The 72,089-nt window shown below is 43.1% G+C and overlaps 1 long non-coding RNA gene across 1 annotated transcript; it reads left to right on the top strand.

The window, feature by feature from the left end:
• The first annotated feature begins 18,876 nt into the window (after nucleotides 1–18,876).
• LOC141139335 (uncharacterized) lies at nucleotides 18,877–53,472 on the top strand. Its single transcript, XR_012243748.1, has 7 exons — nucleotides 18,877–19,026; nucleotides 31,693–31,842; nucleotides 33,169–33,536; nucleotides 50,331–50,441; nucleotides 50,822–50,893; nucleotides 50,979–51,155; nucleotides 52,873–53,472. It is a non-coding gene; the product is annotated as an uncharacterized lncRNA (long non-coding RNA).
• Nucleotides 53,473–72,089: the final 18,617 nt, after the last annotated feature.

The raw sequence follows: 72,089 nt of genomic DNA, 5'->3' as shown, positions 1-72,089 counted from the left end.
ACCTTTTAAATTAGAAGTCATGTATAGACTAATGGAATTTATGATGGGTAAAATGGGGATACCGGTTATAGTAGTGAAGGACTTCAACGAGGTTATGAGCAAAAAATTGGATAGGTTCCCACCAGGAATACAGGTACATAGTATGTCTGAGAGTCGGTTGCACCAATTTTTACAAGAAGCAGGGCTATGTTATATGTGGAGAGTGCGGAATCCAGATGCTCTGCAATATTCTTGCTTTTCGAGCTCCTATTCCTCACTCTCCAGGATAGATCTGACTCTGGGTAACAGGGAAGCATTACAGATAATAAGGGATATAGTATATCAACCGTCATTGATGATGGTCTCTGTGAATTTGGAGGGGAAAAGATTTCTTAGGGTATGGAAGATGAGCCCAATTTGGTTTGAACTAATGGGGAATCCAGACGAGGTACTATTTAAGATAAAAGAGTTTGTGGAGTTTAACGACGGTACAGTGACAAGGGTAAAGGCATTCCTCAGGGTATACCGTATTTATCGGCGTATAACACGCTCCGGTGTATAACACGCACCCCAAGTTTAGGAGGGAATTTTAAGGAAAAAAACTTTTAGGAGTAAAGTTTAAGGAAGAAAAACTTACATTAAAATGCCCATCAATGCAGCGTTATCGGTGTCCATCTGCAGCCTTGTCAGTGTCAGTGCAGCCTTGCTCCAGTGTCTATTGCAGCCTTGTCAGTGCAGCTTTGCCCCAGTGCAGAATTGTCAGTGCAGCCTTGTCAGTGCAGCTTTGCCCCAGTGCAGAATTGTCAGTGCAGCCTTGCCCCAGTGTCCATTGCAGCCTTGTCAGTGCAGCTTTGCCCCAGTGCAGAATTGTCATTGCAGCCTTGTCAGTGCAGCTTTGCCCCAGTGCAGAATTGTCAGTGCAGCCTTGCCCCAGTGTCCATTGCAGCCTTGTCAGTGCAGCTTTGCCCCAGTGCAGCCATGTCCGTGCAGCCTTGTCAGTGCAGCCATGTCAGTGCAGCCTTGTCAGTGCAGCCATGTCAGTGCAGCCATGTCAGTGCAGCTTGGCCCCAGTGCAGCTTTGCCCCAGTGCAGCCTTGCCCCAGTGCAGCCTTGTGGGATCGCCGCGATCCCTGCCGACTTACACAGCCGTGTGTAAATTCAAATATGGCGTCGAGACTGCAGGGACTCGGCGGAGCCGAGATACACATACCCAAGAGTCCTCGGCTTTTCTTGGTGCCGTTTACAGTCCCGCCCAGTCTATGGACATCACACAGGTCCAATGGCAGGACTGGGCGGGACTGTAAGCGGCGCTGAGAAAAGCCGAGGACTCTCGGGTATGTGTATCTCGGCTCCGCCGAGTCCCTGCAGTCTCGGCGCCATATTTGAATTTACACACGGCTGTGTATGTCAGCTCCGATCACGGCAATCGCCGCGATCGCTCTGATCACACAAAATTGGCGGGGATCGGCCTATAACACGCACCCACGATTTCCCCCTGATTTTCAGGGGAAAAAAGTGCGTGTTATATGCCAATAAATACAGTACTGATCCAACAGATGTTAAAATTAAAAGGGCATCAAGGGAGTGGGAGAACAGGATTAGGAAGGAGCTGCTGAATGCAGAAAGGGAATATGTGGAAGACCCATCCCCAGAGAAACAAAGAGTATGGTTGAATAAACAACAGGAATATAAAGTAGCAGTGACCAGGAAATCAGAGAACAAGCGACTTTTCCAGAAGCTAGTCGAATTTGGGGAAGGGGAAAGTGTAGGAGGGATGCTAGCACACCTGGTGAGAACAACTCCTCCCCATCTGCAGTCCCGTGATTAGGACAGTAAGGGGAGAAATCTCATCCTAGGTGTCGGAGATTACAGACACATTTAGAGAATATTATGAAAATCTGTATATGTCGGGGGGGGCAGGAGGTGAGGAATTGTATATATTTTTTGGGAATATTGAGATACCGGTCCTTACTGAAGTGGATAGGGAGAGAATGGAGGCCCCGATAACTGGAGGAAATACAGCAAGCTGTGGCGGAGATGGCTAATTAGCAATTCCCTGGGCCAGATGGTCCCCCAGCGGAAACGTATAATTATTATGGAAAGGTACTGCTCCCGGAGCTTCTTTAAGTGTTGAATTGGGCATAAGTGGAAGGAAAATTACCCACCTCGATGACAGAGGCAACAATAATAGTGCTGCATAAAGAGGGGAAAGACCCACTAGATACCACATCTTATAGACCAATTTCTCTACTCTGCTCAGATGCCAAAATATTGGCTAAGGTAATGGCAGCTAGGCGAAATAAATTTTTTTTCAAACTTATACATCCAGATCAAACAGGGTTTATCCCCAGCAGATCAACTAGCATGAATATCAGGAGGGTATTCCTCAACCTGCAGACACCAATAGAGAATATGGGAACAAGAGCGGTCATGTCCTTAGCTGTGGTTAAGGCTTTTGATAGCCTGGAGTGGGGGTATATCTGGCGAGTATTGGGGGAATTTGGCTTTGGGCCCTCGTTCATTAGGTGGATAAAAATAATGTATAATGGACCAAGCACTAAAATCAGAGTTAATAACGACTACTCGGGTAAGATACAACTGGAGAGGGGAACAAGACAGGGGTGCCCAATGTCACCTCTGCTTTTTGCGCTTGCAATAGAGCCATTGGCTATAGCAATAAGATCGAGCATAAACATGAAAGGGTTTTTGAGAGTCTCAGGTGAAGAGAGAATCGCATTATATGCGGACGATGTTCACCTCTTCCTGCGGGATACAGAGCAATCCCTCAGGCAGGTGATGGACATCTTTGGAAAATTTGGAAGGCTCTTGGGACTGGTTATAAACTGGGAGAAATCAGCACTTATGCCGGTAGACCCCATTAGGAACCAAATATTTTCAGAGATGCCCAAATTGGATGTAGTTGAGACAATGAAATACCTAGGCATATACTTAAAGTGGGGTTCCACCCAAAAAAACAAAAATACCAGAAAAATTCTAAAAAAGAAAACAAAAAAAAATTTGGATATTTTTTTTTTTTACTTACCTCTAAATGCCTGTTGCTAGGTGGTCCCTCGTAGTCTGCCACTTCCTTTGCCTGGGCTGGTGACATCACTTCCCCCTCAGCACAGGAAGGGCTCCGCTCTGCTCCCTCCCTCCTGTCAATCATCTGGGACCCATTACAGGTCCCAGGTGATTGAGCGGCCAATCACGGCGGGCGGCGCCGCTCGCGCATGCGCAGTGGGTGCCAGGCTGTGAAGCCACAGCCCGGCGCCCACAGTTGAAATGCCGGTGCCGACGAGTGGAGGGGGGGACAAGCGGGGCTTTGATCCCCAGCATCGCTGGACCCAGGGACAGGTAAGTGTCCAATTAAAAGTCAGCAGCTGCAGTATTTGTAGCTGCTGACTTTTAATTTTTTTTTTTTTTTAATGGACCCCCTGGGTGGAACTCCTCTTTAACAAGAGACCCCAACAAGTTTATAAGTAATAATAAAACACCCCTTCTGGCCAAATTTAAAAGTGGAATCGAAATTTGGCGTTGATTCCCCCTATCAATAGCAGGGAGATGCAATCTGATCAAAATGTTGTGGATGCCACAATTGCTATACCTACTGCATAATTCTCCGATTTGGATACATACGAAATGGTTCAAAAAAATTGACACATTATTTAGAGAACTAATTTGGAAAGGAGGCCAGGCCAGGATAAGATTGCAAACTTTACAGTTACCAACAAGGGAGGGGGGTATGGCGGTGCTGCACCCCCGGAGCTATTTTTTGGCAGCACAACTGCAACACCTAGGGGTTAGTAAAGACCCAAGAGGGGGCACGGACGGGGGATTAATGATTTTAGGGGTGCCCCATAAGACAGCAGCAGGGGTATTGGAAGCGAATTCTTTTGTCAATAGAAATACCACAGTAAAGTTGGCTATAGAGGTATGGAAAGCTGTAAAGTCATTGAGTGGTCATGGAGGTGTGACAGAATATACCCCCCTCTGGAATAATAGGAACTTTCAGGAGCTGGCGACTATAGGAAAGATCAAAGAATGGGAAATAAAGGGGATCGATAGGTTGGTCCAATTATATGAGGGAAGTACCTTAAAAACATTTACAGCTCTGAGAGAAGAATATAGTATACCCAAACAATCATTCTACAAATATTTACAGATCAGACATGCTTTGGATGCCCAGTATGAGAAACAAGGTCCAGATTGGAATAAAACCCCTATTTTTCAAAAAATAAGTAGTTTGAGTAAGAGAAGTGGACTTATATCAGAAATATACCCACATATATGCAGAGGAAGTATTGAAGGTCCGAAACTGCTTAAAAGCAGGGGAAAATGGGAAGAAGTGCGTAGGGGTAATTACAGACAGGCAATGGAGGAGGATAAATATAATAAAATTACTTGAATCCACTTGTGAGCAATTAAATAATAAAAGATTGGCCGATTCGTCAATGCGACGGTCTATCTCCCTAGTAGCAAACTAAACACATATATGAAAAAGAAAAATGGTTGGGACAAGGATAGTCCCAGGATTACAATTAAGGGGAGAATCAACAACGGGATTCAATCAATTATTTTATTATTAACTTTTTTGACGAATGAAAAAAGTATGAAAAAAATCCCACTAGTGCAGCGCAGAGGCCGCCAAAGTAGGACCCACAATATCTACTAGCACTTATAAAACACTATAAACGGTAGAAAAAACAATGTTGTGTTATTAAAAATAGACGCTGGACAAAAGACCACCCCCACAAGAGACTGGGTATATTCCTGGACCTTGTTCAGGGGGACCTTGCGAAAATTGAGTGGCAAATCAATGCCACTGGCAATCTACCGCTGAATGAGCGCAAGGCCTTAAAAGAACTTCGGAAATCTGATGAAATTATTATCAAACCCAGTAATAAGGGGGGTAATGTGGTGCTCTTTTCCGTTGAAATGTACGAAACTGAAGTGCGCCGCTTACTATCGGATCAATCGACATATAAGAGACTTGACCATAACCCATTGAGACCCCTTGTAGCGCTCATCAATGGGAGATTGTTTCGGGCATATGAGGCAGCACTCACAACCAAAAAAGAACTAGACTATTTGAAGGTTGAGGATTTCAACCTCCCAGTATTCTATATAATCCCCAAAATTCACAAACACAGGGAGAACCCCCTAGGAAGGCTGATTGTATCTGCTATCAGAGGTCCCGTAGAAAGGGTGGGCAAATACATAGATTGTTTGATTAAAGAACTGGTTCAATTTTTGCCATCCTATATTCACAGGGGACGTACTTAACAAAATTCTCAATCTGACCTTCCCGGGTGAGGTTCTCCTTGTGGGGATAGACATGGAGTCCTCATACACGTCAATCCCACACGAATTGGGAATACTGGCAGTACATCATTTCCTTGACCAAAAGGTTCCCTAACATGGGTGCACAGAATGAATTCATTCTAGAACTGCTAGAGATGGCTTTGAAGAATATTTTTTTCCAATTTGCAGGCCATCATTACCAGCAGTTACGTGGCACCTCTATGGGAGCCCCATGGGCACCCGCCTATGCCTGCCTCCATCTCGGATGGTGGAAGGAGAATACAGTATACGCCTCATCAATGCACCGTAGACACGCCCAAACGTGGCTGCGGTACATCGACGACGTGTTGATGGTGTGGACCAGGAACTGACAGACTTCATGAAGGAACGAGGCAACAACACCTGTAATATACGGTTAACATACGTTGCTGATCCTCGTGAGATCTCATTCCTGGATCTCTCAATAAGAATAGAGGGTGGACAATTGGTCACCAAAACGTTCTGGAAGGAGACAGCTGCAAACACTGTCTTGCGAGCGGATAGCCATCATCTCCATTCCCTTATACGAGGTATCCCGGTGGGGCAGTTCCTCCGCATCCGGAGGAACTGCTCCACCAAGGAGAATTACCGCCGCGAATCAGAGTTATTATACCACAGATTTCGTGAACGGGGCTATTCACACCGCACATTAAAAAGGGCCAAGATGATTGTTGGACGGAGGACTAGGGCTGACTTACTTACACCCCAGGAAAGAAATACCAATAATAATCTGGGAGAACCAGTAAGTTTATTACGCCCTTTGGGATTCAATGGCATCAGGTCAGCTCCATTCTTTCCGACCATTGGCACATTCTTACCCGTTCAGACACCCTAACAGGGATTGTAGGTGATAGACCCAACATGGTGGCCAAGAGAGCCAGGAATTTGAAGGACGATTTGGTGGAATCTGAATACAGACGACCTGTGAATAAAAACTGGCTCATGAACAAGTAACGGGCATGTTTTCGTGTGGCCACTGTGGCACCTGCAAATACGTTGACCACTCTAAAACATTTTATGACTCGGATTCCAAAAATGAGTTTGAAATTAAATTGTTTATCAATTGTGCTACATCAAAAATCCTTTAAATTCTTAAATGTCCTTGACACAAGTTATATGTTGGCAAAATGAAACGCCAGCTCAGATTTGCTGAACATCTAAAAAACATCAGATTAAAAGAAGATACCCCAATAGCTCAGCATTTCCACAGAATTCCATTAGAGTAATACTGGTGGGCTTAAAATAAAGGGCTTTTTTGCCCTTAACCTTTCTGACCGAAGGGGCGATTTTGACACTGTGCTCCTGAGGAAAGAAATATTATGGATTTTCAGGCTCCAGACCCTTCAGCCGAGGGGCCTCAATACTGAGTTAAGCCTGAAAATCTTTTTGGAACCCTAAATCGGAACCCCTTTTATGGAATTGGAACAGTGTGTGCATTCCCTGCATTGTTATGTATCATAAGTAATTATTGATCCATTATTTACTGGTATCTATTTTGTTCACCCTAACCAACTGCTCCTCTGCCCACATGATTTGCCCCACTCCCCTAGGAGGCCATGACTATTGATAACAGCCCATTTGTCTGTTGTTTTAGTTAGTGATTTTCATGAAGGAACATAAATGTTTCTCATCATATTCAAATGTATTATTATCATCTGATGATGGGGTGATTGTTATCAACATGTCAGATCCAATCTTTTGAATTATGTTTTGATTATCTTATCCCCTTGACCAATTTGAAACTACTCACCTGTTTTTTGTCTTAAACTAACTGTAGTTTTAAGTTGTCACCACAAGATGGCGGTATACAATACATGTGCATTTTAGAATTTGATTGGCTAAGATGTCCTATTTAAAGACTGTGACTACATACGCACAATGTCCAGATGAAGTGCTTGTTTAAAGCACAAAATGCGTCGACGTAGCGATGATGTAGACGCTGGCTGATCCCCTCGCTCCTGAGTAGTTCCGTACCCATGTCAGCAAGGTGACTCCTTGCGTCAGAATACCTAAGGACAAGTGTTGCTGTAAAACCTGCCAGAGAATATCCCATATCGGCTATCGTAGCGGTGCTTTTTGAAGTCTGAACCGGAAGTAATCAGACCAACTGCTTCTCATACAATGAGTGGTCATTATTTCAGATACATGGAACCCGCCATGCTCAAACTACTTCAGCTTCTGCTTTCATGATCCGCTGGCGTCTTACACGAGGAAGAAGTACATATATCGGCCATGCAGCAATAGCAAAGGAAGGGTAAGATCCCCTCACAGACTTGTGCCATTTCTTTACATGTGTCTCCTCATGTGTCTATATGCCAAGACTGTTTGCCGATCAATGAACTAATTGATACGAGCTATAGAGGTTCCGGGTTCTATACCACTAGCAACGGTTCCTGCAGTTTGTCACACTATTTGAATGGACATTTTCTGCCCTAGTGTGCTACGTTTCATTACTGAATTATTGGAGACCTATATGCTATATGTGTGTATAGACAAACCAGCATCTGACTTATTTCCACCTTTGAATGACTATTATTGCCGTCTATACATTCCATTTATGTGCATAAGAACAGCAGCAACAGGAAGCAGTTTCTTGTTTGTTCACACTGACTCCTTACTATCATCTTAGAGAAGCCCTTGTTAGGGCATAATTTATACAAGTGATTTGGGACACTCAAGATTTGTTGCTACGAACAAAAGGAATTCATTTTTTCATTAACACTTTTCGGTCCTATTTTCTATTTGGGAAAAAGGATTTTTCTTTTCAGGACTAGTGGGGGTGGTCTTTTGTCCAGCATCTATTTTTAATAATACAACGTTGTTCTTTCTACAGTTTATAGTGTTTTATAAGTGCTAGTAGATATTGTGGAGGAACGTGTCCTACTTTGGCAGCCTCTGCGCTGCACTAGTGGGATTTTTTTCATACTTTTTTCATTCATCATTAAAGTTAATAATAAAATAATTAATTGAATCCCGTTGTTGATTCTCCCCTTGATTGCAATCCTGGGACTATCCTTGTCCCAACCATTTTTCTTTTTCATAATGGAGGAGGATACTAGAGAAGGGGCACTTGGTATCGGTCTCACCCGCACAGAAAGTCTCAAAACTGATGCTGATACATAGGGCATACTATACACCTAAGAGACTGTTCTGTTCGGACGGAGAACAGATGCTAGGTGCCCCAGATGCCAGGATACGGGGGATCTGTTACATATGGTATGGAGATGCCTGAAATTATTTTGGTACTGAACCGGGGTTCTCGATACCATAAACATGATATATGAAACTAAGCTGGAAATGAATCCCAGACTTTTTATCCTGGACCTGGGAGAGGATATAAGTGGAACAGTAAGTACAACCAAAGTAGTGATGAGATGCCTCTTCCAGGCAAGAAAATTAATAGCACAGAGATGGCAAGCAGAGAAGTCCACATCAGTAAAAGATTGAGTTAGTATAGTAACAGAAACGGTATGGAGGGAAAAGGTAGCCTATACAAAGAGAAGGAACTTTAAGGAATTTGAAAAAATGTGGAAACCATGGCTTGAGAGGATGGGATACCCTATATAAGGTACAGTATAGGATTAATAAAGGAAGGCCTTACAGAAATAAATAATAAGAGGAACAGGGTATTTTTAAAAATATATACTGGGATAAAGAATGGGGGGAAAGGGGGGTGGGAGAGATAAGAGATAACATAAAGATATAAGAAAATGTCTTTCTTCCGTTTTTTGATATATATTTATGTGTATGTATTTTTGTAAAGTATGCAGAAAATAAATAAAGAACATATAATTTAAAAAAAAAAAATGTGAAGTTACGTGAACAGTAGTGAAAGTTTCTAGTAGTAAAGCCCCAATAATGACCTGTTGATCTCACCCGTTACCGCTGTCTTTATGGGCATCATGTTAAATTATGACAATGATAAGCCCAGACTCCTAATGCTGTAGCAGTGAGTCACTCTCCCATATGCACTCCTGCTTTAGAATTACAGGACGCATGCCAGTGCACAGCATGTCTGCTAGGTTCCAATGTCAGCCCATGAAATCACAGGCAGCCATACCTGCAGGCCTATTCCAAAGTACTTGATTGACAGCGTCTCTGCCTCCAGCAGTGGATAATACTGCAAGGAAATGTAAGTCTTGGAGCCTGCAGTGATAGAGTAAAGAAGGAGCCAATAGAGAAAAAAAGCAACCCCAAGAGATACCAAGTCAATACAATGGCTATATAGCCATGAAATTAAATTAGCCAGTAGGCGTTGTCTAGTAAATCAATGTAAATACAATTTTTAAAGTTTGATCAGAGCGTGCTTTTAAAACAAGAATTTCAGGCAGTGTAACTGTCCACTTGTTACTTTAAACCCTTGTTCAGCACTGACTGACAGGTGGAACCTTTATACCTTCCTCTTATTTCCCTGGGGAATGTTTTGATAATCAAACCCTTCCCCCTTCCTCTAGTTTGGAGAAAGAGGGGCTCTCATGATGCAGCATTCAGAGGCAAACCAAGTCAGCAGTACCTCATGGGAAGGCGATTGTTTGTTGAAGTTTTCTAAAGTTTAAAGTTGCACCCCTTGGCAAGCTGAGCAAGGTATGCAGTAAAGTTTTCACAGTGTTTAAGGAGTTAAAAAGATTAACCTCTGTGGTGTTCAACCTTACTGCACACCTTTGAAGCAAAAGAATACAAGTACTGCACCCGTTGGAAGCTCTCCTCTCGTAATTTACACAAATCCAATGGGGCTGCTACAGTGAAAACTTGTCACTGTGGTGGAGGCTCGACGTCGCATCTCTGTCATCACTGGCTGCATTGCTGTCTTCATCAAACTGTGAGTACAGGCTTCCCAACACCTTGCAAGGACACGTGCGGATGCCATCTTAGCAACATAGAATAGGCCGAAAAGTAAACGCATCACGTGGACATTTAAATATAAGTGGGCTGTTCTATACGCGGTCCAGAAATCGCTCTTAATTAGTATACAAACTAAATAATTCATATTTTACTAAAGCAATGATTAAGTTATTATATTCGTGATATGAGTGCCTAGTGTTTAGAGGCCTAGTATCAAATTGTAAGCAACGTTATCTCCTAAGTTCCTAATCCACTAAACTGTTAATTACGTAAAGGGTATATTGTCTGGATAAAAAATATCAGCAGTATATTACTTTAAAAACATTTTGTCATATGGTATGCAGTGTTTGTTTATAAGTTACAAGTGTAAATGCCTATTTTCTTTTGTAGCCCCTTAGTAGCAAGTTTGGGCCAACTCTCATTCAAATTAGGCTTCAGGCACACAAACTTGAAAGGCAAAGGCACACTAAAACAAAATGTTTTCACCCACTAAAGAAACAGACAAACTCACAGAGTCACAACAAGTGCGGTCCAGCTCCAGAGAGCGAAGCTTAACAGAAAAGTGCCAAGAAATGCACAAAGAAACAGTTAAAAAAATGAAACAGCATTCAACAAGGTGTACAACACTTGGAAGGAGCTAGCAAAAGAAATTAGGACGACGTTAAAGAACTTCTGCTTAGCCGAAGACCTTGATACAAGAATGAAGGAGATTAAAGCCAAAGAGCAGTATGAGTCAATTTACCATAATCATTCCACTACCCCATACGTTGTTAAAAGGATGGATGCATGCATAACGTTAACAGCTGAAATCTGCAACTTCACCAGCAAACGGCTAGAGAATGTAGAGGACACCTTTAATGATCAACTTGAGAAGGAAAGAGTGAGGATGGTATCTAACAAAGAAGAGCACAAGTCAGTCTTTGGAAATACAGAAACAGAAACTGCCCTCTCAGAGTCATTACCAGACACTAGCTCAAGCTCGAGAGCCACTTCCAGATCTTCTAGCAAACACACAGACTCAGAAGCTGACCTTGCAGCCAAGATAGAACAGGCAAAGGCAACTCAACAGATGGTTGAGTAACAAGCTAAGCTGAGCAAAACGGAGGCAGAAATTAAACTTAAGTTAGATGAGGAAAAGACAAGACTGCAACAGGCAGAAACGGGCAGAAAATTAAGTCAAGGTAGTTGCAGCAAGAGTAAAAGCTTACAACTCCTATAAAAGTTTTGAATATTATGAATAGGTGACAGACCACAAGGTGCAAAACCTTTACAAAAAAAAATGAACCACAAACCTCATTGAATCCAAAAGTTGTGCCATTTCAACCTTCAAATACACAACTTGAGGTGTCAAGACCACAAGAAGAAGTTAGTCTAATTCCAGTACTTGCAAGTCTACTCATCTCCAACTGTCTCCCTATAACTGAACCAACTCTATTTACAGGTGATCCTTTAAAGTTCATAGATTGGAAGATATCCTTTATGGCGCTGATTGATCAAAAACCACTCCACACTGTGTTTGAAAAAATGCTGTACTTGAAGAAGTATCTCAGTAGTGAAGCTCATAAGGCAGTGGAAGATTTCTTCTATCGAAATTCAAAAGACGCTTATCTAGGTGCCTGGGGTATCCTACAGGATAGGTATGGAGGTCCAGTCATAGTGCAAAGAGCTTTCAGAGAAAGGCTGACTAAATGGTCAAAGATATCCGCAAACGACCCTGTAACATTAAGAGAGTTTGCGGATTTCCTTCAAGGTTGTGTGAAGGCCATTCCCCATGTTAAAGGCTTAGCTATTCTAAATGATTGTGAAGAAAACCACAAGCTTCTCAAGAAACTACCTGAATGGGTCGTGAGCAGACGGAGTCGCATCGTTGTGGACGAATTAGTCAAGTCTCAAGAATACCCAACTTTTGCTCCTTTCACAGAGTTCCTGCAGAAGGAAGCCAAGATAGCATGCAACCCCATTGCCTCACCCTTCCTCTTCAGTACCAAGAACACAGATGAGAGAATTCCCAAAAGAGCCAAGGCGCTCCACACAAGCACTCAAATGAAGCTCTCCACCTCCAGCGTTCCAAAGATCTCAGCTTCAAGACCAAAATCACCTTACCTAATCTGCAAAGACAAAACACGCAGCATCGCTAAATGTTTGACTTTTACAGCAAAGACCAATCGATGAAAGGAAGGCCTTCATTTATGAAAACCACCTCTGCTTTGGTTGCTTAAGAAAGGGCCACACTACAAAAGACTGCAAAGGAAGACACACATATAGCATATGTAGTCAACGTCATCCAACCTGTTTGCACATACAGAGAAACACTGAGCCTGTCAAAACACCAATTGATGACTCAGTAGCTATGGGAGATAAGGTAAACGACAATGTTCTCAAAGTTATGTCCCATACATTGACAAGGCATACTCTTGCCACATCCTGTATCGTTCTGTATCTGTTATCAGCTGTGGCGGTGCCTCAGAAAGAAATCCTAACTTATGCCTTACTTGACACGCAGAGTGATTCAACCTTTATTTTGGCAGACCTGGTATCTAAGCTAAGTGCGAGCACCAAGCCATTACAGCTAAAGCTCAGCACCATGACAGCTATTGATACAGTTATATCAAGCCAAATTGCTCAGGATCTGCGAGTGAGTGGTTTCAACTCTAAAGCTCTAGTCCAACTCCGAGAGATTTCATTCCAGTAGATAAATCTCACATCCCCACCAAGGAGACTGCATTTCAGTGGCCACACCTCAAGCATTTGGCAAACAAGTTACAGCCACTTAAAGACTGCAAAGTTGGACAGCTGATCGGTTATGATTGCCCATCAGCACTGGCTCCCTTGGAGGTCATTACTGGCTCCGAAGATGACCCCTTTGCTCAAAAAACTATGCTCGGCTGGAGCATCATAGGATCAGCAAATCCACATCTTGATAGACAGGGTAGCCAGAGCTTTGTACACATAGTCACAGTAAAAGAAATGCCAATGCACCGTTCACTGATGTGTTAAAGGTTCTAAAAATGGACTTCTCTGAAATAAATTATGAAGATAAGTACATGCCTCAAGATGACGTTTGTTTTGAGCAGTTTCTCCCGGAAACCATAATGAAAAGGAAAGATGGACACTATGAGATGTCGTTAACCTTCAAAGACAACAGTCAGCCGGCACTACCAAACAATAAGAGGCTGGCCATTATTCAACTTCAACATCTAAAGAAAAAGTTAAAGGCCAATAAACAGTACTATGAACATTACACTGAATTCATGGAAGAAACAATCAGAAAAGGCGATGCAGAACCAGCCCTTTCATTATCAGAGGAAGAAACAGTATGGTACATCCCACATCATAGGGTTTATCACCCCAAGATGCCAGACAAGTTAAGAGTTGTCTTTGATTGTTCAGCAAAGTTTCAAGGCATCTCCCTAAACGACACCTTATTGACAGGTCCCGACCTGATAAATTCTCTAGTGGGAGTCCTCTGTTGCTTTAGGAAGGAAGCAGTTGCTGTGATATGCGGCATTGAAAAGATGTTCCACCAGTTCTACATCCCCCAGAAATGCGCAATTACTTAAGATTCCTTTGGTGGGAGAGCAGCCAGTTGGAAACAGATAAAAAGAATGGATGGCTGCACACCAAGGTAGTGATGAATCTCTTTATTGTAAAATCCATAACATGAATAACACCACAGGACAGTCAAACAGGTACAGGTAGACACGTTTCACACAGCGATGCTGCGCTTATTCATTCAGAACCAAAATAATACAGAATGGCAGTTCACCTCTTTGGTGCCAGTTCCTCTCCAGGATGTGCCAACTTCGGCCTCAAGTATCTTGCACAACAATGCAAGGCAGAATATCCTTCAGCATCAGCTTTCATTGAGAAGAACTTTTATGTCGACGATGGCCTAACCAATGTTTCAACAATCAGTGAAGCTACAAATCTAATCCTTGAAGCGCGAGGATTATGTAAAAATGCTGGCTTAATAGTGCAAAAGTTCAACTCTAATGAAAGGGACATCCTGTCTTCTGTAGCTCTGTCAGAAAGAGCAACAACTAGTGAACCTCTCAAACTTAACCCAGACTCAACATCAGAAGGACAAGTACTTGGCATTCAGTGGTCAATTGAAAACGACACCTTCAGCTTCAGGATTGACATAAAGGATCAACCCTCAACTCATCATGGTATCCTGTTAGTCATCTTTATGATCCTCTAGGCTTCATAGCTCCCTTCATACTGAGTGGCAAGTGCAATCTTCAGGAGCTTTGTCACAGGGGCATCATTTGGGATGAAGCACTTTCTGAGAACTTAAGCCCACGGTGGGAGGCCTGGAAGAGTAGTCTGCAAGCTTTAAGGGAAATCAAGATACCCAGATGTTACAATCCTCCTGACTTCGGTAACAGAGTGAAGGTGGAACTACACCACTTTCTGATGCCAGCAACATAGGATATGGTGCCTGTTCATACCTTAGGTACAAAAATGACAGAAGTCAAGTTCATTGCAGCTTCGTGATGGCTAAAGCAAGAGTTGCACTGATGAAGATCGTGAGTAGGGATGAGCCGAACACCCCCCGGTTCGGTTCGCACCAGAACTTGCGAACAGACCAAAACTTTGCACGAACGTTAGAACCCCATTGAAGTCTATGGGACTCGAATGTTCAAAATCAAAAGTGCTCATTTTAAAGGCTAATTTGCATGGTATTGTTCTAAAAAGGGTTTGGGGACCCGGGTCCTGCCACAGGGCACATGTATCAATGCATAAAAAAGTTTTAAAAAGGGCTGTTTTTTCGGGAGCAGTGATTTTAATAATGCTTAACGTCAAACAATAAAAGTGTAATATTCCTTTAAATTTCATACCTGGGGGGTGTCTATAGTATGCCTGTAAAGGGGCGCATGTTTCCCGTGTTTAGGAGGGTAGCCCACCAAAGCACCTTGTCCCCATGTTGATGATGACAAGGGCCTCATCCTCACAACCCTTGGCTAGTGGTTATGGGGGTCTGCGGGCGGGGGGGTTATCGGAATCTGGAAGCCCCCTTTAACAAGGGGACCCCCAGATCCCGCCCCCCCTGTGTGAAATGGTAAGGGGGTACAAAAGTACCCCTACCATTTCACCAAAAAACTGTCGAAAATGTTAAAAATGACAAGAGACAGTTTTTGACAATTCCTTTATTTAAAGTCTTCTTTTTTCCATCTTCTATCTTCTCTCTTCTTTCTTTTATCTTCCTTCGGTTTCTTCCTCCATCTTCTTCTTCCTCCGATCCTCTGCTTCTTTCTCCGGTGTTCTTGTCCGGCATCTTCTTCTCTTCATCTTTTTCTCTTCATCTTCTTCTCTTCATCTTCTTCTCTTCAGCTTCTTCTCTTCATCTTCTTATCTTCATCTTCTTCTCTTCATCTTCTTTTCGGGCAGCTCCGCATCCATGATTGGATGGGATGCTCCCGCTGTGTGACGCTTTTCTCTTCATCTTTTGCTCTTCATCTTTTTCTCTTCATCTTTTTCTCTTCATCTTCTTGTCTTCATCTTCTTGTCTTTATCTTCTTTTCAGGCCGCTCCGCATCCATGATTGGATGGGAGGCTCCAGCTGTGTGACGCTTCTCGTCTTCTGACGGTTCTTAAATAATGGAGGGAGGGGCCACTCGGTGACCCCGCCCCCCTCTGACGCATGGGGACTTGATGGGGACTTCCCTGTGGCATTCCCCGTGATGTCAGAGGGGAATGAAGGGTTGAAGAGAAGAAGATGAAGAGAAAAAAATGAAGAGAGAAGTGTCACACAGCGGGAGCCACCCATGCAATCATGGATGCGGAGCGGCCGAAAAGAAGATGAAGAGAACAAGATGAAGATAAGAAGATGAAGAGAAGAAGATGAACAGAAGAAGATGCCGCGGAGGGAGATGCTGGATGAGAACACCGGAGAAAGAAGCAGAGGATCGGAGGAAGAAGAAGATGGAGGAAGAAACCGAAGGAAGATAGAAGAAAGAAGAAAGGAGATAGATGATGGAAAAAAGAAGACTTTAAAGGAATTGTCAAAAACTGTTTCTTGTCATTTTTAACATATTTGACAGTTTTTTTGTGAAATGGAAGGGGTACTTTTGTACCCCCTTACCATTTCACATGGGGGGGCGGGATCTGAGGGTCCCCTTGTTAAAGGGGGCTTCCAGATTCCGATAAGCCCCCCGCCCGCAGACCCCCACAACCACCGGCCAAGAGTTGTGGGGATGAGGCCCTTGTCCTCATCAACATGGGGACAAGGTGCTTTGGTGGGCTACCCCAAAGCACCCTCCCAATGTTGAGGGCATATGGCCTGGTACGGTTCAGGAGGGGGGGGGCCCTTCTCATCCCCCCCTCTTTTCCTGCGGCCTGCCAGGTTGCGTGCTCGGATAAGGGTCTGGTATGGATTTTTGGGGGGACCCCACGCCAATTTTTTAAAAATTTTGGCGCGGGGTTCCCCTTAAAATCCATACCAGACCTGAAGGGTCTGGTATGAATTTTGAGGGGGACCCTTACGTCATTTAAAAAAAAAAATTGGCGCGGGGTTCCCCTTAATATTCATACCAGACCTGAAGGACCTGGTATGGAATTTAGGGGGGACCCCACGCCAGTTTTTTTTTTTAATTCTGGTTCGGGGTTCCCCTGTGGGGAAATCCCATGCAGTTTTTATCAATGAACTTTTATGTGTATTGTCGGACCGGCAATTCATTAATAGCCGCAAGTAGTTTTAAATGACTTTTTTTTCCTTTGACATGTCATTTTGCTGTCAGATTGTTCTAAACACGGGAAACATGCGCCCTTTACAGGCATACTATAGACACCCCCCAGGTACGAAATTTAAAGGAATATTACACTTTTATTGTTTTACTTTAAGCATTATTAAAATCACTGCTCCCGAAAAACGTCCGTTTTTAAAACTTTTTTTTGCATTGATACATGTCCTCTGGGGCAGGACCCGGGTCCCCAAACACTTTTTATGACAATAACTTGCATATAAGCCTTTAAAATTAGCACTTTTGATTTCTCCCATAGACTTTTAAAGGGTGTTCCGTGGCTTTTGAATTTGCCGTGAACACCCCAAATTGTTCGCTATTCGACGAACTGGCGAACAGCCGATGTTCGAGTCGAACATGAGTTCGACTCAAACTCGAAACTCATCCCTAATCATGAGCATCCCATGGCTTGAACTCTCAGCTGCAGTCACCGCAGCAAGAATGAATGTCGTGTTAAAGGCAGAACTTGAAATAGAAATTGACGAAGAATTCTTCTGGACAGATTCCCAGGTAGTTTTGGCCTATATCATTAAAGAAGCTCTGAAGAAACGTGATACCAAGGCACTAGAAACTCTCCTAGCTGATAAACAGTGTGAATTTACCTTCAATGCTCCTTCCGCAATTCATACAGGTGGAGTCTGGGAGCGTCAAATTAGAACCATTCGTAATGTGCTAAACGCTACAGTGGTCCAATGTTCAAGTAGACTAGATGATGCTTCCCTGTTCTAAGATTGTCCCTGTTCTGTTCTAGGAAAATTTTATTAAGCCATGGCCATTGTCAACAGTCGTCCTTTAACTGTCAATGGAATAAATGACCCCAAGGCACCAGAACCTCTAATTCCAACCCACCTCATCCTGATGAAATCCAAAGTTGCAATAGCTCCCCCTGGAAAATTCATAAGGGAAGATATATATGCAGCTAAACAGTGGCGTAGAGTACAATATTTAGCAGAACAGTTCTGGAGTCCGTGGAAAAGGGAATACCTCATGAGTGTTTCCACAAGACAGAAATGGCACACACCTGGACGTAACCTAAAAGAAAATAACATAGTTATAATCAAGGAAGATATGTCCACGAGATGCCAGTAGCAGCTAGGACATGTGATTGAAACTACAATAGAAAAGGGCAGTCTAGTTCGTCGAGTCAAGGTGTTAGTGGCTGACAGAAGATTGCAAAATAAGAAAGACTATGTATCAAAACCCTCAATTATTGAACTTCCTATTCAAAAGCTAGTAGTTCTCATAGAAAGTAAATGAGTTATCAGTTTTAGTGATACACTAGCATACCACCACGCAATACAGTAGCCAGTTACAGAGGTACCTATAAGCTAAATTGTGTAAGACTCACATTTTTTATAGCGGCCATGGTTATGTTCTCTAAATAATGTATGACTGTAATGCCCTGTACAAACAGTTGGATTTTCCGACTGAGAAAGTGCGATCGGATTGTGTTGTCGGAAATTGCGATCGTGTGTGGGCTCCATCGGACTTTTTCCATCAGAATTTCCGACACACAAAGTTTGAGAGCAGGATATAAAGTTTTCCGACAACAAAATTTGATCCTTTAAATTCCGATCATGTGTAGACAAATCCGACGCACAAAGTGCCACGCATGCTCAGAATAAATTAAGAGATGAAAGCTATTGGCTATTGCCCCATTTATAGTCTTGACATTCGTGTTTTACGTCACCGCATTCAGTACGATCGGATTTTCCGACAACTTTGTGCGACCGTGTGTATGCAAGACAAGTTTGAGCCAACATCCATAGGAAAAAATCTGATTGATTTTGTTGTCGGAATGTCCGATCAATGTCTGATCGTGTGTACAGGGCATAAGTCATTTTTGTCATAACATAATTTGGTGGGAGTGTAACTGTCCACTTGTTACTTTAAACCGTTCTTCAGCACTGACTGACAGGTGGAACCTTTATGTCTTGCTTTTGTTTCCCTGGGGAATGTTTTGATTATCAGTCCCTTCCTCCTTCCTCTAATTTTGGAGAAAGGGGGGCTCTCGTGATTCAGCATTCAGAGGCAAAGCAAGTCAGCAGTACTTCGTGGGAAAGTGATTGTTTATTGAAGTTTACTAAAGTTTAAAGTTGCACCCTATGGCAAGCGGAGCAAGGTATGCAATAAAGTTTTCACAGTGTTTAAGGAGTTAAAAAGATTAACCTCTGTGGTGTTCAACCTTACTGCACACTTTTGAGGCAAAAGAATAAAAGTACTGCACCCGTCAGAAGCTCTCCTCGTTATTTACTCAAATCCAATGGGGCCGCTACAGGCAGGATTTGACATGCAGAAACAAATGCAACTCTGTGTTCATCAGTGCATCAATAAATGTATTTTTTTCACAAGCAATATAAGTACCTGAACACCTGGTACCTCTTGCAGTCCATGTACAGCATAGCTCAGACTAGAGAAGCAGTCCAATCAGATGTGCTGCATGGCTCATGTGCTAAAAAGGAACGTGTTGATAGGAGAAGAGAACATATAGGGGAGATTAGCTCATTGGTGTGCAACATCGCTGGATTGAGATGGGGCTCAGGTAAGTATTTGGGGGGCTGAGGAGGGCTGCTGCACACAGAAGGTTTTTTATCTTAATGCATTCTAAATAAAAAAAAAACTTCTGCCTTTAGAACCACTTTAAAGTAATTGTAAATGATCACCCTGTAAAACAACCCAGTCAGTTTAAAATAGAAATAAAAAGGCAAAACATTTATGTATATATATATTAGAGCTGCACGATTCTGGCCAAAATGAGAATCATAATTTTTTGGTTAGAATAAAAAGATCACGATTCTCTCACGATTCTTGCAACGTAAAATAAAAAATGGGCTAACTTTACTGGTTAGTTTTTTTTTTTTTTTTAATTCATTAAAGTAATTTTTTCCAAAAAAAAATGCATTTTAAAGACCGCTGCGCAAATACAGTGTGACATAAAATATTGCAACAACCACCATTTTATTCTCTAGGGTGTCTACTAAAAAAATATATATAATGTTTGGGGGTTCTAAGTAATTTTCTAGCAAAAAAGAATTATTTTAACTTGAAACCAACAAATGTCATAAAAAGGTTTAGTGTTTAAGTGGTAAAACTTTTTTCACTTACACAGGAAGTCTATTCCATTGACAAATTGTTGCAATGTTTAGATTTTAGTTCAACTGATAAAGAATGTTTTGATTCTTGGCAGACTGCCCGGTTTTTTCCTACCTTTCTTATGATGGCTGTGGCTTCAGAAGAGCAGAGAGAATTCTTTATTTAACTCAGGTGCTGTCCATTTCTTCTGATCATCCTTGAGATGGTTTTACACCTTCATTTGAGTCCAGCTGTGTTTGATTATACTGATTGGACTTGATTAGGAAAGCCACACACCTGTCTACAGTATATAAGACCTTACAGCTCACAGTGCATGTCAGAGCAAATGAGAATCATGAGGTCAAAGGAACTGCCTGAAGAGCTCAGAGACAGATTGTGGCAAGGCACAGATCTGGCCAAAGTTACAAAAAAAATTCTGCTGCACTTAAGGTTCCTAAGAGCACAGTGGCCTCCATAATCCTTAAATGAAAGACATTTGGGACGACCAGAACCCTTCCTAGAGCTGGCCGTCCGGCCAAACTGAGCTATGGGAGGAGAAGAGCCTTGGTGAGAGAGGTAAAGAAGAACCCAAAGATCACTGTGGCTGAGCTCCAGAGATGCAGTCGGGAGATGGGAGAAAGTTGTAGAAAGTCAACCATCACTGCAGCCCTCCACTAGTCGGGGCTTTATGGCAGAGTGGCCCGATGGAAGTCTCTCCTCAGTACAAGACACATGAAAGCCTGCATGGAGTTTGCTAAAAAACACCTGAAGGACTCCAAGATGATGAGAAATAAGATTCTCTGGTCTGATGAGACCAAGATAGAACTTTTTGGCCTTAATTCTAAGTGATATGTGTGGAGAAAACCAGTTACTGCTCATCACCTGTCCAATACAGTCCCAACAGTGAAGCATGGTGGTGGCAGCATCATGCTGTGGGGGTGTTTTTCAGCTGCAGGGACAGGACGACTGATTGCAATCGAGGGAAAGATGAATGCGGCCAAGTGCAGGGATATCCTGGACGAAAACCTTCTCCAGAGTGCTCAGGACCTCAGACTGGGCCGAAAGTTTACCTTCCAACAAGACAATGACCCTAAGCACACAGCTATAATAATGAAGGAGTGGCTTCACAACAACTCTGTGACTGTTCTTGAATGGCCCAGCTAGAGCCCTAACTTATACCCAATTGAGCATCTCTAGAGAGACCTAAAAATGGCTGTCCATCAACATTGACAGAACTGGAGAGGATCTGCAAGGAGGAATGGCAGAGGATCCCCAAATCCAGGTGTGAAGAACTTGTTGCATCTTTCCCAAAAAGACTCATGGCTGTATTAGAGCCCTTTCACACTGGGGCGGGGGGCGGCGTCGGCTGTAAACGCCACTATTATTAGCGGCGTTTTACCGTCGGTATGCGGCCGCTAGCGGGGGGGTTTTACCCCCCCGCTAGCGGCCGAGAAAGGGTTAAATACCACCGCAAAGCGCCTCTGCAGAGGCGCTTTGCCGGCGGTATAGCCGCGCCGTCCCATTGATTTCAATGGGCAGGAGCGGTAAAGGAGCGGTATACACACCGCTCCTTCACCGCTCCGAAGATGCTGCTGGCAGGACTTTTTTTACCGTCCTGCCAGCGCATCGCTCCAGTGTGAAAGCCCTCGGGGCTTTCACACTGAAATGCAAGCAGCGGCACTTTCGGGTCGGTTTGCAGGTGCTATTATTAGCGCAATAGCGCCTGCAAACCGCCCCAGTGTGAAAGGGCTCTTAGATCAAAAAAATCAATAAAAAAATCAAAGAGAAAGCGCCTCTTAAGTATCAGTGTTTTATTCAAGTATTAAAAGCATACATGAGCACTTACATTTGGGCTGGTGAATGACAGCTTCCATAGAGAACAAAACCCATTTTAGATATTAGATCAAAAGGGTGCTTCTACTAAATACTGAGCAAAGGGTCCGAATACTTAGGACCATTTGATATTTCAGTTTTTCTTTTTTAATAAATCTGCAAAAATGTCAACAATTCTGTGTTTTCCTGTCAATATGGGGTGCTGTGTGTACATTAATGAGGAAAAAAAATGAACCTAAATGATTTTAGCAGATGGCTGCAATATAACAAAGAGTGAACAATTTAAGGGGGTCTGAATACTTTCCGTCCCCACTGTGTGTGTATAAATATATATATATATATATATATATATATATATATATATATATATATATATACATATTTTTTTATAAGTGATCACATTCCCTCTGTTCTCAGCTGCATAAGAGCTGGGGGGGAGAAGAAGCAGCAGCACTCTGAGCTTCCCAGTGGCTGTACAGTCAGTTTTTAATAGGAAGCCAGAGGGACTGGCAGGAACACCAGAGATTTCACATAAAGGAAGCCTACAGAGAGAATAGGATACTTTCTCATACAAGTACAGGGAACAACAGGCACATAACAGAAATATGAAGTTTTGGGGTAACAAACACTTTAACTGCAATAAGGAAAAATCAGGTCCCCTGGCCTGCCAGTGGGGACTGTTCTGTGTGCGCAGCTGTGCAAATATAAGGACTGGATGAACATAAATACAAATCCTTTGATAGGTAAAACCTCTTGCTTCTATGTATTTAATCTGTGTTTTTAGCTGAAGTTCAGCTTTAAATATAAAGGGAAGATTTTTGTAATAACGAAGATACATAATTTTCTCATCACTGGATAACAAACCACACTACATTGTTCTAGTACAATAACATTTTATTTGCAGTCATGAGAAAATATAAGTGAAAGGGATTTATTGAGATATTAATAACACATTGCTAGTCAGTAAACATTCCAAATGTTGCGCTGAGAAGCTTTGCAGTGTTCCGGAAGGCCCCTTTTCATCAGTTGCTTCTGCTACAGAAAATCGACTTCAAAAGCTTTGACATAAATAATGACATTTCATGGTCACTGGCTATTGTAAAGTAAGGAAAACTTAGCAATGGAAATTTAAATTGCTTTGGATTTTTAATCAACAGAAAATTCAGATATAAGCCGCCTCCAAGTGAAGAAGGAAGGGTTCCAGAGAGATCATTTTATCATAATAATTGTACTGGCAGCAATGAGATATTCTTGAAAGAGGCATCTTCAGAAACACATGCTGCATTGTGTTAACATATTTAAAATTGTGGTAAGTAGACAAAGTTGCTGTAGAGAAAAAAAAAAAAAAAGAAAAAACACATGACCGCATGGTGAAAGGAGCTGCGGTATATTAACTGAACTGCAGCCAACTGAGGTAACTTAATTTGTGGGAACTTAAATGTGATCGCTCATTGTAAGATCACTGCAGGGAATAGGGTGAAGAATGGCAATGCTATTTTAAAACAGAGGATGTTTACATGTCATTACAGATGAGTTTGCTGTTTAAAATTTGCTCCTTTAACCATTTCTGGAAATTAGACCCCATACCTGCAAAATTTGTTAGTTAGGTGTCTTTAAAGTCCAACTCCAGCCTAAAAACATTGCTTTGTAGACAATGCTTGCTCTGGCTAGCCATAGATGTCTCATTCAGCTCTTAACCACTTGCCGACCATGCCTTTTCAGGAACTTTTTGTTTACAAGTTTCAGGCTGGGTTCACACAATGTGGGGCACAGCAGGGGGTCCCCCGTTCACCATTTCAGGTCCGAATTAGGTCCGAATCTTTGCCTGAATTTGGACCTGAAATGGAGCCAAAGGACCCTTCTGCTGTGCGCTCCGCGGCCACCCTGGAGATATGTGAACCGGCTCCATTGAGAGCCAGTTACACTCTTCTGTCACATAGCTCCCAACTGTCCCTGATTTCGAGGGACTGTCCCTGTTTTGGAGCAATGTCCCTCATTTGGTCTGATCTATATAGATGTATATAAAATGATCTTTTTATCTATCAAAAAATGTTTCCCAGTGCTAAAGCTTTCATCCAAATTCTAAATTGCTGTATTTGTAAATTCCAAAAGCCAATATAAAGGAATAGTAGTGGTAAAAAAGCACTTGTGGGTTTAATCAATCTTGTTTTTTTTGTACAATTCTCCTTCAAGGGGGGTGTGTCCTATGCCTGTATACTTTTGCTGATAGGTGTCCCTCATTCCTATATCAAAAAGTTGGGAGGTATGGTGTCATGCAAATTGGATGCGGGGAAATCCACATCCAATTTGCATAAGTGTAAACCCAGCTTTAATCAATATTTTTTGCTAGAGAATTACTTAGAATGTTCAAACATTATACATTTTTTTTAGCACAGACCCTAGGGAATAAAATGGCGACGTTGCAATTTTTTATGTCACACAGAATTTGCGCAGCGGTTTTGCAAACCCAATTTTTTTTTTCAAAAAATACATGATGATGTTACGCCAAGTAGACAGATGTCGAACATGTCATGCTTTCAAATTGCACACACTCGTGGAATGGCGACAAACTACAGTACTTAAAAATCTCCATAGGCGACATTTTAAACATCTTTACAGATTACCTGTTTGGAGTAACAGAGGAGGTCTAACACTAGAAGTTATTGCTCTCACTCTAACGTCCGTGGTCATACCTCCCATGTGTGGTTCAAATACCGTTTACATTAGCATGTGAAACTTATGTATGTGCTCACTTCTGTACTCGAGCACAAAGGGATGGGGGCATTTAACTTTTTTTTTTTCTTTTTTTTTTTTTTTTTTTACATTATCTCTTTATTTTTTTTATATTTTTTTATCACTTTTATTCTTATTTCAAGGAATGTAAACATCCCTTGTAATAGAAATAAGGATGACAGGTCCTTCTTACGGAGAGATCTGGGATCAAAAAGACCCCAAATCTCCTCTTTACATTTAAAAGCAAAAGATCAAAAAAAAAAAAAAAAATATTTTGATCTTTCGCTTTAAAAAAATTATATATATTTTTTCCAGCCTGGACTGGAAGTGATGTTGAGACATTGCTCCAGTCCTCCAAGACCATAGAGTCGATCAAAGATTGTCAACTCTTTGATTGGCTATGGGAGCAACTGGCCGCACAGTTGGATCGTTTCTCAGGCGAACTGGCAGAAACGGTAAGCTCAAGACACACCAGTGAGTGGCGGGGAGGGGGGGTGTTATCACCTCCTGCCGCTCCAGAAACCGACCCAGCCGTTTGGACCGATTTCATGAGAAAGCCGGACGCCTGCAGAGAGAAAATGGTACCAGGGTTATGGATGATAAACCTCTTGAAGGCCACAATGTATATATACAGTGGGGACGGAAAGTATTCACAGTAAGGGAATCCTTACTGTGCATACGTGAATGGACTGGCTGCAGGGGAAGGAGGAGCAGGGCGAACTCAGCCGGAAGTGGAAGCGTACCTGTCAAAACCAGGTACCCGCTTCCCTCTCCCCCCTAAAAGGTGCCAAATGTGGCAGCAAAGGGGGGAGGAGTCAGATAAGTGTAGCTTCCCCTTTTGGGTGGAGCTCTGCTTTAACATCTGGTCACACCCCTTTAGCACCTGATAGATTAAATACATGTACAAACTATTGGGATTTGCACATATTTGAGCACAGGTATATCTTGTTTTTGTTGAGTTGCATAAAGTTGCATGACAAGAGAAAACGCCATGGGGTGGATTTACTAAAGGCAAATAGACTTTGCAAGTGCAGCTGTTCCAGAGCTTAGTAAATGACGTAAAGCTTCATTTACTAAATGTAGGTAAAAGCAAAAAAAACTTTAATAAAAAAACACCAGAACTGAAAAAGAGGGGGAAACATCTAATAGGGACACCTGTCCAAGTGGGCATTTTCCTCACTTTAGAAAAAGCTGGACATTTCCTTTTGACTCTGCAATACAGAAAGTAAAATTAACTCTCCAAAGTGGAACATACTGTAGATGGCATAAAACAGATAGGGGGATTTAACCATTCCTAACTCTATCCACAATGGAAAAATGTTTTGGCTTCAGATAAAGGGTAGCTAAACTGAAAGAAATACTCACCTCCTCCTTCCAGCGATGGGATCTGGTTTCATCGCTGGCCACTGTCATCTTCTCCCAGGCTATTTCTGTGTGCAAGGTTTTTCGACCTGTTGATTTGCAGGTCAGGGAATGATGTCCTCCCGTGCATACACATGGGAGTGCATCATTTTGGCACAGCCATAGTGCACCAGGAACCCTCGATGAGCTGTGCATAAGCAGCTCAGTGTGCATTTGGTGGAAGACTATGAGCAGGCTGTTAAAGTGTTACTAAACCCAGGACCATGCATTCACTATATCTGGTCTCCCACAGTACATAAAACATGGATATGCAATAGTATTAGTAAATATAAACTGCTAAATACCTTTTTCATCAGAAGTTAGAGCAGTTCTGTGACTTCTATCAGTGTCTGGTTAAAGCTTGTAGGAGGAGTTTTCATTTTCCTGTGGTTGTCCTATAAGGCTGCAGGACCCCAGAACTTCTGTCTTGATAGTGCTGATTTGCCCTGTGCTGATCACATGCACCCTCCCAAGAAAAGAAAAAACTCTCTAGAAGACATCCCAACCTGCAGAAACTTATTTTAGGGAGGTGGCAAACTCATTTCAGGGAGGTGGCGCTTCGTGCCCCCAAACGCCCTCCCCCCACCCCCCGCGGCAAAATATTATTTAAATCACCTTTTCAATATTTTTTCGCAGTGCTTCTGGGGTGGGGGTGGGTGGTATGTGGACGGTGTCAGTTTTTTTTTATTTTTAATAATTGATTTTTTTTTACAATTTAATTTGTTTTTAATTTTTTTTTCACATTGCTTTTTGGGGGGAGGGGGTTGGGGCAGTGGACAGTGTTGGTAGGGCAGGGGAGAGTGGTGTCAGTAGTTTTTAATTTTTTTATAATTCTTTTACAATTTTTTTTTTATATTTTTTGTGGGGCTTTGGTGAGATGTCAGGGGTCTAAATAGACCTCTGACATCACCCCTTTGAAACAGACAAAGGGACTGAGGACACAGATTTCCCAGTCCCTTTCTCAGCACTAAAGATGAATGAACAGGAGACAGAGGCTCCTGTCCATTCATAAACTGAGCAGAGTAACACACAGTTTACTCTGCTCATTTATCACAGGACACAGAAGTTATCTCCATTAATTACTTCCCTCCGCAGCCGGAGGAAGAGGAGAACAAGAGGGGTGCGGAGATGGACATGGAAGGGGCCGGAGGAGAATGGGGGTGGAGAAGGACATGGAGGGGGCCGGAGGAGGATGGGGGTGGAGAAGTACTTAGAGGGGGCCAGAGGAGAACGGGGGCGGAGAAGGACATGGAGGGGGCCGGAGGAAAACGGGGCGGAGAAGGACATGGAGGGGGGCCGGAGGAGAACGGGGGCAGAGAAGGACATGGAGGGGGCCGGAGGAGAACGGGGGGCGGAGAAGGACATGGAGGAGGCCGGGGGAGAACAGGGGCAGAGAAGGACATGGAGGGGGCCCGGGAGGAGCACACAGAGCAGCTGGGGATGATCGGTGCGGCTGGAGGGACAGCTGTGATCACTGCCCTCCCTGTATAGCTTTTTAGCTGACAGCTGAGGGAGGGAAAGAAGGAGAAGCGGCTGTCAGCTAAAAATCTATACAAAGGAGATCGGTGATCCCAGCTGATCCCCGCCACATTGATCATTCCTGGGAGATCGGGAGGTGCTTGTGGGTGTGCGGGAGCCGCTGCAGAAATGCGGGAGTCTCCCGCACCTTCCGGGAGACTTGAGATGTCTGCTCTAGCAATACACACCAAACTGAGCATATGCAGCTTGTCCCCTAACTTCTGTTCTATCAGCAGATGGATTGGAGACTGTGGAAGAAGGAGGATCAGAGAAGACAGGATCAAACTGCCTTTTTACACAGTGCAGAGGATTAACCCCTTAGGTTCCACAGTAAGTACAACAAGCATGCTTTAACCACTTCCCGCCCGCCCTATAGTGGATTGGCGTCCGGGAAGTGGTTCCGTTATCCTGACTGGGCGTCATATGACGTCCAGCAGGATAACATGCCACGGCGCGCCCGCGGGGGCACGCATCGCGGGGATCGGTGGAGTGGTGTGTCAGCCTGACACACCACTACACCAATCTTGGTAAAGAGCCTCCGGCGGAGGCTCTTTACCACGTGATCAGCCGTGTCCAATCACGGCTGATCACGATGTCAATAGGAAGAGCCGTTGATCGGCTTTTCCTCACTCGCGTCTGACAGACGCGAGTAGAGGAGAGCTGATCGGCGGCTCTTCTGACAGGGGGGGTCTGCACTGATTGTTTAGCAGCGCAGCCCCTCCTCAGATCACCACACTGGACCACCAGGGATCGCCACTAGGACCACCAGGGAAGGGGCAACATGTGGATGGCCAGGTATGTACCCCATGGCCATCCACATGTGCCCAATCTGTGCCAATCAGTGCCCACAAATGGACACTGATTGGCACCATTATGTTTTAGTTATGCCCAGCAATGCCACCAATAAATTTTATCAGTGCCACCAATCAGTGTCATCAGTGCCACCTGTCATTGCCCATCGGTGCCACCTGTCAGTGCCCATCTGTGCCCATCTGTGCCCATCAGTGCCCACCTATCAGTGCCCATCAGTGGCACCTATCAGTGCCACCCATAAGAACCCATCAGTGCCACCCATATGTACCAATCAATGCCACCTATGAGTGCCCATCAGTGCCGCCTATGAGTGCCCATCTGTGCCACCTATAAGTGCCCATCAGTGCCGCATACCAGTCCCACCTATCAGTGCCCATCAGTGCCGCCCATCAGTGCCACCTCATCAGTGCCACCTCATTGGTGCCACCTCATCGGTGCCCATCAGTGCAGCCATATCAGTGCTCGTCATTGAAGAAGAAAACGTACTTATTTACAAAATATTTTAACAGAAACAATGAAAAACTTGTTTTTTTTTTAAATTTTCGGTCTTTTTTTATTTGTTGCGCAAAAAATAAAAACCGCAGAGCTGATCAAATACCACCAAAAGAAAGCTCTATTTGTGGGAACAAAATGATAAAAAATTTGTTTGGGTACAGTGTAGCATGACCGCGCAATTGTCATTCAAATTGCGACAGCGCTGAAAGCTGAAAATTGGTCTGGGCGGGAAGGTGTCTAAGTGCCTGGTATTGAAGTGGTTAATACAGACTGATTTTACTGTTGTGGGTTTAGTAACACTTTATGTGTTTGTTTTTGCAGAAGAGACAAACTATGTCTCTTATTTAATAAACACCCGCCTGCTCAGAGCTTTTTATAAGTTACCTTTAGCATAGCTCCCAACTGTCCCTGATTTTGAGGGACTGTCCCTGATTTGGAACAAAGCCCCTCTGTCCCTCTTTCCTCCTCATTTGTCCCTCATTTTGGACTGATCTATATAATTGTATATAAAATGTTATTTTTATCTTTCAAAAAAATATTTCCCAGTGCAAAACCTTTCATCCAAATTCTCAATTGCTGCATTTGTAAATTTCAAAAGCCAATACAAAGAAATAGTAGTGGTTACATTTTTTTTTTTTCTTAATAATTATTTTTAAGGGGGCGCGGCAGGGTGTGTGTCCTATGCCTACATACTTTTGCTAATAAGTGTCCCTCGTTTCTATCTCTAAAAGTTGGGAGGTATGTCTTTAGTTCCACTTCTACATTCAACACCTCTGGGACTGCTAAATGTCTGTATCGCCCACTTTGTGCTATGCTTCCTTCTGCTGACCCCCCATGTCCCTACTGTGTCCCGTTCAACCCACGCAATTGCATTTGCATTGCTTGACATTTTGTAAGATTTTGGCTGCGCAGTGAACAAACGCATTGACATTTTTTTTTTTTTTTTACGCTGGTTCACCTATATGTATTTTTTAAAGAACATTTGCACACAGGTCATGTTAGCATGTTACGTAGCCAACATGTGACATGCACCTTGTTAAAATTGTGTAAAAAGACTCTCGCTCTTCTAGCCCCTCCTAAAAGGGCATTTAAATGTGTCCCTCTAATGCATATGATTTCCTTGGGCTAGCTTTTGCTTTTAAAGGGGAACTCCACACTCCATTCTCCAATGCTCTTGTCTCCCCCTTCTAATGCATATGATTTCTTTGGGCTAGCTTTTGCTTTTAAAGGGGAAGTCCACACTTCACTCCATTCTCAAAAGGCTGTGAGCTACCTTCACCAATCCAAACCACATCCTTTTTCAGAGCATACAACAGGGCCAGCTAGGAAAGGGGCGAGAAGAGCGATCACCCAACCCCCTCATGAACCTACAAGGCCACATGCACTCAACATAGCTGGCTGCCTTTGGGGCATGTTGGGCTCAGCCCAATACCAACCACAAAGCACCTTGTACCCACTAGTTTAAAGGACCTTTCCACATTCCGTAAAGCCCCCTGTCTGCAGCCCCCCACACCCCCAGCCTAGGGTTGTGTGGAAGAGGCCCTTGTCCCCCTGAATATGGGAAGAAGGCAGTTGACTTTTGGGGTGCCCGAGCCACTCCGGCCCCCAAGAATCCACCCCCCTTTCATGGGCTGGCTTGCCATGTGTTTGGCTAGGTGTTTGTTAGTGTTTGGGAGGGGCACAATATTTTTTTCGTTTGGGGTGGGATTTTTCATTCTCATTTTAAGCTTTAACAGACCACCCAAATGACCTTGTATGTATTGGGGGGGGGGGGACAGGTTATTTTTTGTTTTGTGTTAAAATCTTGCAGCTGAAATGTAGATTTGTAACTTTTCTCTAAAGCCGTACATCTTTGAAGCAGCATTTTGGATACATGCTACAGATGTACCACTTTACAGGCAGAGTAACCCCCCCCCCACTTCTCCTTGTTTCGTTTTTCAGGTTGTACAAATTGGTGACATTGATATATGTCCCTTAGGGTGGGACCTGGGCCCCATACCCATTTTAAGGCCAATAACTAGAAGATAAGTCAGCCAAGTGAGGACTAGTAAAATTCACAAGTCAGTTCCCATAGACTGCAATGGTATTTTTTGTATAACTTTTGTCCATGTTAGGCTCTTTGTTTGCCCCCCTTGACTGGGGGGTGTTTGTCCCATCTGTAATTTTGTAGCATGCTGGATGATGTGCTTAATTTTGGACAGGGGGATGGCTTATTTTGCACTAACTGCATTTGGGTTGGTCTGGGCATGCTCAGGGACTTTGATTTTCTCCTGTGCCTTTTTGTGTGTGAAATGCATTTGGGTTGGTCTGGGCATGCTTAGGGACTTTGCTTTTTTTTTTTCTTCTTTTTGTGTGTGAACAGCACTTGGAAGTTTCTGGGCATGCTCAGAGAGTGTGTTTTTTTTGGGTTAGTAATTTAAGGACATCCTTAACAGGTGTACCCACTTTGAAATTCTGTCTCTACACTGGGAGAACTTGCATAGTCTCTCTTTGTATTTTGTTTGTTATATCTTTGCAAAATAGATGTGTTTAGAGCAAGTTTTTTTTACTTTGGTTTTTTGATTTCTTTTTTTTGGTGGGTGGAATATTTTCCCCTGAAATATTTTTGATGTTGTCTACATGTGTCATTTGTAGGTTGTTTCACTTTGATTTTATTGTCTGTGCTGCATTATTTTGCAAAATCTTCCTCAAAATGTTGTGACTAATTAATGTTTAAATGCTTAATAGATGTCCGTTTGTGGGCGCACTCCTGTTAATTTCCTTTGCAAAATGGTCAGACCTCAAAACCATATTCTTTTAGTGTCTCAAATTAACATACATGTGTTTTCTGCTTTCCTTGCTCTTTTCCAAGTCCTGTTTTGTTGACCAATTTTTTGTAGCAAATTTTTATGTTTTATGTGTTTTGTTCATTTTCTTGCAACAGATTTCCCAGCTGCAGCTTAACTAGGCTGATTGGCATGGCAAAACAAAAAAGGTGTGATTTGTCTACGTCCTGATGCCTTCATGGTAGCATATGCATGGATTGTGTGTATGTTGCCATGGATAGGCACCAGGAAAGGAAAATTACAGAGATGTAAGTATTCATTGTTCCATTTAAGCACAATGGTTCTCACCCTCAGTCCTCAAGTACCCCCGACGGGACATGTTTTGTAAATTTTATCTTAGCTAAAATAGCTGTCCAATATATCAAGCCATTGACTGTGATTTAAAGCACCTGTGCAAGATGAAGGAAAACCTGAAAACATGGCCTGTTGGGAATACTTGAGGACAAGGTTGAGAACCACTGATTTAGAGCACTGAGCTAAAATTTAGCTCAAGATATTCCTATTCTAATTGTGGGCCTTTGAGGGAAACCAAGTGAGTGTTAAAGCCCCTGCTTGTCTTTTTTAGGTTGGACTTTGTGTCCCTTTTCTGAAAATTGGCTTCACTTCCTGTCACAGCCAAACAGAAAGTGAGGGTAAAAACCTACCAATGCCTTTCCTTGGGGACACACAGGTCAATCTAACAGGTCAATCTAACTAGTGTCCCCATTAGGCCAAATGCACTCTAGCACTTTGTTGTGTACACCCCAAATTATGAGTGACCTTTTTAGGTCCAAAAAACACAGCTTCATTTCCATGCTCTGTTGCATACAAAGCACAAGCATGATTAGAGGAAAGCTTTTCTCATCCTCTAAAAGGTTACAATATTCCCATCAGAGAACATTATACCTGTCAATCGTCCTATGTTGTGTACATTATAAAATGTGCCTGTGGTCTCCTTTATGTAGGAGAGACCACACAAAAAATTAAAGACTGTATAGCCAGGCACAAGTATTCAATCAGGGATAAACTGGTTAAGCTCCCGTTGGCTAGACACTTTGTTGAACAGGGACACACTGTGTCACAACTAAGATTTATGGTAATTGATGGCATTCCTAAAAACAGACATGGAGGTGATAGGGAATTGGCATTAAGGGAGCGAGAAGTCAGCTGGATACACCGGCTTGACACCCTTCAGCCGAAGGGGTTAAATTCTGATTTCGACTTGTATCTATTTATTTGAGCATTTAATGAATTATTGCATTTGATTTCAACTCCAGGATGGTTCGTTTGATTCTATGTTTCCTTTATTTATGATTGCCCACGCTGTTCATTATTATTAGTGTATTATTGATCACATATGCGATTTTGTACATATTACATGTGTGAAGTTGCATGGGCGAACTAGTGTGCACTGATAATTGCACAGTGGTGGTTATTTTTGAGTGTATGTTTATCAAATTAGATCTCTAGATATACATCTCTAGATATACACATATATTTTTTTTATATCTTTAATACAGATTTTTCCATTTCATTATTTTTGTTTTAATTTAATTTCTTTTGGGTAATTGATTATCTGTTAATTTTATTTTTAGGATTCCTGATAGATATATCCAAAGGAAATAAAAGTGTAGCGCTATTTGGACCCCTCACGATCGCCGCTATTTGATATTTGAGCTCTGTTTCGTTCTTCCAAAATGTGAGTCTGTTTTTTATTATTTTAATAAACTAGTGTTTTTAAACGTTATCACGCTATGTGAGTTTTGTTTGCCCCTTGCATGGCATATGAACTACACGTGTGGCCTATGCTGGATCACCTATGAGAGAGGAAGCCGTGCGGGTACCCCTTTCTTCTTTTCCACCATCTGTTGATGACATCTGACAAGACGCACTTCTCAGAACCAGTGGTTATTAAGCCTTTTTGACTTGTCTGGCGTACGCCATTTCAGGTCAATTTTTTCCGGTAAGCCTCCTCTACTTCTGGTGTTGGCCCCGGCACTGATGTACAATCTATGCACACTTGTGGTCTTCCTTCTGCCCACTCGCCAGATTTGATGTAACCATACATCTGTGAATACCATCACCCCCATTGAACTCTGCTGATGTTTTCCTCACTATTTTTCTACACATTTTCTATGGACTGTTAAGTTGTATGATTTTTTATGATTTATGGAACCAGCACAGGTTTCTATTAATCACTGGCACATTTGATAACTAAGTATTACTTTTTTTTTACCTTATATGTGATCAACACTGATTAATTATTTGACACTATCCATATTATGGTCAAACATATTTTGGTAGTATTCACCATTTTTATATGTTCTTATTGTAATATACACGGTTGTGGATGTGATATATAGCACTACACTTTTATTTTATTTCCTTTTGATTTTTTCTGCCTTGAGTCTATAGGTGTGTTGGCTGCTTTTTCATCATTTTCTCTAAACGTATTTTTGCTGATAGATATATTCTACAAGGTGGGAGCATTTTTTTGTTTCTGCATCTGACCTATTAGGTCCAAGATCATAGTAAATTCAAGCTTGATGGTACACAACAATGTTTTCTTTAATTGATTGACTGATTCCAGATACATCGTTTGCTCGTCCTAATTGACAATTAGTGAACTATATATTCAGCCACATTTTTGATCATTGTATAGGCAAGATTTTCTGAAGAAGGGCGTGATCCATAATAGCACAAAAATGTTATATCATGACTGCCTGATTGTAAGGATGTCTTTTTGATGTCTTTTTGATGATTTTTTTCTAAATAAAGAAATTTTGTGCAGCAATCCCATTTGGATTTTCCCCAAATTATTAGGTATTTTGGGGTTTATTAAAGGCAAATCCACTCTGCATTACCAGTGTACTCACTGTAAATCTGAGGGAAAGCACTGGTGATTTTATCATCCAATCATGTAGAAGCAAAGATGCTGTTTTTTATTTTCCTTGCATGTCCCCCTCAGATCTCCAGCAACTGCACTTCTAAGTGCACTTGTAGTGCAAAGTGGATTTGCCTTTAGTAAATAAACCCCAAAGTGCAAGATACCTAATAATTTAGGGTGTACAGAGCAAAATGCTAGAGTGCAATTTACCTAATGGGGAAGCTATTTAACATAACATATTTTAAAAGGCATTTTTTTCTAGTGATATCAAGAATATTATTATAATGCTTGTTGTTTGTTTTTTTGGGCAAGTTACCACAACACCATTATCCCTGAGTTTATAAGATCAAAGATACAACTATGTTGGTGTCCCTTGTTAATTTTTAATTTTTTTTTTAAATGTAACTGCCTACTCCCAAACTGTCATTTCAAGTAGAAACACATAGCCAAGTATTATTCTACATAAGTTTTTTATTGTGCAGAAAAAAATAAAACAAATTAAATTAGACATGCTATCTGCCATCCAAATACAAAGAACTTAACCAAAAAGTGCATTCTATGCATACAAAAATATAGAAATTTTAACAAATAAAATCATTATTAACCACTTGCCGACCGCTGTCAGCACATATACTTCGGCAGAATGGCACGGCTGGGCAAAATAACGTACCTGTACGTTACTTTGAATTTCCAGCCGTGCACGCGCATGCGCACCACGAGCTCCGTGACCGTGCCCGCGGGACCCGCGGACTCGATCGCCACTGGGATTCCCGCGATCGTGTCACGGAGCTAAAGAACGGGGACATGCAGATGTAAACAGCATCTCCCCATTCTGCCTAGTGACAGGACACCAATCGTCTGCTCCCTGTCATCGGGAGCAGCGATCAGTATCATGTCACTGCTAGCCCATCCCCCCCCACAGTTACAATCACTGCCCAGGACACACTTAACCCCTCCCCACCCCCTTGTGGTTAACCCCTTCACTGCCAGTGACATTTTTACAGTAATAAATGCATTTTTATAGCATTGATTGCTGTATTAATGCCAATGGTCCCAAGAATGTGTCAAAATTGTCCGATGTGTCCGCAATAATGTCGCAGTCATGATAAAAATTGCTGATCGCTGCTATTACTAGTAAAAGATAAATTATTAATAAAAATGCCATAAAACTATCCCCTATTTTGCAGACGCTATAACTTTTGCTGAAACCAATCAATAAAAGCTTATTGCGTTTTTTTTTTTACCAAAAATATGTTGAAGAATATGTATCGGCCTAAACGGAGGAAAAAAAATGTTTTTTTATATATTTTTGGGTGATATTTATTATAGCAAAAAGTAAAAAATAATGCGTTTTTTTCAAAATTGTCGCTATTTTTTTGTTTATAGCGCAAAAAATAAAAACAGTGGTGATCAAATACCACCAAAAGAAAGCTCTATTTGTGGGAAAAAAAGGACGTCAATATTGTTTGGGAGCCACGTCGCACGACCACGCAATTGTCAGTTAAAACGATGCAGTGCCGAATCGCAAAAAGTGCTCTGGTCAGGAAGGGGGTAAATTCTTCCGGGGCTGAAGTGGTTAATGTACACACAGCAACCCATATTGACAGAAAAACACAGAATTGTTGACATTTTTGCAGATTTATTAAAAAAGAAAAACTGAAATATCACATGGTCCTAAGTATTCAGACCCTTTGCTCAGTATTTAGTAGAAGCACCCTTTTGATCTAAGTTTTTCACAGCTGGATTTGGGGATCCTCTGCCATTCCTCCTTGCAAATCCTCTCCAGTTCTGTCAGATTGGATGGTAAACGTTGGTGGACAGCCATTTGTAGGTCTCTCCAGAGATGCTCAATTGGGTTTTAGTCAGGGCTCTGGCTGGGCCATTCAAGAACAGTTACGGAGTTGTTGTGAAGCCACTCCTTCGTTATTTTAGCTGTGTGCTTAGATTCAATTAGTAAGTGGTGAAGGGGTTGAAATCCCCAGTCCAGCGGCCATGTTGGGGGTCTTGTGGCTAGTATTGCCACTGACCACCATACTGCTGTGGTGGGTGGGGTGGCTGTGATGTGTGGGTTGGCTGTGGAGGTGGTGGAGGTGTCCAGTGAAGAAAGCAAAGCCCTGTATGAGCTAGAGCGGGCAGGGGATTGTATAGTTAAAAGTAGTGATAAAGGAGGTAACATGGTCCTGCTGTCTGGTGATCTATATGAAAAAGAAATTTTCAGACAGCTGGGGGATTCCTGCACCTACTTGAAACTGTCAAGTTGATAAACTTAACTGGCAATTGATTCTGGCCCATGAAGCTAGCCTCCTGACCAAAAAGGAATGGGATTATCTGAAGGTGGGAGAATATAACAACCCCACCTTATATATAATCCCGAAATTGCATAAATTCCTTACCAACCCACCGTCTTGGCGATAAAGGGCCCTATGGAAAGAGTGGGTAGATATATAGATGGATTCGTCAAAACCACGGTGACCTCCTTGTTGTCTTATGCCTTGGACACTCGTGATGTCCTGGCCAAGTTGCAGTATTTGTAGATTACACCTGGGGCCCTCCTGGTGGGGATCGATGTGCAGTCGCTCTACACGTCGATACCCCAAGAGTGGGGCCTCAGGGCTGTCTCATTTTTCCTGGAGATGACCCATCCTGAATTTGGTACGCAAAATTTGTTTATTTTGGAGTTTTAGAACTTGCCTTAACTAATAACTATTTGCAATTTCTGGATGGGTACTACCAACAGACAATGTGGACTGCCATGGGAGCACCATGGGCTCCATCATATGCCTGTCTTCACCTGGGCCTTTGGGAGCAGGACATAGTCTACCAGATGTCGATGTATCTCAGTGGGGTACTTACCTGGCTGAGGTACATTGATGACATCTTTATGGTGTGGTTGGGTGATGAAGAACAACTCTATGAGTTCCTCTCCGCTTTAAATAACAATGAGAGAAACATCACACTAACCCACACAGTAGACCCGAGGACAATTTCCTTTCTCAAACTACAAATCTCTATAGTTGGTAATAGAATAATGATGGAACGTATGTCAAGGGCGCTCAGAATGTCAGGACCAGGCAGTTAGTGTCTTTATTGGATGGATAGAGTGGTCTTCAAACACTTAGGGCTGCACTCAAAGAGGGAAGCAATCTCTAATAGAAAACAAATAAAAGAAAAAAAAGCGCCTCTAAGTGCAGAATTAAAACTTTTAATATCCCCAAACAAGATTAACACTTACAGAATCAAGGACAAGAAGAGGCATAACATGGATGTATGAAGCAGGTGATCCGGCATCAGGAGGTCCCAGTGTATCACAGCTTTCCAGGGATAATGATATGCAGCAGCAGAAGGTCCCAGGATAACCAGCAGGTGAACACCCCAGGCTCTGGGAACACTGGTGAAGCAATCGCGTCGTCTGAGACAGTGTGGAGCATGAATCCCGGAAATAACATCAGTAGGAGGGGACAACAACCAGCATGGACCGCAAACAGGAAATATGTAATCAAAACGGACGCTTTTCGGAACTACTGATTGGCTCCTTCTTCAAGCCAATGACTAACTACTTAGCAAATAGTGTAACAAGCGCGCATCATAAAATAGTGTGTACTAAATATAAGTGATCCCAATAGTTTTGACTACTATTAATATAACAAAACCATTCCAATATGGCCAAAACCCATTGAAAACATTTTTAAAAATATATTTTTTGAAAAATTCTGTGAAATTAGCTTATTTTCTATAATAAGAATTATATGATATTCTTATAATCACACACTAATGCCCCGTACACACGGTCGGATTTTCCGATGGACAATGTCCGATCGGAGCGTGTTGTCGGAAATTCCGACCGTGTGTGGGCGCCATCGGATATTTTCCATCGGATTTTCCGACACACAAAGTTGGAGAGCAGGAGATAAAATTTTCCAACAACAAAATCCGATCGCGTCAATTCCGACCGTGTGTGGCCTGTTCCGACGCACAAAGTGCCACGCATGCTCAGAAGAAATTCCGACACGGGACAGCTCGTTCTGGTAAACTTAGCGTTCGCAATGGATACAGCACTTTCGTCACGCTGCAATGTTCAAAATGGTTTAATACAGCGTACTCTCTTCTTCTTTATAATGTGACAAGAATTAAGTCGTTTTGCTGCTCATATTCACACACACTTCTCACAAACTTTTATTTGTGTTTTTTTAGTGGGATTCCCTGAATATATTGTTATTAGTTGTCACATCTGACAGTTTTATATTTTTTTTATTTTTTATTTTTTGGATTTTCAGCCTTTTTTTTTTCTTTAATGTTTGGATTTTTGCCAAGGCTGATCTTTGTTCAATGTTATTTTTATTTTTACTCCCGAATATTTTTGTGTGTGTTTTGTGTGTCAAGTTACCCCAACACCATTGATATCTTTTATTATTTAATCTCAAGGAGATTGTTTGGTGTTGGTGTCCCTTGTTCATTTCACATTGTATATTTGAAATGTACCTGAATCCTCACAAACCAACTGTCCTTTTTGAAGTAAAACACATAGAGTATAATTCAAAACAAAAATCCTTTATTAAGGGATCAGAACCAAACAAAGATGAAGGCAACACTGGATCAACAGGAGAAATTAGCGAAGCCTGGGACCCCCACGGCAGACATCAATTCTTCAACATCAAAATTGGTGGCCTGAGGAGTCCATATGTAAGGGAGGCCAGTCTGGTCCAGAATTCGCAGAGATCCAGATAGTAGCAGATGACATCTGTGTCCCCACGCTGTGGTACCACAAGAGGCTGCATTTTTTGGCCGACCAGACTGAACCCAGGGCAATCACTGTCTGGTCTTCCTTCCACGCTTCCTTCTGGGCTGTGGCTGTGCAGTTGGAGATGTGGCAGGAGGAGGAGTAGGACCTGGAGGAGGAGGAGGAGGACTGGGGGGACCTGGAGGAGGACTGGGAGGACCTGGAGGAGAGGGAGGAGGAGGAGGAGGAGGACCTGCAGGAGGAGGAGGAGGACCATCCCCAAGATGTGTGTGAGGTGTAATTTGGCCCCTCATACCTTTCTCCAGAGCCTCCGATATGAGGGCCTCACACAAGACTTTTTGGCCCTCCTCCATCCTCTGCATTTTATAGGCTATGAAGGCAGCAATGTTCTCCTCCATGGTGTGGGGTGCTCCCAGGACCTCTGTAGCCCTCCAAAAGAATGCTATAGCAGCCTCCTCTAGGGTACTCCTCCTACTGCCACTTTCTCTTTTCAGGGGGGGTGGAGGGACCTTGATATCAGCCAGCCGGCTCGGCCCGGCCACCTCCTGGCTGAGACTTCCCTGTGTATGAAAAAGGGACATGGTTGTAATGTTTTGCATCATCAATCACAATCCTAAATTAGTACTCCCAACTAACATCTAGTTAACATCATTGATTGGACAAGCAGAAATATTTAGAGGAATGCTATACCTGGCTCAATCTGGGCTCCTCCACATGTGACCTGGAAGGCCCAGGTTGGGCGTCAGAAGCCTCAGCCGGGGGGGGAAGGAAGCGTGGAAGGAAGACTGGAGAGGGATGGCCTGGGTTCAGTCTGGCCTGCCAGAAAGTGCAGCCTGTCGTAGTACAACATCCTGGGGACATAGATGTCATCTGCTGCTCCGGATCTCTGTGAATCCAGGACTTTCTTGCGCTCCCTCAGATATGTGCTCCTCAGGCCACCAATGAAAATCTTTAAATAAGTGATGTCTGCCGTGGGGATCACCTGCTTCACAATTTCACACAATTGCTCCAGTGCTGCCTTCCTCTTTGCTTGGTTCTTGAAATGGGGGTGGGTAATCTCCCACAGACAGGGCAGCTCACTTAGCATCTCTACGAATACTGACATGAAGTCATTGTCTTTCATTAAGATATCCATGTTCACTGCAAGACACAACACAAGACAAAGCCTAATGTCAGACAAAACTCTCCTAATCTTGTTACAATATAGGCCTCAGTCTAGAAGCAGTATAGGCACAAGTTTGTCTCTTACCTTCGTTCTTACGATCGGTGCGTCCAATGCTCCTTCCTCCGCTCACAGATCGTACGTAATACGCACGCGTGTTACGCTTTATACACACTGCGCATGCGTGTAACTCCGCCCGCCCCGACATTCTTTCTAGTCTATTCCCCGCCCCTTTTCATCGGCGCAGTGGGTGAAGAGCACATGGCGGAGTTACAGCAGGTGCGTGCTAATTCTAGCAACGAGGAGGAGGAGGAGGAAAGGCCGGATCCAGGCACGTCCCGATCCAGAAGGAGACGTTTTAAGGCCACAAATATGTCGTTTGGGAAGATGTTGGAGATGGTCGACATCATGAAGAAGTCCGACTATGACGGAAAATATGGGCCTTACCCCAACCCGAACATCCGAAAGGCCAAGATCATGGCGAAAGTGGTCAGGAGTCTTGAGAGGAATTTCGGGGTACGAAGATCGAAAGATCAGCTCAGGAAGCGGTGGTCGGACCTGAAGTTGAGAGAGCCAGAGCAGTACCGAAAGATCCGGAGAGTGCTGCAAAAAAGTAATTAGTTGTGCTGTGTTCCTATTCTTTCTGTCTTTATTCCGTTCGTTCTGCTTCATATGCTTTTATTAATTGTAACGTTTAAAAGGGCAACTGTAATGTTCGTGTGCCCATTATTCGTTCGTATCAAACATTTTTCTTTCGGCCTCTAGAACACCATTGTTTAGGCCATATGCATTTTCACACATTTTTTGGGGCCTACTTGGATGCCAAATATTTGTTTGTGTAGATGGGTTTGTTACTAGAATGAAATGCCAACTAGATTGTGTGTAAGGAGAGGACACTGAGCAGCTGTTTTCACATCTGGACACTGGAGCACTAGTGTGGGACACAAGAACACCATTTTTATTAGGGGGGGCACACAGGTGCTCCAGTGTATACTATAGGGGGGGCTACATCTGTGAAGCTTGTACCAAACAGGTAAAGTATTGCAGCTTGACAAAGGACACTAAAAAATATACATCTTGGAACTCGGCTAAAATAGACAATTGTACCCCACTTCCAAGCAATGTTTCCTATTTCTAGTTCTGCCATCAAATATCTGTGTGCTAAGTATACCATTTTTGTTTTACATAGGGGAGAAAAGACTCGGAGACCCCCCACCTCTGGAAGAAGGGGAAATACCGCAAACACAAGATGCTGAGCAGGAGGAAGAAGAAGACGTGGTGGAGATTGGCACCACAACAGGTGAGTGTCTGCGACCACAGGCTCAGGTAAAAGAGATGGATGGTGGCAGATTTTTGAGACCTTTATTTTTGTTCTTTATCTCTTTTTAGGTGATCGTGATGTGAGGGATAGAGAACGCTTTACTTCTGAAAGTGCCCAGATCCTGATCGGGGAGATCATGGGGTGTAATGCCGAACTGCAAAACATCAAGCAAAAAATCAATGATGTTATTAAAAAAAATAATAACATCATTGATGTTTTGGGGCGAATTTAAACCCCACAAAATCACCTGTTTTATTATTGTGGTCCAATCTTCAAAAAATGTTTTCAATGTTTAGAAAAGCCAAATTTGGAGGATGCACACAGTGTGCCAACATGTGCTATCTGCCATCACGGGAGATCAATGGACGCGTTTTGGGGATGCAACCCCCTCCTCAATTATAAAGTCGCGTTGAGGAAGGGCTTTCTCCCCCAAAACACGTCCCTTGATCCCCCCTGATGGCAGATAGCACATGTTGACATTCGTAAATTGGTGTGCATTTTCCAGGGGTGATTTCCCCCCATCTGAACGCTATATCAAACCCAGTTCCTAAATACTGATGTCTGATATAGCCTTCAGGTTTTACCTAATGTGAACTTTGTAAGTTCAAGTTTTTTGGCTTTCTTGTTGGTTTTACACAGGCCTGTTTTATCTGAAATGGATATTTCGATTTTTGATAATGCTACTGCAAAAATTGTTATACAACAAACATGTTGGTTTGTTTTAAAAACCTTTCGTAAATGCACATGTGATTGTGCAGGTATAAAAAAGTGCCTTATTCAAGAATGTGTGGATTATTGTCTCAACACTACAACACTTTTGGGGTGATGTGATTGCTGTTTTATGCAAAAATGGGGGCTATTTCCTAAGGGCAAATACACTTTGCACTACAAGTGCAGGTTCAGTGCAGTTGCAAATGCACTTGTAGTGAAATGTGTTTTTGCATTTAGGAAGTACCAGCCAACACTGTTTTTTATAAGGTTACCCAATCACGACATTTTCTGCACTCAACACATTTCTGTCAGGGTCAGCTAAAACAAACACAAGCAGTAAATGTCCACAAAGAATTTCTTTTGGTTGTTTTTTTATTTGAAAAAGGTTTCACAGATTGTCTGGCATATTGATAGCCCCCCCCTACCCGCAAAGAACTCCAGGTAGCGTAACCGGACATCACGGGCACTCAGGGAGGGCAAGCCAGGACGGCCACTTTCAAGCGCCGTCAGTGTTGATGGATTTGGGATTCTAGGCCTCAGGCCCAACTGAGCCAGCATAGTTGGCTGAATGTTTTCTTAAAAAATTATGGAGAACACAGCAGGCAAGTATTATATGGTTCAGTTTATACTCCGCCATATGGATGGGTGTCATAAATAATCGGAACCGGCTGGCCAGGATTCCAAATGTGTTCTCCACCACTCTTCGGGCTCTGGCCAGCCGGTAATTAAAAACCCTCTGTTCCGGGGTGAGGGTCCTCATCGGGAATGGCCGCATCAGGTGGTCCCCCAGCACAAATGCTTCATCAGCAACGAACACAAATGGGAGACCTTCAACATTGTCCTCTGGAGGTGGCAAGTCCAAGCTGCCATTCTGGAGACGCCTGTAGAACTCCGTCTGGGCGATCACTCCACCATCGGACATCAGGCCATTCTTCCCCACGTCCACATACAAGAACTCGTAATTAGCCGACACCACCGCCAACATCACTATACTATTAAACCCCTTGTAATTATAATAGTACGACCCCGAGTTGGGTGGTGGGACGATGTGGACGTGTTTCCCATCAATTGCCCCTCCGCAGTTAGGAAAGTCCCACCGCTGGGCAAAGTGGGAGGCCACAGTCTGCCATTCCTGTGGCGTTGAAGGAAACTGTTGAGGAAAAAACAATAAACATTACTATTTTTTCACAGAAACATGGCAAGCAGATTAGACACAAACATTATGGGGCAACCTCCAGATAGCATTTATTAAGGGGAATTTAACAACAACAAAGTATAAGGTACACCTATCATATTCCCCCTCCCCCCCTCATGGGCCATTTCTAACATTATAGGGGGGGGAACTCTTGGACAGGTAACCCTCTTCACTTCATTGAGAGATGAATGCCTAAATAATGGATATTACTTGGAACAGCCCCTCCTTAGTTACACTATTGGCAGACCACTGGACAGGTAAGAAGTGTCATAATACAAAGATATAAATACACACTGTACACATTTGAGCACATTTGAACATTCTGCTATTACCTATCAAGATAATAATAGGATACAAAAACTTTAAACAGTACCATTGGAAAGTATACAGGCAGGCCCTTGCACTACATGCTTTGGGGAATTTCATCCATACATCGGACCAGTAAAGAGGTGGGTATAGTGTGTATGGGTTTGGCAAAGTCAGCAGATAGATGATTGAGGATAGAGAATTGGGATCAGCTGACTTAGCAGTTGGGGGAGGGAGGGTTACAAAAAATTTGGGGACACCACAAAAAAAACCCTCTGGCACTCTGCCTGAATTTAAATAAAAAAATAACATTTCAAAACATTTTAGGGGGTGTTTGGGGTAAAGCACTACTATAGAGCTGATAAAATACATTGTTAAGTGACTACATGAGGTGAATATAGGGCAGGAGACACCATGCTGGAGAGGTTATTGAAGGGCAAATATGTATGAAGGACCTAAAATAATAATTACAAAACAATCCAGCATGCATGAGAACAAAGGGAACATTCACAGCATATTACAATCATGGTAATTAGGGAATGAGGAAAGAAATACAAGATATTATCAAACATTAAATACAATAAAATGTGAGATAAAAGGATAAAAATCTTACCTTCATATAGTCCTTCTGCAGGACCTGGATGATGGCAGAACAGGTCTCTGGGATAATGATCCCCAGAGCCTGGGGGGAGATGCCTGTCGAGAACTTCAAGTCCTGCAGACTTCTCCCTGTGGCCAAATACCGCAAGGTAGCGACCAACCTCTGCTCCGCAGTGATGGCTTGCCTCATGCAGGTATCCTGCCTGCTGATATAGGGGGTCAGCGAAGCCAACAGGCAGTGAAACACGGGGTCCGTCATCCTGAGAAAGTTCCTGAAATCATCAGGATTATTCTCACGGATCTCACGGAGCAAAGGCATATGACAGAACTGGTCACGCTGAAGCAACCAATTCTTGGTCCATGAACTCCTCCCCACCCTGTTCATGGACAGAACTTGTGTCAAGGTCAGGACCCCAACACCAAGCCCCCACACAGCACGAACTCTACGAGGAGTACGCATACGAAACATGGCTAGAAAACAGTCGGCTGCTCAGAACGAAGTAACAGAACGCACTGAAGAACAGCAAGGCCTGTGAAGAGCGACCTGAAAACCAGTAACGAACGAACAAGAATACAATGACTACCTAAAGTCACGCAGAACTTGCTTGCATGCACTGAAGAGCAGATACAAACCCACAAGCACAAACTGAATGGCAGAAAACGATCTGAAAGCCACGAGTCTGAAAAAGCACGAATCTTCTCTCACCAAACTTTTACTAACACGAGATTAGCAAAAGGAGCCCAACGGGTGCCGCGCTTGGTTCTGAACCGGCCTTTTCTAGTCTCGTCGTACGTGGTGTACGTGACCGCGTGGTTGTCGATCGGAAATTCCGACAACTTTGTGCGACCGTGTGTAGGCAAAACAAGTTTGAGCCAACATCCGTCGGAACAAATCCTAGGATTTTGTTGTTGGAATATCCGAACAAAGTCCGACCGTGTGTACGCCCTATAAGTGTTCTATAGTGAAACTAAATCATGTGAAAAAATTACTTGAAAAAATTCCTAAAAAAAAAATGTGTTACTGGCTACAATGTTGCTTGAGAATTTCAATCCGCAACCACCATACATATCCAAATTGGTGCTAAAAATAATTATCAGTGAAGCACTTAACCCCCTTAGACATGTTACAGGAATATTAATCAGTCCTTGATAGGAATATATTAGGTTGATGTTGACACAAATCTTCTTTATGGGGAGAGGCACACCGATAATCCTCCTTCTCACAGAATTAATAGAAAAGGCCGCTTACCGTATCAGATGGATCTCAGGTTAGTGAGATCAGATGAGCATGTTGCATTAGCCTGCCGGCCTCTTAGATTATCACCTGGGCGTTTTTCCTTGGAGGTTTCCTCAACCACTGCGCTCCGATCCCTTAAGCAGATCTATCCTCACTGGTACAATGTATCAGATTTCAAAATATTTAGCTATTTAGTTCATCCATACAGAAGATATACCTCAGTGGGAACAAAGCGGAAAGGGCTCCATAGTGCAAATGTGTTTTATAGATTTATTCAAAATCTTTTTCACAGTCACTTAAAAAGATTCTTTTCACTGCAGATGTTCACAGCAAACGTACACAGCACATCAGGAACCACAAATCAAAAACTCCCAAGTATACACCAAACGGGAACCAGATAAAAAACAGGAACCAGATAAAAATAGCTAATATTCAGCATACATGGAGAGCGGGAGCAAACCGGCTGACTGCATGGAGAAAGAACAGACAAACGTGATGGCGTCACAGCCTCTAGCTCCACCCGACGCGTTTCCCCTAAACAGGCTTCCACTGGGAACGGAGACAAATGTTACACTATTTGCTAAATATTTTTTGGGTTTTTTGTATTTATTGACTAACACGAGCAGCAGCACATTTTTTATTTGTATGGTTAGCGCAAAATTACGTTTCTTTTTATAATGACTAACTACTTCCACATTCAGAAAACCCACTGCAGCGCACATGCTCTTACAGGCCTCCAGTTATCACTCTGTTCATTTGGTCAAGGGAATCCCTGTGGGTCAGTTCCTGGGCTGCACGGAAACTGTTCCAGGGATGACGATTTCCATAGGGAGGCAGGAGAGATGTTTGGCCAATTTAGAGATAGAGCCTACTCACATAGAATCCTTAAGAGGGTGCATAAAAAGGCCTGGACAAAAGACAGGAGGGATCTCCTGGTCAAAAAGCAGGATACTCAAAAGACATCATGCAAATAAACCCTTAAAGGATAATCACTAGCTACGGGGCACAATGAGAACAAGTGAGAAATGTACTCCAAAAGCATTGTGGAATTCTCAAAAAATCCACTGCACTAATTGACATTGTTGGACCCCGTCCCCTAGTCGCCAGAAGGGCCCGTAACCTTAAGGACTCCCTAGTTCACTCAGAATACTCTAGGGAAAGAACTACAAACTGACTGACCTACCCCCTCTCAAGGGAATGTATGCATGTGGGCACTGTGAAATGTGTACATTCGTTCAGAAAACTGCAAATTTCACCAATGCGAATCGGAGTGTGGTCTTTAAAATTAATAATTTCATCAACTGTGCAACCTCCAGTGTGATTTACATGCTGGAGTGTCCGTGTAAGAAGTACTATATAGGAAAGACCAAGCGACAACTCCGAATTCGCATCGGTGAACATTTGAGGAGTATTAAAAACTCAAGCAAGGATTTGAATAATAAGAAGAGAGAAGATATGTCCCCACTAGCATTACATTTTGCAGATGTTCATGGAGGCAGCATGGCTGGTATCAGTATTAAGGGGATTTATACCCTGAACTTGCCATCACGGAGAGGCGATTTTGATACCATACTGCTGCAAAAGGAAAGAATGTGGATATTTAAGCTCAAGACGCTTGCGCCTCTGGGCCTGAATACTGAGTGCAGTTTTCAGCCCTTCCTTGAACGCTAACTGTAACTAGAATCTATTACCTGTGTATGGAACAGAATGATTTCTAGTTGAGGACAGAATCTGTCCCCCCTTTTTGGGTGCTGATATGGTGTATCTATGCGGTATTCAGCTCTTAAATGATATACTGTGATATATGGTTGCATCTACTTCATCCTTGACTGTTGTATTATCTCAGTGATCCTGGTATTCTGCTCTGCGTTTCCTCTGTGCCCTGACCCTTCTAGCATTTTTGGGTAACTTGGTTGCTATGATATGCCCATGTAATTGTTTCTAGCCAAGCGCAGAATGAATGAGTGGTGTTTACTAGGGAGATTAACATCTAGTGGTCGTGGTTGAAATTGCAGCCCTTAACCAACTGTGTTGTGCAAAAAAAGAGTATAAATAGACGACTGCTCCTGACTCCTCCCATCCTTGAGAAAAGCCATGTGATTGGGTGAAACATGTCGGTAACGACACTACGGCAGTGATGCTTTATACGTCATGGATGACGCTATCAAGCTAGCGCAAGCACACTACACATTTTGAGACCAGTGGGAGATATCTTTGGCTGAGGTATCAGGATGGCGTCCCTGGACGGCATAATGCTACATTGATACCAGCAGATCTACTTAGCGAAGCTAACAGGACCTCTGTGCGGTAATAGGCTGATAAAATGACTGCAGTGTGAAGACCCTACCCCCCTCATCCCAACTAACTGAGTTCTGTGCACACAACTGGGACACCTGTCAGAGACCGGATGTGCTTGCTTACTGCGGTCAGGTGAGCAGACCCTTTGGTCCTTAGACTTTCTTTAATCTTGAATAATATGCCTGTACTCACCTGCAGATAACCTCTACCCACTGTTCAACGATATAACCCCATACCGGACTAGCCCTGCTAAACGGCCTGATATAGACTTCCTGAAATCACTATCAGTGGCTATATACCGATTTCTACACAGGGTATGTTATCAGCTAAATAACAGCTATTCAGCTAACCCAGTGTTATGTTTATTATGGGGTTTACTCTTCAAGTGTGTGGACTTTAGAATCAATTCCCTGGTATCCCCTAGACGGGGGCCTTTTTACATACAGTGACAGGATATGCACATTGATTTATGGTGACACACACTAGGATCTATGTGCCTACCTAACAGTCACTTCTAGCACTTTCTAGCACTTTATATTGCAATTGATTTGGGTATATGATGTGTGCTTGTTGTACACAGCTGCTTTTACTCAGACAGCGTCTTATTTTAATGTAGTCTAGGTGTTGGTGGTGGGTGCCTAGTTTTAATATAACTTTGTATTATTTTTTTGTGCAATAGTTTCCCTGATATGAGCAGCTTGGTCCGCCCCTGACTTCTTTTTCAGGGGGTCCTTCTTCCCCCTGTATTTTTCTTACCTGATTTTTAAGTGTCGGTGACCGCACCTTAACTGGTGAGCCTGCATTTTAGGGACACTGTACCTGCTATGCACATCTACTGGATGGTGCAGCGTACATACAGTAGTGAGTTGATGGTCTTCATTATCTGCTATTGATATGGAAACCACTTGTTATTTTACCAATAACGTCTAGTTATCATCATTGTATTTTTGGATACAAATATGTTCAACAATGCTATACCTGGGTCAAGTTGGGCTCCTCAACATCTTCATCCTGTGCATCAGGACCTGTGCGGACCTCAGGAGCTGTGGCCTCAGCAGATGTTGAAGAGAGCGTAGACAGCGATGGCCTGGGTTCTGTCTGGTTTGTCAAAAACCGCAGGCTGTGGTAATACCACAGCCTGGGAACATATAGGTCATCCGCTGCTGCTCCTGACCTCTCAGATTCCAGGACCTTGTTCAGCTTCCTTTTTAAATGTACTCCTCAGGTTAGCAATCTTTTGCTTTATGTAGTTGGTGTCTGCCCTGGGGTACACTGGTTTGACCAACTCCACTAGTTTCTTCAAAGCTGCCTTTGTCAATATTTTATTGGAGTAGTCTCTACTCTTGACCTTCCAGAGACAGGGCAGTTCCTGGTACACGTCAATGAATTGGGGTAGAAATTCAGGGGAAGTAAATTTATCCATCATGATAAATGATATGATGCCTGCAAGACAGAACACAAAACAAACCATAATGTCTGGCTTAACTCATAAGCTGGTCTCAATATAGTCCTCAATCTAAGCAGTATAGGCCACTACCCACCTATGCCCCAATTTCCAATTGTACCTTCGTTTTATGCCTCCTTTCTTGTGTTGGCGATTGTTAGTCCTCCACTCCAAGATCGTTCCTATGGCCATTCCATCGACTGTGCATTCTGGCTTTATTTACACTGAGCAAGCGTCAAACTCCACTCTCAGTTAGCCATGATGCTGGGTCGTGACCATCTCCCTTCTGCATGCGACACACACGGCGGAACATTCGGGAGGGACAACATGGCGGATTCTGAGGATTACAGCAAGCCCTGTGGTGGTGGAGCTAATAGGAGGCACAAAGCAACCCCCATGAGCAACAGTGAGATGGTGCGCATCCTAGAGTAGCACGATTACGACTGCAAGCTGCGCAATTACAAAAGGCCCAACAGCCAAAATGACATCATTTTGGAGAAGGTCATGGCTGTTTTGCAGTGCAAATTTTTCGGTGGAATGATCAAAGGACCAAATGCGAAAACGATGGTCTGATCTCAAACGCAGTGAACAAGACCAGATGGAGTACATACATCAGATCATAAAAAAAGTAAGCAATATTTGCATCTAAACTATATGTATATGTGTGAATTAGCTGTCTGTATATGTTCTTTCTCCAAATAGCTCTAGAGAATTCTATATAAGCTTTTCTAAAATCTTTGTATGACTTGGGATTCCAAAGATGAAGGTAAATATAAAGCATATATGAACATTCTTATTTGGTCATGTTTTTGTCCATTATTTTTTTTGGAACTTATTGTTTTTTTCTTCTTTTAACAGGGAGGCACCAAAAAAGAAGGCTCCAGCCAAGCCACCACAAGGGACGAAGTGAGGCTACCCTCGCTCGGGCTCCAACAGGGGAGGCAACAAGGCCATCTTCCTCCCAAATACGTAAGTGCCAACTTCAAACACACTAATTTAGCCACCGACAGGGGTGTTTCTAGGTGGGCCAAAGGCCATGGGCTTAGGGCAGAGCTTAAGGGGTAAAGAACACTTTCTGGTTGCTGCCTGGCTCATCAGTGCCCATTAATACAGCCTTGCTAGTGTAGACATGGGTAGAGGAGAGGCCCTGGGGCTCTCAGTCACACAGAGTCACCCCTGGGGCTCTCAGTCACACAGAGTCACCCCTGCTAGGATCATATATCCCGTATCCCATAGGAGACAAGAGGGGTGGGGGGGGCAACTGCAGGACTTTTTCAATGTTGGCACTTGTCAAGTGTTTGTCCTCTGGAAAATGCCATCACCTTCCCTTTTCTATGCATTTTTCACAGTAAAAAAAACAGAGCACAGCATGGTGGAGTCCACTAGTCAGAAGCAAACATTGACATCAGACCAAGTGCAAGGTTGGTCAACTAATGTAGCAAAATGGATGCTAGAAACAGATGCGACTTGGCGTGGCTTAATAAATGGTGTATTGTTTCTTTTTAGAGGAAAGTGAGTGTGGTCAGCTCACCCAGGATGTTTCTTTGGAGCCATGGGATCTGACTCCTGGACCCAGCACAGACATTGCCATTGTGGTCGTCAAATCCCCTGACGTGAGTCACAGTGAGGGCCAAAGAAAACGAGAAGAGGAAGAAAGTATTTAGGAGCCTCTTGTTTGCACAAGTAAGTATCCTTGGAATCTTATTAAAAATAAATGATGCTCTCTAATCAACTTGTCAATCAGTGCACAGCTCCTAAAAAATATATATGCAATTAATTGCTAGATAAACAAAAATACCATATGTGGGTGCAAACATGAAGCATCTAATACATGCGATCAACCGCAATCCACTATATTAAAAAAAAAAAAACGTTATATATATATAAAACTAAGTGTGCATATATCCTATCAGAACTCATGAGCTGTCATATTGGTTGAACATGCATTGTGAGAAACATGCAAAAAGACTTATTGTATTCCCACTAACTATGCCTCAAACATAAACAATATGTAAACAATAATAATCACCAACAAGTCCATTAATCATCTTCACTCAAACATAGGAGTTGGTTTGTGTTTAGATGTTCAGCCTACATTCAGCTATGCCTCCAAAGTATTCAGTGTCAGATATATAGTATTTCCCAGGTCATTCATAGATAGTAACTTGCGCTTTGTTTCACTCTCAGCATTTCTCACGTGGTCTGTGACGTAACCCGTGGGAGGAGCTAGTGACGAGCACTGCCGTTACGAGTTAACAGCACGGCAGCAGCGGCTTTGAGGAGTCACGCACGTAGCGGCTGATTGTTTTCCATCTTTATGCCTGACTTGCAATGGGGTATATGTGAGTGTATCACTATGTTTATCCTTCTTGGTTTCTTTATGACCATTGCGCAATGATGTGTATTGTTTTACTTACATGAATCAACTGCATGCTGAGAGTGAAACAAAGTGCAAGTCACTATCTATGAATGACCTGGGAAATACTATATATCTGACACTGAATACTTTGGAGGCATAGCTGAATGTAGGCTGAACATCTAAACACAAACCAACTCCTATGTTTGAGTGAAGATGATTAATGGACTTGTTGGTGATTATTATTGTTTACATATTGTTTGTGTTTGAGGCATAGTTAGTGGGAATACAATAAGCCTTTTTGCATGTTTCTCACTATGCATGTTCAACCAATATGACAGCTCATGAGTTCTGATAGGATATATTCACATTTAGTTTTGTATATATAACTTTTGATTTTTTTGAATATAGTGTGATTGCTTTTCACATGTATTAGATGCTTGATGTTTGCACCCACATATGGTATTTTTGTTTATCTAGCAATTAATTGCATATATATTTTTTAGGAGCTGTGCACTGATTGACAAGTTAATTAGAGCGCATCATTTATTTTTAATATTATATCACAATAGGGTGTCTGAACACTCATGATTGATTGCAGCTTAATTATATAGTTATTTTTCAATCACTATTTATCACGAATTCCATCTCAGCGCTTGAGTTTCTACACAACACATATCCTTGGAATCTTGCTTCAAATGTGTATACATGTTGAGTGTTTAGATGACCAAACCCACTCCACACATTATCAAAGTATGTAGTGCCTTAACATTAGCATGGAGAAGGAAGAGGTGGAAGGAGCTGGCAGTGTTGCTAGGTACCCGAGTTTGGGATACCCAGGCACCAGGGCCAAGATTACAGAGTAGTTGCAGTTTGTACATTCCTAGTAGTGTAGGTGTCTGAAGGGCAAGCAGGTTGCAAGCAACAATATACTGGGTAGGTAAGTATTTCCTGAATTTGACTAGTAATTTGACCATAACTCACTATGTAGGGCCTCAGCCACTTGACCATCCTCCCCTTATTACTCTTTACTCTTCTTACTAGGTCATGATTTTCCACGATGTACTATTGGCAGAATGAGTGCAGATATGTTGCATTGTTTGAAGAACCTGGAGCAAATCAAGAAGGCTGCCACTGCTTTACAGTAGAAGTAGTAGAAGAATAAGAGATTTTGTGGACATGCTTGCCAAATTTTAATTTCCTCTTGCCTGGTCTGAAGTTTATTGTTCCACGTGTTGGCTCCTGTTTGCCCTTTTAATAATTACCATGTTTTTATGACTTTTAAATGTGAAAGTTTAGGGACAGAACTCAATGTTTCTAGACTTCACTCCTCTAGGTGCACCACCAGGTCCTGTTTTCTAGATTTTCCTTAGTCTAAAAATTACTGTGCAAATTGCTAACAGTGAAAATGACAACATCACCTGTGCCAAATTAAAGAAATCTCAAAAACATGACCTTGGTTTGTATCTTGAGGAGGAGAGTTGGGAAACACTGCCCTAACTAATGTGAATTGTAATGTTTATGTGTTTTTTAGAATCTAAAACCCCAAATTTTAAGGTGTCCCAAATTGGCCCTTAACATTCTTATTCTCCCCATGATCCCATGCCTAAAATGTGTGTAGTTCCATACATCTCTTTTTCAAAAACTCCAAAACACACAGTGTGTCAACATGTGCTATTTCCCATCACAGGGTATCAATGGACACGTTTTAGTGGTGCATCACTTCCTCATAACTAAAGTAGCTCAGAGGAAGAGGTTGCGCCCCTGAAACGTTTCCATTGATACCCCGTAATGGGAGATAGCACATGTTGACACACTGTGTGTTTTGTGGGTTTAGAAAAATAGATCTTGGTAACTACACACATTTTAGGCATGGGATCATAAGGGACATTTAATTGTTATGCCTCTACGTGTACGTGGCTTAAAACTTTGGCTTTTACACTTTATATTATTTTTATTATGTCATATATCAATAAGTTCTTCTTGTTTTACCCTGGATGTAAAATACCTGTATTATATCTTCCTATGGCATATGTCAAAAGTTTTTTTTTTGTACTACCTTTTGTACCAAATAAAATAGTTTGTAAACAAAAAAAAATTTTGGCTTTTAGAGGAGTGAGATTATCCCATATGAGGAAGGCAACATCCACACAGTCTTGGGATACTAATGTCTCGTTTGGCTAATGTCTCGTTTGGCCTTCATGTTACCAAACTCGAACTTTGTAAGTTACTGAGTTTGGGATGTGTATCTAATGTTTTAGAACATGCCTGTTTAGCCACTAAAAAGGAGAAATAATGCAAAACATACATGTTATACACCAAGATGTTGGTTCGTTTTAAAACCTTAAAAGTAAAATGTTTTTTACTAAACAATGTGTGGCTTATTATTTCATTGCTCGATACCAGTGTATTTCATAAGTTGTTGTAGTTACAGTGACAATGTGCTCTTAAATGTAGACAACTCCTGCAATTTTTAGGCCTCCAAAAAATTTAAGGAGTTGTAAAGGCATAATGTTTTTGAACTTCATGCATTAGATCCATTAAGAACAAAAACATTGTGTGTGTGTGTAGCAGATCCACAGCACACCATAACAGTTAGGTGAAGAAGATATTGTCACCTCATGTAGCAATTAAGGTACATTTGTACTATTGGAGCAAGTGGCCAAAATAAAGCCCATTTGGGAACACATTAGACATATAAGAAACACAGGCAACAATAGTTTAAATGAAATAGGAGTTTATGATCTACAAAAAAATTATAAATTATCAGCTACAATTTGCTGCCTAGACACTGCCCCTTTACCCAGAAAATATTCCAGGTATTTCTGCCATAAATCTCGGGCAATTTGTGAGGGTAATCCAGCACGGGCATTTTTAATAGCCGTCAGCACGCCCATAAGTGGACGAGCTGCAGCCTTTTCAGCTGGGCTGGCCACTGCAGGGTCCACGTCGCTTGGCAGTGAGGCTAGGTAGCTGGTAGCATTCCTCCTTAAAAAATTATGGAGAACACAGCAGCACAGGACCATATGTTTTATCTTGTAGAGTGCCAGGTTGATTGGAGTCAAAAACAGCCTGAGAGGACTCGATAGGATGCCAAAGGCGTTTTCGACCACCCTTCTGACACAAGAGAGCCTGTAATTGATTATCTGCTCTGGGGTAAGGTTCCTCATAGGAAACAGCTTCATAAGATGTTCCCCCAGAGCAAAGGCCTCATCTGCCACGAAAACAAAATTGAGGCCCTCACCATTCTCCTCAGCAGATGACAAGTTTAAGGTGCCATTCTGGAGCCGCTTGTAGAACTCTGTCTGCATAATCACTCTTTCTGTCAGAGTTGCGGCTGTTCTTCCCAACATCCAAATACAATGAACTCATAGTTGGCAGACACTACAGCTAGCATGACTATGCTGCAAAAGCCCTTATAATTAAAATAATAGGAGCCAGAGTTGGGTGGTGATACAATCTGGACATGCTTGCCATCAATAGCACCACCACAGTTGGGAAAATCCCACTGATGATGGAACTGGGCTACAACATCCAGCCATTGCTCTGGGTTGGAAGCAAACTGTGGATTAAAAAAAAAAAAAATTACTACTTCTGCACAAAACATTGCAAGCAGATTTGATACAAACATGTTTGGCCAACAAAAGGATCCACTTAAATGAGTATTTAAAGACAAAAGTGGAATGTCAACTCATCTGATTCCCCCCCCCCCCCCCCTGGTGGATCATTACACAAATTTTAGGGGAGGAGGTAATGGGTAGATGTGTTGGACAGGTATCCCTCTCCACTTCTATTATAGCTGTTTGCATACATAATCAGTGATACTTTGGCCAGCCCCTCCTTACTTACACTACTGGCAGCCCAGTGGACAGGTAAGAAGTGTCATAATCTAAAAAGCTGGATACACACTGTCCAAATTGCAGCACATTTTGACATTATGATTTAACCAATCAATATAATAGGAGACAGCAACTTAATAAGTTTCAATTTGCAGGTAATCAGGCAGATCCTTGCACTACATGGTTTGGTGAACCTATACAGAAATTTAAAAACAAAAGAGGGGTAGTGTGTATGGGTTTTGCAAAGTCAGCAGATAGAGTATTTGGATCTGTTGACTTAGCATTTTTGGGGGAGAGGGAAGGTTCAAAATGAGTTTGGGCCCCAAAAAATTGCCTTTTGCACCCTGCCTGAATTTGAGGCCAAAAATAACATTTGTACACATTTTAGGGGTTGTTTAGGGTAAGCCCCAAAATGTAGCTGACAGAAAACATTGTTAAGTTACTAGGCTAAGTGTGTATGGGCCCAGGATAGCATGCTGGGGAGGGTAGTGAAGGAAAATATGCATGTAGGCCAAAAAAGGAGCAGGAAAAGCTTACAGCATGCATGAGGACAAGGAGGACATTCACAGCATATTACAATATTGATAATTATGTAATCAACAAATTAATACAATATGTTAGCAAACATAAATACATAGAATGTGATCTTAAAGGTAAAAATTTACCCGAATATAGTCCTTCTGCAGGACTTGAATGATGGCTGAGCAGGTCTCTGGAATATTGACTCCCAGAGCCTGGGGGGAGATCCCAGTTGTAAACTTGAGTTTCTGGAGACTTCTCCCTGTCACCAAGTACTGCAAGGTGGCTATAAGCCTTTGCTCTGGAGTGATGGAAATCCTCATACATGTGTCCTGCTTCTTAATATATGGGAACACCAATGCCAGGAGTTGGTGAAAGCAGGGGTCCGGCATCCAGAGATAATTCCGAAAATCATCTGGATTATTCTCCTGGAGCTCCTGCAGCAATGACATATGACATAATTGGTCACGATTAAGCAACCAGTTTTTGGTCTAAGAACTCCTCCTCCTCCTGTTCCTGGACTGGACTTGGCTTGAAGCAATAACTCCTAGTCCAATAAACACACATTCTCTGTTCCGATTACGCAACATGGCTGGCTGACGAACATCCGTTCAGAAACGAACTGAAAAGTGCGAATCAACACTCCAAACTTCTACTAACACGAAATTAGTAGAAGGAGCCCAAAGGGTGGCGCTTGAGAAATAAACTTCCTCTTTATAGTCTCGTAGTACGTCACTACGTTCGTGTTGTCAACCGACAATTTGTGTACCGTTAGTATGCAAGACAAGATCCTGGCACACACCCCTTTGAGAAAAATCAGACACTTGGTTGGCCCACAATTGTAATGTGTGTATGAGGCTTAAGACAGGGATGCCATTAAAGTTCATGTGCATGTAAAGGCAGGTGTCCCAATACTTTTGGACATATAGTATATACTATAGTTTGTAGACACTATAACTTTTGCAGTGTTACATGACCGAGCAATCACCAGTTAAAGTAGCGCAGTGCTGAAAAGCAAAAAATATCAACGTCATGAGGAGCATATAACCCTCCGTAGGGCAAATGGTTAAACGGTTGTTTTACTCTGGGCTCCAACAACTGTCCTTTCAGTTTTGAGCACTTTTTTCACTGTTTTCTAGACTTGTTCACACCTGCAAAAGACCATTAAGATATGTTTTAGATGTTTAGAACAGGTGCATGTTTTAAGTTGTGTTACATTGTGCCTTTTTTCTCCACATTTGACAGAAATTAATGTTAATATGTTATCATATTCAACAAAAACATATAAAAACAACCCACAGTGATTCATGATTGCCAGCTCATACCCTTTGCTTTATGTGTCTCATATGAGACAGTGATACACCCCTGGACCATACAATAGGGGTGTCACACAGACATTGCAGTTTTTTTCTAGTTTAAAGGAAGTTTTGTAATGGAATGTCAGTATCTCAGTTCACATAAATCCTGCCTATTCACGTATGCCTGCTCTAGTCACAATAAAAGATACTTCCTCCATCCAGACAGAAAATTACAGTCTTGTCAATACAGCTTACACATAGATTGCTTTATATTATGTGTGCCTTCTTCACCTGTACACTTTATAGACTTTTGTGGTGTCATACAATAAAGACTATTAGTGATCTGGGTAAACGCCCCATCCATCAGCAAATTTGAAACAAACACAACATGTCTTGGGGTGAAATAACTGCTCCATGGCTCCAATATAACAGCGAAGATCTAAAGTCATAGTGGCTGTAATAAAATTGTAATGGACTCGGGGTATTTTCTGAATACAGTGGGCCTTAGGTTGGACTCTTAAGTTGACCCCTTCATTTTCCTTTGTCTAGGCTCAGTCAATATTTAAAGTGGATCTAAATTCTCTGAATCAACATTAACTATTTTGAATCCTTATGCTGCTAGCATTAGTTGATAGATAGGAAGGGATTTCTAAGCTAAGCACACCCTCCTTCCTTCATGCCTGAACTAAGGGCAGATGGATTCAAGGAAGTATATGCTGCATGAATAATCTGCCCTCACTCAAGATGGCTACAGCTTGAAATGCAATTGGGGTGTTTTTCAAAGTAATTTCTCAACAAAAAAAAGCATGGAGACATAGATGGAAAGATGAATTTGCTTTGAATATTAAACATGAATTAAATAGCATTTTCAATTTGTGGTGCAAGGGCTCAGCAAGGGCATTGCTAGGTCTGCAAAAGATCTGGGGCTAGAGCCCATAGCAAAGTAATGAAAGTCATACACAGTATATATAAACAGAAGTGTGCAATCTTAGCCAATAAAGTGAAAAAATAGGAAAAATTCCTATAATAATAGAGTCCACATCAAATGATCAATTAAATTATATATAGTGACTGTCCATGTATATTATCAGTGCAAAGCATGGATATCCGTGCTGTTCAGTGGTGTATTCTCTTATATCAGAAGGGAAAAATCACAGCCTTTTACCAGACAGGATGGATCCTAAATCATAGGGATCAAACACGCTTGTTATCAAGCCTGCAATATTCCACTCTGTTGGCTCCAATATGAGGACTTCCTCCTGCTGTAGTAATCGATCCACAGAGATTTAAGGAATAATATTCAAAAAATTCACCAGTGGGTCAGCTTAATGCTCTTTGGCATATGTGAAATGTAAAGAAGGAGAAACTGATGTGATTGGTGGCTTCTGATGTGAAGGGGATGGTTCTGATGTAAAAATGGATCTGTGATGTGGGGGGGTGAGCTTTCATGTGAACAGAGGACTACTGATAGAAACAGCGGACAGTCATGTAAAGAGAGGGGGGCTCTGGTGTCAATAAGGGCTTCTAATTTCAAGAAGGGGGACTCTGATGTAAAGGATGCTTCTGATGTGAAGTTTTTTCTTGGAGTGTGTTTATTCATTTCACATCCCTTAGACCCCTGGTCTAAGAGATGTGATGTAGGGTGCCCCAGAGATGGCTTCTCAGCAAGTAGTGATGCCTGCAGGAGGAAATATTGATTTTCTGGCCACAGAAATCAGTGACTAGAATTTTTTTTTCTAGCAGGTATAAATAATAAAAACTATTAAAAATGTTAAAAGCTCGCTGGGAGTACCCCTCTACAATTTTTGTGTCCACCAACTTATCCCCCAATTTATGGATAAAGACCAGTAACCCAAATACTATAGAGAAAAAGGGGAAGAAGAGGCTACATAAACAAAGCCAAAAAGAATAGGTTACTTGACAGGTCAAGTTTTAGTTTTATTCGAAAAATTTATGTTTTTTCCAATAAAGGTGTGGTGTGTTAACATGACACTAAACTGGTTAAAACAATTATATTCAAGTACGATTTCTTAACCACTTGCCGACTACAATATAGCCGATTGATGGCTACAGCGTAGACGGCTAGTTCTAGTAGGTTGTCATATGACGGGCTCCCATAATCGCACCCACTGGCGCCCGCTGTGGGGCGTGGGCAGCACGCTCTGTAATCACCTCAAATTGAGGTAAAGAGCCAGTCAGTGGCTCTTTACCATGTGATCTGTTGTGTCCAATCACAGCTGATGACAGATGTAAATAGAATCCGGTTATTGGCACTCCTTTCCTCATGCTGACAGCATGAAGAGAGGAGAAGAGAGCTGATAACAGGCTTCTGTAAAAGGGGCATGTACACTAATCAGGGCACTGATTATCAGTGTTCTGACTATCAGTGCAGTCCCAACAGTGCCCACCAGTGCTGCCAATCTGTGCCCACCAGTGCTGCCAAAAGGGGCCCATCAGTTCCACCTCATCAGTTTCACCTATCAGTGCCGCCTATCAGTGCCGCCTATCAGTGCAGCCTCATCAGTGCCCATCAGTGCAGCCTCATCAGTGCCCATCAGTGAAGAAGAAAAATTACCTGTTTGCAAACAAACTATGAAAAAGTTTTTTTTTCAAAATGTTCAGTTTGTTTAGCAAAAAATGAAAAACTGATTAAATACCACCAAAAGAAAGCTCTATTTGTGTGAAAAAAAATGATAAAAAAATAGTTTGGGTAAAGTGTTGCATGACCGTGCAATTGTCATTCAAAGTACAAAAGCCCTGAAAGCTGAAAATTGGCCTGGGCAGGTAGGCGGTAAAAGTGTACAGTAGGCAAGTGCTTAACCACTTGCCGACCAGCCACCGCAGTCATACTGCGGCAGAAAGGCTCTGATGCGCGAATTGCCGTACCGGTGCGGCTCTCCATGTAATAAATACAGCGGGGGCATGTGCCCGCTGCACCGGAGCCAATGCACGTGGCCGGCGGCTGTGATGTCCACTGGCCACCCGCGATCGCTCCTCAGAAAGGCAGAACAGGGATCTGTAAAAAGAGCAGATCCCCCTTAGGGGAGTACAGTGTGATCATCTGTTCCTAGTGATCCACTGTCCTACTGACCATATCCACTGCTCTACTGACCATGACCACTGCTCTACTGACCATGTCCACTGGTCTACTGACCATGTCCACTGCTCTACTGACAATATCCACTACCCTACTGACCATGTTCACTGCCATACTGACCACGTCCACTGCCCTACTGACCATTCCCACTGTTCTATTGACCATGTCCACTGCCCTACTGACTGACACCATTCACAGTCCACACTGACACCACTGACGGAACTACCAGCAAAGGTTGCACTTGCGACTGGGCCCTGGCCTTCTGCCACCATGGCGGGGCCCAAGACTGCAGGGCTGCACAACATGTAAAAGGAATCCACTGTGGGACCATGAAGGGTGGTGGGATCAGTGGGAAGGGCTCAGAGGGAATGGCCCAGGCCGGAGGTCGGGGGCCCTTCGTGGTTTCTTGAACCAGGGCCCTGAATGTTCTAATTACGCCTCTGCTGCACCCCGTATATAGCTCATCCCGGGACCCTGCACCCTGTATATAGCTCATCTTAGAACCCTGCAGCCTCTATTTAGCTCATCCCGGGACCCTGCACCCTGTATATAGCTCATCTTAGAACCCTGCAGCCTGTATATATCTCATTCCAGAACCCTGCACCCTGTATATAGCTCATCCCAGAACCCTGCACCATGTATATAGCTCATCTCAGAACCCTGCACTCTGTACATAGCTCATCCCAGAACCCTGCACTCTGTACATAGATCCCCCCAGAACCCTGCACTCTGTACATAGCTCATCACACAACCCTGCACTGTGTACTTATCTCATCCCAGAACCCTGCACTCTGTACACAGCTCATCCCAGAACCCTGCACTCTGTACGCAGCTCATCCCAGAACCCTGCACTCTGTACGCAGCTCATCCCAGAACCCTGCACTCTGTACGCAGCTCATCCCAGAACCCTGCACTCTGTACGCAGCTCATCCCAGAACCCTGCACTCTGTGCATAGCTCATCCCAGTACCCTGAACCCTGTATATAGCTCATCTCAGAACCCTGGACCCTGTATATAGCTCATCCCAGAACCCTGCACCCTTTATATAGCTCATCCCAGAACCCTGCACTCTGTACATAGCTCATCTCAGAACCCTGCACTCTGTACATAGCTCATCCCAGAACCCTGCACTCTGTACATAGCTCATCACAGAACCCTGCACTCTGTACATAGCTCATCACAGAACCCTGCACTCTGCATGCAGCTAATCCCAGAATGCTGCACTCTGTACTTAGCTCATCACAGAACCCTGCACTCTGTACATAGCTCATCACAGAACCCTGCACTCTGCATGCAGCTAATCCCAGAATGCTGCACTCTGTACATAGCTCATCCCAGAACCCTGCACTCTATACATAGCTCATCTCAGAACCCTGCATTCTGTACATAGCTCATCTCTGAACCCTGCACTCTGTACATAGCTCATCACAGAACCCTGCACTCTGTACATAGCTCATCACAGAACCCTGCACTCTGCATGCAGCTAATCCCAGAATGCTGCACTCTGTACATAGCTCATCCCAGAACCCTGCACTCTGTACATAGCTCATCTCAGAACCCTGCACTCTGTACATAGCTCATCTCTGAACCCTGCACTCTGTACATAGCTCATCTCCGAACCCTGCAATCTGTACATGGCTCATGCCAGAACCCTGCACTCTGTACATAGCTCATGCCAGAACCCTGCACTCTGTACATAGCTCATCCCAGAACCCTACACTCTGTAAATAGCTCATCCCAGAACCCTGCGCTCTGTACATAGCTCATCCCAGAACCCTGTGCTCTGTACATAGCTCATCCCAAAACCCTACGCTCTGTACATAGCTCATCCCAGAACCCTGCCCTCTGCATGCAGCTCATCCCAGAACGCTGAACTCTGTACATAGCTCATGCCAGAACCCTGCACTCTGTACATAGCTCATCCCAGAACCCTGCACTCTGTACATAGCTCACCCCAGAACCCTGCACTCTGTACATAGCTCATCCCAGAACCCTGCACTCTGTACATAGCTCACCCCAGAACCCTGCACTAAGTATATAGCTCATCCCAGAACCCTGCACTCTGTATGCAGCTCATCCTAGAACCCTGCACTCCGTACGCAGCTCATCCCAGAACCCTGGATAAATATATAATCTATATATATAAACTCACGCTAATGGTGTGAAAAAATTATTTTAAAAAATGTATATATTAGGTGGTAAAAAATGGGTGGTACAAAAATGGGTGGTACAAAAATGGGTGGTAAAAAATGATTGAATGAAGCTGCTATACACAAAGTGCTAGACACTTGAACATAGTGGTAAAATATATAAATACAGCGCTCACAAACAAAAACCCATAGTAAGTGATAACAAAAACATAAAGTCCATACAAAACTATGAAGGTGCTTTACAAATAGTGTGTAAAAATGCAGGGAATGCTTCACATCTGGTGTGCAGAAAGTGCAGAGAAAATGTTGCAGAAAATTTTTCAGGTGTACCAAGACACCCCCACATGTGTCCCCACTCACCAAATCACGATGACACCCAGCTTTTCAGTTTGGGAGTCGGTAAAGGCTTGTAACAGTATTCAAAGAATGTTGCAGGATGGCAGGTTCACTGATGAGATGATAAACGATCCTTCAACATTAATACTCAGCCATACAAAAAAACAGGTACCCAAAAGGAAAGAAAAAGGGGGGACCAATAGTGAAGTATGCTAAGATTAAAAATGTATTGTGCATAAAAGGTTATACTTACAAAAGTAAGTTAAAATCAGGCATTGAAACAATCAGAGGACAAACCCTGCACTCTGTACATAACTCATCCCAGAACACTGCACTCTGTACATGGCCCATCCCAGAACACTGCACTCTGTACATAGCTCATCCCAGAACCCTGCACTCTGTACACAGCTCATACCAGAACCATGCACTCTGTACACAGCTCATCCCAGAACCCTGCACTCTGTACATAGCTCATCCCAGAACTCTGCACTCTGTTCATAGCTCATGCCAGAACCCTGCACTCTGTACACAGCTCATGCCAGAACCCTGCACTCTGTACGCAGCTCATCCCAGAACCCTGCACTCTGTACGCAGCTCATCCCATAACCCTGCACTCTGTACGCAGCTCATCCCAGAACCCTGCACTCTGTACGCAGCTCATCCCAGAACCCTGCACTCTGTGCATAGCTCATCCCAGTACCCTGAACCCTGTATATAGCTCATCTCAGAACCCTGGACCCTGTATATAGCTCATCCCAGAACCCTGCACCCTTTATATAGCTCATCCCAGAACCCTGCACTCTGTACATAGCTCATCTCAGAACCCTGCACTCTGTACATAGCTCATCACAGAACCCTGCACTCTGTACATAGCTCATCACAGAACCCTGCACTCTGCATGCAGCTAATCCCAGAATGCTGCACTCTCTACATAGCTCATCCCAGAACCCTGCACTCTGTACATAGCTCATCTCAGAACCCTACACTCTGTACATAGTTCATCTCTGAACCCTGCACTCTGTACATAGCTCATCACAGAACCCTGCACTCTGTACATAGCTCATCACAGAACCCTGCACTCTGCATGCAGCTAATCCCAGAATGCTGCACTCTGTACATAGCTCATCCCAGAACCCTGCACTCTGTACATAGCTCATCTCTGAACCCTGCACTCTGTACATAGCTCATCTCCGAACCCTGCAATCTGTACATAGCTCATCACAGAACCCTGCACTCTGTACATAGCTCATCACAGAACCCTGCACTCTGCATGCAGCTAATCCCAGAATGCTGCACTCTGTACATAGCTCATCCCAGAACCCTGCACTCTGTACATAGCTCATCTCAGAACCCTGCACTCTGTACATAGCTCATCTCTGAACCCTGCACTCTGTACATAGCTCATCACAGAACCCTGCACTCTGTACATAGCTCATCACAGAACTCTGCACTCTGCATGCAGCTAATCCCAGTATGCTGCACTCTGTACATAGCTCATCCCAGAACCCTGCACTCTGTACATAGCTCATCTCTGAACCCTGCACTCTGTACATAGCTCATCTCCGAACCCTGCAATCTGTACATAGCTCATGCCAGAACCCTGCACTCTGTACATAGCTCATGCCAGAACCCTGCACTCTGTACATAGCTCATCCCAGAACCCTGCACTCTGTAAATAGCTCATCCCAGAACCCTGCGCTCTGTACATAGCTCATCCCAGAACCCTGTGCTCTGTACATAGCTTATGCCAGAACCCTGCACTCTGTACATAGCTCATCCCAGAACCCTGCACTCTGTAAATAGCTCATCCCAGAACCCTGCGCTCTGTACATAGCTCATCCCAGAACCCTGTGCTCTATACATAGCTCATCCCAGAACCCTGCCCTCTGCATGCAGCTCATCCCAGAACGCTGCACTCTGTACATAGCTCATGCCAGAACCCTGCACTCTGTACATAGCTCATCCCAGAACCCTGCACTCTGTACATAGCTCATCCCAGAACCCTGCACTCTGTACATAGCTCACCCCAGAACCCTGCACTAAGTATATAGCTCATCCCAGAACCCTGCACTCTGTATGCAGCTCATCCTAGAACCCTGCACTCTGTACGCAGCTCATCCCAGAACCCTGCACTCTGTACGCAGCTCATCCCAGAACCCTGGATAAATATATAATCTAAATATATAAACTCACGCTAATGGTGTGAAAAAATTATTTTAAAAAATGTATATATTGGGTGGTAAAAAATGGGTGGTACAAAAATGGGTGGTACAAAAATGGGTGGTTAAAAATGATTGAATGAAGCTGCTATACACAAAGTGCTAGACACTTGAACATAGTGGTAAAATATATATATACAGCGCTCACAAACAAAAACCCATAGTAAGTGATAACAAAAACATAAAGTCCATACAAAACTATGAAGGTGCTTTACAAATAGTGTGTAAAAATGCAGGGAATGCTTCACATCTGGTGTGCAGAAAGTGCAGAGAAAATGTTGCAGAAAATTTTTCAGGTGTACCAAGACACCCCCACATGTGTCCCCACTCACCAAATCACAATGACACCCAGCTTTTCAGTTTGGGAGTCGGCAAAGGCTTGTAACAGTAGTCAAAGAATGTTGCAGGATGGCAGGTTCACTGATGAGATGATAAACGATCCTTCAACATTAATACTCAGCCATACAAAAAAACAGGTACCCAAAAGGAAAGAAAAAGGGGGGACCAATAGTAAAGTATGCTAAGATTAAAAATGTATTGTGCATAAAAGGTTATACTTACAAAAGTAAGTTAAAATCAGGCATTGAAACAATCAGAGGACAAACCCTGCACTCTGTACATAACTCATCCCAGAACACTGCACTCTGTATATAGCCCTTCCCAGAACACTGCACTCTGTACATAGCTCATCCCAGAACCCTGCACTCTGTACACAGCTCATACCAGAACCCTGCACTCTGTACACAGCTCATCCCAGAACCCTGCACTCTGTACATAGCTCATCCCAGAACTCTGCACTCTGTACATAGCTCATGCCAGAACCCTGCACTCTGTATATAGCTCATCCTACAAACCTGCACTCTGTACATAGCTCATGCCAGAACCCTGCACTCTTTACATAGCTCATCTCAGAACCCTGCACTCTGTACATAGCTCATCCCAGAACCCTGCACTCTGTATATAGCTCATCCCAGAACCCTGCACTCTGCATGCAGCTCATCCCAGAACGCTGCACTCTGTACATAGATCATGCCAGAACCCTGCACTCTGTACATAGCTCACCCCAGAACCCTGCACTCTGTACAAAGCTCATCCCAGAACCCTGCATTCTGTACACAGCTCATACCAGAACCCTGCACCCTGTACACAGCTCATACCAGAACCCTGCACTCTGTACATAGCTCATCCCAGAACTCTGTATTCTGTACATAGCTCATGCCAGCACCCTGCACTCTGTATATAGCTCATCCTACAACCCTGCACTCTGTACATAGCTCATGCCAGAACCCTGCACTCTGTACATAGCTCATTCCAGAACACTGCACTCTGTACACAGCTCATCCCAGAACCCTGCACCCTGCACACAGCTCTTCCCAGAACCCTGCACTCTGTACATAGCTCATTCCAGAACTCTGCAGTCTATACATAGCTCATGCCAGAACCCTGCACTCTGTACATAGCTCATCCCAGAACCCTGCACTCTATACATAGCTCATCCCAGAACCCTGTACTATGCATGCAGCTCATCCCAGAATTATGCACTCTGTACATAGCTCATGCCAGAACCCTGCACTCTGTACATAGCTCATCCCAGAACCCTGCACTCTGTACACAGCTCATCCCAGAACCCTGCACTCTGTACACAGCTCATCCCAGAACTATGCACTCTGTACATAGCTCATGCCAAAACCCTGCACTCTGTATATAGCTCATCCTACAACCCTGCAGTATGTACATAGCTCATGCCAGAACCCTGCACTCTGTACATAGCTCATGCCAGAACCCTGCACTCTGTATATAGCTCATCCTACAACCCTGCATTCTGTACATAGCTCATCCCAGAACCCTGCACTCTGTACATAGCTCATCCAAGAACCCTGCACTCTGTACGTAATGCACTCCAAACACTGCATGCTTTTATCCTTTTTTTTAATGAATGTGCTGGGGTTTGTATGTATCCATAACATTCTTGCTTGTGGAACAATAATAAAGCATATTTTATAGGTACAAGGAAGCCCGAGTTTTGTTTAATGATGCCCTTAAGCTCCTCCCACTGTCAGAAGTTTGACCACGCCCACATTTGCCGCAGCATGCTATACAAGGTTCCTTCCTTCCTCAAGTGTCCCTCATTCTGAAGTTCAAAAGGTGGAAGGTATGATCACACCCCTAAGAGAAAAAGTCCAAATTGGATCCAATTATCAATGTTCCCTCCTGTCATGTGACTCGTTAGTGTTACTAGGTTTCAGGTGTAAATGGGGAGCAGGTTGCTGGAAGTTCAACATGGCACCTCATGGCAAAGAACTCTCTGAGGATCTGAAAAAAAGAATTGTTGCTCTACATAAAGATGGCCTAGGCTATAATAAGATTACCAAGACCCTGAAACTGAGCTGCAGCACGGTGGCTAAGACCATACAGCAGTTTAACAGGACAGGTCCCACTCAGAACAGGCCTCGCCATGGTCGACCATGCGTCACAGTGCCATATCCAGAGTTTGTCCTTGGGAAATAGATGTATGAGTGCTGCCAGCATTGCTGCAGAGGTTGAAGGGGTGGGGGGTCAGCCTGTCAGTGCTCAGACCATACGCCGCACACTGCATCAAATTGGTCTGCATGGCTGTTGTCCCAGAAGGAAGCCTCTTCTAAAGATGATGCACAAGAAAGCCCGCAAACAGTTTGCTGAAGACAAGCAGACTAAGGATATGGATTACCGGAACCATGTCCTGTGGTCTGATGAGACCAAAATAAACTTATTTGGTTCAGATGGTGTCAAGCGTGTGTGGCAGCAACCAGGTGAAGAGTACAAAGACAAGTCTGTCTTGCCTACAGTGAAGCATGGTGGTGGGAGTGTCATGGTCTGGGGCTGTATGAGTGCTGCCGGCACTGGAGAGCTTCAGTTCATTGAGCGAACCATGAATGCCAACATGTACTGTGACATACTGAAGCAGAGCCCACCCTTTTTTAAGCCAATTAGAGCCTATGGCTCCAATCATGTCCTTCTAAAAAAAAAACCCATTTGAATCCATGCGTCCAGGGCCCTGCATGAAGACTAGGGGCCGGGCACATGGATTAGGGGGCAGCGCCCCTGCGCCCCATATGGACAGGCTGCCTCTGAATCTAATGGCATTTAGTTTGCCAAAGCAGAAACAACTGTGTGTGTGTTTTTTTTATTTTTTCCATAAAATACTGTTTTCACGCTTTCTTGCATCTCACTGCTGCTGGACTCTTCCTGCGTTTTTAGACACTTCCTGTCTGCATGGACTTTCTCCTCGGTCAGCAGCACATCATTCCTCTAGACTTGCTTCCTGATGGTGACAACATTGGACAATGCCTGTGCAATATAATGTGTCGGTTTATAGACTCTACCAGGAGCAGTGTGACAGGGTAAAGACATAACATTGCATTTGCTTCACCCCACAACAGAAATTCCTAAACCACAGACTGGTAATCTACTACTGTAGTCCTGGCTTGCCAGCTGGTCTTATTGCCATTTATTGTTGATGTCATTTCACTGCTGCCACCAGGGCTGTTGTTAGAAATTACAGGGCCCCATACAGCCTTTCTGACAACCAGGTTTTTACAGTTTTTAGAAATGTATTTATTTTTAAAAAATTTTGGGTGGACTTGGAGTGAAATATCAGAAGTCTAAACAGACCCCTGATAGCTCACTTTTGAAACAGAGAAAAAGACTGAGGACATAGATTCCTCAGTCCCTTTCTCTGCAGGTTCAGCTGCACTGCACAGTGAATGAACAGAAAGCGCTCTGTGCAAACTGGCATCCTGTTCATTCACATCACTCACTGTTTTCATTCAGGAAAGGAAGGGGCAGGTGAATATGACATATTCACAAGGGGGTGGAGCTGGCAAAGAGCAGGAACAGGGGGTGGGGGGGGAGCAAAGAGCTCAGTCATGCTCTGCAGATGGGAATCTTCACTGGCTGCAGTGTCTAAGATCACACATTTGCACCCATTAGGGTTCCCCCTCTGAGCAGATCTGGCTGGCACAGATCGCCCTGCAGCGCAGCAAGAGACAGGGAGAGAAGGAGAACCGGCAGCGCTGCAGGGGGATCCACAAGAGGAGCAATACAGCAGTACATCCATTCCTTCTGCTTGGCAGGTGGCCGGGCCCCCCTTTTGAACTGATGGGGACGGGCCCGGTTCAAGAGGGCTGGCTGTACTTCCTTATCAGCGGCCCTGGCTGCCACTGGAATACTTCAGAAACCTGGTAAAACCCTGTTGATGGACATCTTTATCCAAAAGGAGGTGTCCATATCATCATGGAGTGACTAGTAAAATTATCCTCCCACTCTGTAGTCCAGAAAAAAGAAAATTTAGGAATCAATGGGTTGCATTACTTTTTTCATGCTTTCTTGCATCTCAGTGCTGCTGAAATCCTCTAGCCTTTTTTAGACACTTTCTTGCTACATGCACTTGCTCCTGCATCATCTGCTGTCAGGAAATGTGTTTCCCACCAGCCAGCAGACCCAAGTAATCAGTTTCCACCTGATGCTGGCTACTGAAAGGGTATTTAGGTACTCCCCTAGTAAATGCTCTGCTACCAGATACTGTGCACCATTTATTCTGATCCTGACCCTTATCTTGCTCCTGTCCTGCATCCTGTACCCTGCTGCCTCCTATCTGCTCCCCTTGTGCCTGATCCAAGTCCTGGTTCCCCCTTCCCATCTGCTCCTTGTGTCTCCAGTTTGCCTTGTTGATCTGTGTTCCCTATTTTGTATATATTGTATATAGTTAGTTATATTTTTATGTTTGCTGTGTGCTGGTGTTTAGATGTATTTTATTTCACTGGAACTAAATCTCACTTAAAACATACACAGTTTGGTCCCAGTTTCTTGAATGTAGCCATGTAGATTTAGCCATCTCTCCTGCTGATTCCTGACATCTGCAAATCATTGTTCTGGACCGGCTTACTGATCGTGACAATGGTGGACCATGTTTATGCAATGTATGTTGGCTTGTAGTCTCCACAAGGGGAAGTGTGACAGGGTGACTACACAGGAGCACAATTGGGTTACACCATAAGAGGAATCTCTAAACCACAGACCAGCAATCTATCGTAGAGTCCTGGCATACCAACTGGTCATGTTGCCATTCCTTGTTGATGTCATGGCACCACCACCATCAATTTTCAGAAACCTGTGAGAATCCTACTGAGCTACATCTTCATCAGGCAATAGAATGTGTCCATGTCACCAGAAAGCAATATGGGTACTAGTAGAATGATCCTCCCACATTGCACTCCAGAAATAGAAGATTTGGGACAAAACAGGTTTAAGTAACTGTGGGGTAAGGTATATAAATGGATCATTTAGAGGTGGTTCACCACACAATCTCACAGGAACACAGCCTGTGTCCCTGTGTGATTCTTGCGCATTTCCCTGCAGTGCGATTTGGCAGACTTCACTTGAATGGGTTGCAAATTTCACCAGGCCACCCAAAAAGTAGTGCATGCACTACTTTTGAAAAATGTACCGCACCAAATCGCATGGTACCCTCTTACTATGCAATCTGGTGCCCACAAACACACTGCGTTTGCGACCTGCATTGCCATTAACAATGTATTGGCACCAGCAACAGATCACAAGGCCGTGCGTTTTGAGTGCAGTGCGGTAAACATACACGGAACATGCCTTACTTGCACCACATTCTGGTATAAACTGGCCTTTAGGTAGATTTTAAAAATGTTAGATCAGTTAAATAGGGTTAGGTAGGATATGTTTTTTTTCATTCCCACCACTTGGGAAATCAGCTATAATAAAATCAAAAGGTTGAAAACAACTTTTAAAATGACATTAACATGTTAAGGATTACATGAGACTTTAGTGACTTGGTTTAGATTTACTTTAAACTGAAAAAATAAATGATGCAAAACACCTGATTAGTTGCTATGAACAATGCAGCCATTTCTTTGCTGGGGATTTTTATAAATGAGCCCCATGTGTGATCGCTTCATGATCTGAAAAGTCAAATATTAGGAGCAGCTTTGCCATGACTTGGAGTTTTCATATTCCCGCAGCTTGGCAGCTGCACAGTCAGAGCCAATTAGCTGAGACCCGGTGAAAAGAGAAATATTTTTCAGAAGATGTTTAGTTAATACTCCCAGATTATTTTCCATGTAATGTTCTTGATGAATATGCAGGTCCCTAGGAGGATCACAGCGGTTCTCAGAACATTCATGGCTGCCTCACCATTTAATCAGTAGCTCAGGAGTGCGATGCTGACGGCCTGGGAAAGTACTATAGATGCTGAACTTGCTTTGCCAAGAACTTTAATGCTCAAATATATGTCAGCTGAACTGAGAAGATTCCAGTATCACTCCCTGTGCCAAACAAAATAGGACTGTTTTTTACTCCACAAATTTATAAACACTCTTAAAGCTGAACTCTGGACAGATATGAAAGACAACAAATTAATGCAGCTCTTTCCTCATTAATACATTGTTACATGTATTTTTTAAACATTTTAAGAGTATGTAGACCCAGCATTTCATATTCCTGATATGTGTCTGCTATACCATGTATTTATATGAAAAAAATATCCCTTTCTCTTTGTATTCTTTCCTTTGTGTGGAATCCCTGGTGTTCCTGCCAGTCCCTATGCTTTCCTATTAAAAAACTGACCACACTAAACAGGAGAGCACAACGTGGTCAGTTTCACTAGTTATGCTGGGAACTCAGTCTGCTCTCCTCCAAAGATCAGACTTGTCCTGACACCCCTCACTGCACAGATATTCACTGGGAAGATCAGTGTACTGCTGCTTCTCCTCCCTCAGCTCTTATGCAGCTGAGAA

The sequence above is a fragment of the Aquarana catesbeiana genome, linkage group LG04 (assembly GCF_042186555.1).
Source record: "Aquarana catesbeiana isolate 2022-GZ linkage group LG04, ASM4218655v1, whole genome shotgun sequence".
NCBI lineage: Eukaryota > Metazoa > Chordata > Amphibia > Anura > Ranidae > Aquarana > Aquarana catesbeiana.
The sequence above is the reverse complement of the archived record's forward strand: the minus strand, read 5'-3'. Positions and strand labels throughout refer to the sequence as shown.